At 41.9% G+C, this 64,367-nt stretch overlaps 2 protein-coding genes across 2 annotated transcripts in view; both read right to left on the bottom strand.

The window, feature by feature from the left end:
* Positions 1 to 5,023: 5,023 nt before the first annotated feature.
* sucla2 (succinate-CoA ligase ADP-forming subunit beta) lies at positions 5,024 to 45,031 on the bottom strand. Its single transcript, XM_055643944.1, has 11 exons — positions 44,879 to 45,031; positions 36,008 to 36,182; positions 31,930 to 32,029; positions 27,925 to 28,087; positions 22,228 to 22,356; positions 17,968 to 18,106; positions 15,867 to 16,028; positions 12,712 to 12,854; positions 11,657 to 11,777; positions 9,862 to 9,950; positions 5,024 to 5,487 (listed from the first exon to the last, which is right to left on the bottom strand). Exons 1-11 carry the CDS (start codon positions 44,948 to 44,950, stop codon positions 5,413 to 5,415), a joined length of 1,368 nt encoding a protein of 455 aa, XP_055499919.1. The 5' UTR covers positions 44,951 to 45,031; the 3' UTR covers positions 5,024 to 5,412.
* Positions 45,032 to 48,101: 3,070 nt separating this feature from the next.
* Positions 48,102 to 64,367, bottom strand: part of taf9 (TAF9 RNA polymerase II, TATA box binding protein (TBP)-associated factor) — a 16,865-nt gene continuing 599 nt past the window's right edge. The window contains exons 2-7 of the mRNA XM_055643943.1: positions 61,867 to 61,948; positions 59,913 to 60,049; positions 59,704 to 59,838; positions 59,534 to 59,618; positions 49,689 to 49,799; positions 48,102 to 49,008 (exon numbers count right to left, since the gene is read on the bottom strand). Of these exons, the coding sequence (XP_055499918.1) occupies positions 48,836 to 49,008; positions 49,689 to 49,799; positions 59,534 to 59,618; positions 59,704 to 59,838; positions 59,913 to 60,049; positions 61,867 to 61,948 (723 nt within the window). The 3' untranslated portion in view covers positions 48,102 to 48,835. The remainder of the gene's footprint in view (positions 49,009 to 49,688; positions 49,800 to 59,533; positions 59,619 to 59,703; positions 59,839 to 59,912; positions 60,050 to 61,866; positions 61,949 to 64,367) is intronic.

Raw genomic sequence — 64,367 nt, 5'->3', positions numbered from 1 at the left:
GCTGCATCCGCTGAGTTTCTCCAGCATTTTTGTGTACCTTATGGAAGAGAATGCTTGTTGGAGTTATTTTCGTTACATAAGCCTGGTTAGTAAAAATATGTTGTAAGCTTACTTTTGAAACTGGGAACGATGGGGGGGACGACAACCCACCGAGCGGCTGCAGAGAGCAGCGGTGGTGAGGGGGGAATGGCACCACATGCAGCATTGCAGCAGCAGGCCTGGTTTGCCGCTGCGAGCAGATAGGACTGTTTGGTGGACGTTTGTAAATTGTCAGCGCCAGTAAAGTTGTGACTTTGTGTACAGCCTAGATGGGGTTTGTTGGATGATTTTACAGGGTTGTATGCAAAACAACTAATTTCACTATGACAATAAAGTATCATTGAATTACATCAAGTGAATGTTTAGAGCAATTTATTGTGAAGGTCTTCTTAAATAATAGAAATTGAATGTAACATAGCTACTCTGCTTGGAGTTGACCACCTAGACTGTGTACAGTAACTAAGCTACTTTATCATTACAACTAGCAATAACCTTTGCTGGGAAGATCATACAAACATTTAAACGTTTCCAATCGATCCAGGAACATGAATTGCACCAACCAAATTTACAATGGGTTATTGTAAAGATTTGCTTAAACAATGGCAATTGGATGTAACGTCTTCTGAGAAAAATGTTCTTTCTATCTCTTGCACAATTTCATATACTTCTATCGTGTACCCTCAACCTCCAACATTCCAATGAAAACAGTCCAACCGCTATCCGACCGCTCCCTGTAGCTGAAATCCTCTAATCCAGGCAGCATTCTGGTAAACCTCCTCTGCACCCACTCCATAAACGCCACACTTTTCCTGTAATGGGCCGATCAGAACTGTACACAATACTCCAACTGTAGTCTAACTAAAGTCCCATAGTGCTGCATCAAAGCCTAACCAACATTTTATAGAGCTGCATCATGTGAAAGGCTAGAGGGCATAACTGCATGCTAATATGGGGAAAATCTAAGGAGGATGGGTGGGACAAGATGTTTTACACAGAGTGGTGGGAACCTGGGACGTGATGCTGGGGTGATGCTGGGAATGAAGTGATGCAGATAGCATGGAGCGAAAGATTAGTTTAACTTGGCCTCATGTTGGACAAGGACATTGTGGGCTGAAGGTCCTGTTCATCTGCTGCACTGTTTGTCCAATCTTATTAATGTTTGTTGCCACCTGTGGGGATATATGGATGGGCTCAAAGGTCACTCTGTTCCTGAATATTCAGTGTCCAGTCATTCACAATGTATGTCCTACCCTTGTTTGACCTCCCTAACCACTTCATCTCACAACATCATTTCACGTCATCTGCAAACTTACTAATCATTCCTACTATATTCATATCCAAATCATTAAAAAAAAAGCACAAAGGCTCCATCATCAATTATCATGGTCTACGACTGTTCACAGGCTTTCAGTCTCAAAATGGTTGTTGGCTCAAAATTACTCAACCAAAATTAATCAGTTCAACTGGTACACATAAATTATTTATCCTCGACTCAATTTTAACTGACGTTGCTAAACTGTTGATAAATGATTTCTTAAAAATATATCAAAAAATCAATACAATCAATGTGGGCTTTAAAATTAACATCCTTACAGGCACTGACTCGTTAACACACATTCAAATAAAAAAAACTACCACATAAAATAAGAGATGATAATTTCAAGTTACCAAACCCTAACCCCTGTGCATTTAATGTATATTTTGGATTTTCAAATTGCTGTGCAGAATCTTGAACACCGTAATACAGAGAAGTTGTTCAAACTGACCTATAAAAACTTTACAATTGTTTCATTTCAACCAGTGCCAAATTATAAAATAACAGACTGTGAAAGTGAAGGAAGCTCACAAGATGCAGAGGAAAAAATAGCATTGAACATCAATAAATATCAAATATTTGTTTATTTTTTTAAATTACATGTTTACATATATATTCAATAAATGTATTTTATACTGTACACCTCAATCATGCAGGAGTTCAAAATTGTACTTGTACATTTAAATTATCACCTCAAATTCAAAATTTAAGAAAAAAAGTTCAAAATAGGATGAAATACCATCAAACAGCAGGGATATGATTCTGGCCTTTCAGCCTGAAGTTGATAATACTTCTGGATAAGAAAGGTAATTGTTCTCAGACCAGACTATCTAGCTATATAAACACAAATATTACTCCATCGCTGGAAATTTTAGATTATATGCTAGTCGATAATGTTATTCTCAGTTTTGTTCTACTTTTCACTAAAATATAAATCAAATTCAGATTTATCTTTGAATCAGCATATTTTTCCACACATAATTAGAACATTAAAAATTAATGAATGTAGCTTAATGTGCCTTTAAAGTGTTTCTTTCAAAGGTAAAATAACATTTAGAAATTCACAGCTATGATTAAGTAATCTTAATTTTGTTATTCTTCTGTAATGAAACAACTTGATACTTAAATTACATCAAATTACTTCTGTATTAAATTACTGGAATTTAAGACCGAGAAACGTAATGTGTGGGATTTTGGAAAGTCTAATGGTAGGGCTCCAGGAAGTGGAGAGCAAAGGGATTTAGGAGTGCAGATACATAGTTCCTTGAAGGTGGCGTCACAGGTAGATGGGGTGGTCATAAATGCTTTTGGCATGTTGGTGCTCATCAGTCAGAGTATTGTTGTTACATATAAGACATTGATGAGGATGCATTTAGAATATCGTGTTCACTTCTGGGCACTATATTATAGGAAAGATGTTGTTAAGTTGAAAAGGGTGCAGAGAAGATTTACAAGGATGTTGCTAGGACTCGAGGGTCTGAGCTGTAGGGAGAGTGTTGGGACTCTATTCCCTGGAGCGCAGGAGGAGGTTAAAGTCACGAGAGGAATAGATTCGATAGACGCAGAATAGTCGCTTGCCCAGAATAGGGGAATCGAGAACCAGAGTGCATAGGTTTAAGGTGAAGGGGGAAAGATTTTATAGAAATCTGAGGGGTAACTTTTTCATACAAAGGGTGGTGGAGTTGAGGCAGGGACTATGGCGATGTTTAAAAAGCCATTAGACAGGTACATGGATAGGACAGGTTTAGAAGGATATGGGCCAAACACAGACAAATGGGAATTGTAGATGGGGCATGTTGGTCAGTATGTGCAAGTTGAGCCGAAGGGCCTGGTTCCACTCTATTACTCTGCTTCCATTGAAGACTGGTGGTGTGTCAATGAAATATTTCTACTAATCATAGGCACTCACGCCCTACTTGCAGTTAAGTGCAATCAGACAATATGATATATACATTCATTCTGAGCATAGTTCATTTCAATTGCATAGTTCTCAATGAATGAAAGAGATACAATTCAAAGAGAATACGAACAAAGAAAGTGTTAACAAAAATCTGCCTGGTCAGAAATGCTCCACCCAGAAACGCAAATTTACATCCCACAGTGCTGTAATCCACATTCTTCATATTATCTTTTTGTTGAATTATTCATAAAGATTTGTAATAATGGACTCGTACGGCCAAAGCTTCACATCACCTGGTATCTCACCGAACAAAAATTGTTGGATTTGTCTTGATATTTCTCACCATTCTTGCACTGACAGCCTTTAAAAACATTTCATAATGTAATCATGTTTATGCTGAATGGGAATTATTTTGAGCAGTGTCTTAACAGTCTAAATAAAGTGGCACGATAAAGTGTATTTTTAATACAGAAACAATTAAAATCCTATGCAACATACACATTTATGTATACGCTTATTAAGTAGACATGTTATTGATGCTTTATTATTGATGTTGTTAAAATTATTTATGGATAAATAATGGAGGGTTATGGTATGAGTGCAGGCAGGTGGGACTAAGGGGAAAAAAAAGTTGTTCGGCACGGACTTGTAAGGCCGAGATGGCCTGTTTCCGTGCTGTAATTGTTATATGGTTATATGACAACATGAAATTATAAAAATTGCTTATATCATAATTATCTGTGCGAGGTGAAGGAATATGTGGGAAGGTTTGCAGTAAATTAGTTGTAAGCAATGCACTTAAAAACTATTTTATCCTACTTATAATGGAGGGACAAAATGCCATCAGAAAATCACACAAAACAGAACAATTGTTTTGGAAATGCAAAGGTAAAGCTCAGAGAAGGAACTTGAAAATTATTTTTTCAGATCGGCATCATTGGCAAGGCTAGCATTTATTGTACCTTCCTATTTACCTTTCAACTACTACGCTATTTTAAAGGACAGCTAAGGTTCATGTTCATACAGCATGGAAACAGGCCCTTCGGTCCAAATAGTCCGTGCTGACCAAGATGCCCTATCTCAGCTTGTCCCACTTGCCCGTCCCTCTAATTCACCAATATCTCTCAAAACCTTTCCTAGCCATGTATCTGTTCTAGTGTATTTTAAATGTTGTTCTAGTACCTTTCTCAACTTCCTCCACTGGTAGCTCGTTCCATATACCCATCGTGAAAAAGTTGCCCCTGAGGTTCATGCTAAATCCCTCACCATAAACCTATGTACTCTGCTTCTTGATTCCTCTACTCTGGGTAAAAGACTCTGTGCATTCACCCTATTTATTCTCCGTATGATGATATGGCACCTTTATAAGATCCCCCTCAGCCACCTGTGCCCCAAGGAATAAAGTTCTAGCTTACACAACCATTCACTATAGCTCAGGCCCTCAGATCTTGGCAACATCCTCATAAATCAACCAGATTAATATAACTGTAGTCACATACAAGCTGCATCAGGTAAGGACAAGTTTTCCTTTCTTATGTGACACAGATGGAGTTTTTTTAACAATACTTTGTATTCTCATTAATACTGCGGAATCATTTTTGTTTGAATTCCAAAGCATGAATTAAATTTAAATTCCACAGCTACCAGAGGATTTGAATTCAGATCCCTGGGATTGTTAGACTAGGCCTCTAGATGACTAGTCCAATAATTTAATCATTGTACCTTGATCTTGTGTGGTCATTTTGTGAAGGAATTAAAAGCTAGAAATTACCGTTGATGATTTAATAAAACACTCAACATTTACATGACATGTAGATATTAAAATGTTACAAATGTTCATTGCAAGAGGCCAATTGGCAATCTGCACTGCGACTGCATGGCATAGATATATCGTGCAGAATATGCAATTGTTCCGAATCTTTCATATTAATAAATTAATATGACATTTCAATGTTAATTTAACCTTAATATGGTAAAAATGAGTGTTGCCTGTTTTTACACGCTTATTTTCCTTCCAAATAAATAAATATCCCCAGGCTGCTAACGACATTCCTTTTATTAAGCACACATTTCAAGAACCACAAGCATATGAAAAATAAATAGGTGTTCTATTACTGTCGCCTTTAAAGCCTCCAGCTTTGAGGTTGAAGTATCATGATTAGATTGGAAGCTGGAAATTCACGTTGACTTGTGCTTCTTTGGCCAGTGAAACAATTTCTGAAAGTTTTACAACCTATTTGGAGGGAAAAATAGAGATAAAATTGTACCATTGTAAGAGATAATAGTATTGACTGCAGATTTCTACAAGAAGACTGAAAACATTTGCAATTTGTGTTCATAAGTAACAGGAGCAGAATTAGGCCATTCAGCCCGTCAAGACTACTCTGCCATTCAATCATGACTAATCTATCTTTCCCTCTCAACTCCATTCTCCTGCCCTCTCCCCATAACCTTTGACATCCTTATTAATTAAGAATATGTCAATCTCCACCTCAAAATGGTGCAACCGATGACTTGCCCTGCACACCTGTCTGTGGCCAAGAATTTTACAGATTCACTACCTTCTAACAAAATAAATTTCTCCTCATTTCCTTTCTAAAGATACATCCTTTAATTCAGAGGCTATGCCTCCTGGTTCTAGACTCTCCTACTAGTGAAAACATTCTTCACAAATTCACTCTGTCCAGGCCTTTCACTATTTGGTAAGCTTCAATGAGATCCTCCCTTATCCTTCTAAACTCCAGCGAGTACAAGCCCTGTGCCGTCAAATGCTCATCATAAGTTGCCCCAATCATCCCCGGGATCATTTTCGTAAACCTGCTTTGAACCCTCTCCAATGCCAGCACATCCTTCCTCAGACAAGGGGCCCAAAATTGCTCACAATACTCCAAATTTGGTCTGACCAGTGCCTTATAAAGCTTTGGCATTACATGCCTGTTTTTATATTCTAGTCCTCTCTCAAAAATGCTAACATTGTATTCACCTTTCTTACTACCGATCCATTTCAATTTAAATTTGCTCTTTAATATTTGTGTTCAGAATAAAATTTACATTGGCAGCTATTCTATGAAGCAATATTTGTTGTTTTACAAAGAAAATAAACACCAGTACTGACCCTTTAATCCATTTGGCAATGATCTTGCTTCCAAGTTTATTTCATGGTAATTTGCCAAGTTATTTTTAAATGGAGGTGCAAATGCTGGAGTGACTCAGCAGGTCAGGAAACATTTCTCGAGAACATGAATAGGCGACGTTTAACGTCAGGACCCATCTTCAGACTAATTGTAGGGGGTGGGGGAGTGTGTTAGTAAGCTGGAAGAGAAGTCAGGGTGGGCCAAAATCCAGCAAGTGATAGGTGGATACAAACCAGCGGTGGGGGTGTTTTATTGGCAGATGGTTGGGACAAAGGCCAGAGGTGAGAAGACAAAAGGTGTGACATAAGTTCTAGGAGCAGAATTTGGCCATTTGACCCAACAGGTCTACTCCACTATTCAATTGTGGCTGATCTATCTTTCCCTCTCAACTCCATTCTCCTGCCGTCACCACTTAATCCATACTAACTAAGAATCAGTCAATCTCCGCCTTAAAAATATCCATTGATGTCCTCCACAGCCATCTTTGGCAGTGAATTCCGCAGATTCGCCACCCTCGGAGTAAAGAAATTCCTCCCCATATTTTTAAAGGTATGTCCTTTTATTCTGAGGCTACGGCCGCTGGTGCTAGACTCTCCCACTAGTGGAAACATCCTCTCACATTCACTCTATCCAGGCCTTTCACTATAGGATAAGTTGCAATGAGGTTTGTTTTGGTGTTCTTTCTTTGTTTACCCTTCCCATGTTCATTTGTCCATCACCCACACCCATCCACCTGCTTTCCAGCATCCCACCTCGTGACCTTATGATTGAATGAAAGTCATTGATTGATGAAGCAGCTGAAGATTGTTGGGCCCAGGGCACTACACTGAGGAGCTCCTACAGAGATGTTGTGTGGCTGAGATGTACGACCTGCAACGTCCACAACCAACTTCCTTTGTGCTGGGAATAATTCCAACCAGCAGAGAGTTTTCTCTGATTTCAAATGATTCCAGTTTAGCCAGAACCTCCTTGATCCCGACAGATAACGCTGTCTTGATATCAAGGTCAGTTACACTCACTTCCTCTCTGGAATTCAGCTCTTTTGTCCATGTTTGATCACGGCTGTATTGAGGTCAGGGGCTGAGTGACTTTGACCAGGTAAGACGGCAAATATCCTCCCCAAAGGATATGTGAACCAGATGAACCAGAAAAACAATAAAAATTGGTTTTCATGGTCACATTAAACCGTTTAATTCCAGAATTTAAATTCAAATAAGTCGCGAACTGTGCGGTGAGATTCAAATAAGTCCCCAGGACTAATCTGAAGGGTCCCAACCCGAAACATTTCGTCCATAGATGCTGCCTGGCCCTCTGAGATCCTCTAGTATTTTAGCTTTTGCTCCCTGCAGTTCAACAGTGTTGAAACAGGCCCTTTGGCCCAACTTGCTCTTGCTGACCAACATGCCCCATCCACACTAATCCCACCTGACTGCGTTTGGCCCATATCCTTCTAAACCAATCTATCCATATACCTGTCCAAATGTCTTTTAAAACACTTGTTGCCAATCAATAAAAACAGCCTTCCATCACTACCCTCTGCTTCTTACCACCATGCCAATACTGGATCCAATTAGTTAGCTCGCTTCGGATCCCACATGCTCTAACTTTGTGGACCGATTTACAATGCAGGGTCTATTTAAATGCCTTATTAAAAATCCAATTGTCAACATTGCCTGCCCAGCTTTCATCAATCTTTGTTACCTCCTGAAAACACTGAATCACAATTAACTATGTCCAGATTTAGCTTTACTCAAAGTTCTTCAGTAAAGAAATAACCAATATGCGAAATAAACGGTATAATTTATACATGTATATTCATTGTATCTATTAATTAGCTGATTGATTAGTCTGGGCACACCCAATTTACAGTGCCCCTGATAATGTTTGTGACAAAGACACATCATTTATTTATTTGCCTCTGTACTCCACAATTTGAGATTTGTAATAGAAAAAAAAATCACATGTGGTTGAAGTGCACATTGTCCAGGCAATAAGTGCACATTGTCAGAGGCAATAAAGGCAATTTTTATACATTTTGGTTTCACCACGTAGAAACGACAGCAGGATCATTGGGTTGCTGTAGAATGAACAGCCAGCCAATGAGTTTTGAGGAATTTGTTTAAACCTGAGCAGATAGGATGAGTCTATACACTTCAGAATTCATTATGCTACTACCATCAGCAGTTGTATCATCGATGAAGATAAGTGAGCCAGTACCTTCAGCAGAAATTCATGCCCAGGCCATAACACTCCCACCACCGTGTTTCACAGATGAGGTGGTATGCTTTGGATCTTGGGCAGTTCCTTCTCTCCTCCATACTTTGTTCTTGCCATCACTCTGATTTAAGTTAATCTTCGTCTCACCTGTCCAGAACTGTGGTTGCTCTTTTAAGTACTTATTGGCAAACTGTAACCTGCCATCTTATTTTTGCAGCTAACCTGTGGTTTGTATGTTGCAGTGTAGCCTCTGTATTTCTGTTCATGAAGTCTTCAGCGGACAGTGGTCATTGACAAATCCACATGTGACTCCTGAAGAGTGTTTCTGATCTGTCGGACAGATGTTTGGGGATTTTTCTTTATTATACAGAGAATTCTTCTGTCATCAGCTGTGGAGGTCTTCCTTGGCCTGCCAGTCCCTTTGCGATTACTAATCTCATCATTCTCTTTCTTCTTAATGATGTTCCAAACAGTTGAGTTTGCTAAGCCTAAGGTTTGGCTGTTGTCTCTAACAGTTTTATTCTTGTTTCTCTGTCTCATAATGGTTTATTTGACTTTCATTGGCACAACTTTGGTCCTCATGTTGATAAACAGCAATAAAAGTTTCCAAAGGTGATGGAAAGACTGGAGGAAAGTCCAGGTGCTGATAGCTCTCTTATACAAGAGTCAAGAGTGTTTATTGTCATGTCCCAGATAGGACAATGAAATTCTTACTTGCTGAAGCACAACAGAATATGTAAAGATAGTAAATTACAGCATTAAACATACCTGAACAATTACAAATACCTGTGAAGCCATGTGTCCCAAACATAATGGTGCACTGAAATGGGGGACTATGTATAAATACAGCTGTAATTTCTACATGGTGAAACCAAAATGTATAAAAATGGCCTTGAATAAAATCTGACAATGTGCACTTTAACCACATGTGATTCGTTTACAAATCTCAAATTGTGGAGTACAGAGGCAAATAAATAAATGATGTGTCTTTGCCCCAAACATTATGGAGGGCACTGTAATTCACAGCAAAACAAATCCTGTTTTCAATACTAGATAAGCAAAAGGCTCATTCTTGTATCTCGTGGGCAGATCAAAGAGTTTTTTTCCAAGCTGCATGCAAGTAATTAAATTGTCAATGATTTGAGAATGGAGATTAGGAGCAACATTCAACTGGCGAGAGCTGCTTATTGCTGTTGATTGCAAAATTTAAACTTTAATATCTTTACATAAACGCCAGGTTGCAGAATAAATATTACCATCCGTGCAGCATCATCCAGGTCATCACAGGCAAGAATTTTCAGGCTGCTCGCTGCTATTATTGCTTTCGCATCATCGACACGTGTACCTAAATGACATAGAAACATTTCCATCAAATTTCAATATGATCGTCAAAGAAAATCCACTATTTCATGATGGTTATCTGTCTCTTGGTCTCCTTCTACTTTCCAAGTGGAACAGGATCACTGATGTTCTGACTGATGAAGGCTAGTAACGCCTATTTCACTACCAATTAAATCACTTTCTGGGAACTATATACTTGTCCTCCTCGATCTCTGTTCTCCAACACTCCCCAGGGCATTACCGCTCACCATGAAAGTCTTACTCCGGTTTGACTTCCCAAAATGCAACACTTTGCATTTATCTGAATTAAAAGGCTTTGGCTGTTCCTCGGCTTGTTTACCTTACTGATCAAAACACTGCTGGAAAAACAAGGAACTGCAGATGTTGGTTTACACAAAAGTACACAACATGCTGGAGTAAGGTGGCAATGGGTCCAGCATCTCTGGAGACATGTATGGGTGACATTTTGGACTGGGCCCCTTCTTCAGATTGATTGTAGAGTAGGGGGCAAGAAAGCTGGAAGAAAGAAGAGACAAGACAAAGCATGGCAAGTAATAAGCAGGTAATAAGGTAATTCTGGATTTGGTGTTATGTGATGAACCAGATTTGATTAGGAAGCTTAAGATAAAGGAATCCTTAGGAGATAGTGATAATATGATAACATTCAACCTGCAGTTTGAAAGGGAGATTATGAAATCAGAATAATTCAGAAGACATAGGATCTTTTCATCCCAATGAGAAAGATTCTAAGGGAAGAATGAGGCGATCGTGGCTGATAAGGGAAGTCAAAGACGGCATAAAACTAAAAGAAAAGGCATGTAATATTGCAAAGATTAGTGGGATGCTATAGGATTGGGAAGTTTTTAAAGACCAACAAAAGGGAACTAAAAAGGGAATCTGGGGAGCCAACGGCACCGTGCTAGGCAGGCTGCCCCCTGCTTCTACCCTAGCTACCAGGACACCAGGCCTTAAAGTGAGAAAATAAGAAATTGCTTATCCCAATGGATCAAGATTAGACTTTTCATTCTTGGAAGTTGCACGATGGCGCCGGAACATGGCGACAATCTTCGTGCTGTTCTAGAAGAGAATCTATGGTACTTGTGTATAGTTTGATTTGCCTGGACACCACACAAAACAGGCATTTTAGGCATCTCAGTTCGTGTGACAATAAATAAACTAAATATGGAATGCTTTAAATTATTCTGTTTAAATCTCAGATTTTTACATCTTTAAAATCTCTGCCCATCTCCATTCTAACTACCACCAAATGTTCTGCTCTTATTTATTTATTTTTTAAGGTTCTTGGAATCACTTTTTCAAGTAAAACTACTTCCATAGTATATTCACCAGAGTTTCTGAAGTGATTAATAGCTTGAGTGATTACAACCACTCCATACAGATCTTTCTGCTAACTTCAGAATGATCACTTCTAAATTCTGTTTTAATTTTTCCAATGCACTAACCACCACTACCCTATAAACTTCCAAATCATCCACAATTCCAGAATCCTACCAACAACATTCTCCCTGTCAACTTCCACTTGTTCTTAATTGTCCAGTCTTGTGGCTATGTGTTGACTGTGCAAGATTAAAGATGCTAATTATTTTAAATAAATGCTGTATTAAAAAAAGATAAGTTATATTGAACAAATCAGAGTTCTTACATTGAAGTTGAGAGGCTATAATAGGTGTAATATTTTAACATTCTCACCTTGCAATCGAACAACAATGGGAATTTTTAAATGTAGATCTGATACAGCAGTAATGATTCCTTGAGCAATTATGTCACAACGCATAATCCCACCAAATATGTTCACCAGGATCGCCTGAACCTGTCAACAAATAGAGAGATATTATCGACCAGTTATTCAAAGCAAAAAGCATTGAAAATCAAGATTTATTATGCATGTCTCCCCTCCAGTTTTTTAATCCCCACATACCCTATATATAAGTATAATGTCAAGAACTTTGGTAGTAGGAATAAAGGCGTAGGCTATTTTCAAAATAGGTAGAGGATTCATAATTTTGAGGTGTAAAGGGACTTGGGAGTGTTGGTGTAGGATTCCCAAAAGGTTACTTTACAAGGTGAATCGGTAGTAAGGAAGGCAAATGCAATGTAAGCATTCATTTCTAGAGAATATAAAAACAACAAGGCTTTATAAGGCACTAGTTAGACTGCTTTTGTAGTATCATGAGCAGTTTTTGGCCCCATATCGGAGGAGTGATGTGCCACCATTGGAGAGCATCCGGAGGTGATTTATGAGAATGATCCCAGGGATAATTGGGTTAACGTATAATGAGACTTTTGACGACTGCAGATCCGTACTTGCTGCGGTTTAGGAGGATGTTTGAAACTTACTGAACAGTGAAAGGGCTGAATAGAGTGAATGTGGAGAGGATGTTTCTATAGAGGGAGAATCTTGGACCAGAGGGCACAGCCTCAAAATAAAAAGACATACCTCTAGAATGGAGGAATTTCTTTAGTGAGAGAGTGGTGAATCAGTGGAATTCATAGCTACAGACAGCTGTGGAGATCAAGTCATTAGGTATTTTTAAAGCGGAGATGGACAGGTTCTTGATTAGTAAAGGTCAAAAGTTATAGGGAGAAGACAGGAGAATAAGGTTGAGAAGAAAAGATAGATTAGCCATGATTGAATGACGGACTAGGCTCGATGGGCCAAATGGCCTAATTCTGCTCCGATAACATGAGCTTCAAATTACCAAAAAGTAAATTTTTGCTTGAATATATATTTCTTAGATGCCTACCTTTCTGTCTGAAGTGATAAGCTTGAAGGCCTGCGTAACCTGCTGGGCTGTTGCTCCACCACCCACATCTAGGAAGTTAGCTGGAGTACCACCATGAAGTTTTATAATATCCATTGTTGCCATAGCCAATCCTGCACCATTGACTAAAAAACAAAGAAATGAAACAACTTCAAAACCTGTTCAAGTATGTAGGCAAGAAAACATATATTAACAATGTTTAAACTTTATTTTTGAAAATCACATTTGAATTGAGAGAATTCAGTGCTTTTATACAATCTTCTCAATTATTCTCAAACTAGTTTTCCAAATGATATTAGATATTGAATATTTGAAAATAAATGAGTATTTTGAAAACAAAAATTACAAAAGCCCCACCAGCAACCTCTGTCCACGCCTACCCCCGTCTGACCCAAACCCTTGTCGCATCGTCACCATCACCCCTGACCTCCCCCTCTCTGACCTCTAACTTCGTAACCCTTGCTTTCCCTTTCTCTCCGTCTCTCCCCATCCTAGTTCTCCGACTAATTTCATGGTCCTCCTGATTCAATATTACTGATTATATACCTCATTGCACCTTCCCTTCAGCTAACAATGTACCATTCTCCATTTCCTTGAGCATCGTACCCTTTGATCTGTGTTTTCACACCTTACCCGTTCATATCTATATGTCTCCCTCTCCCCTGACTTTCAGTCTGAAGAAGGGTTTCGACCCGAAACGTCAGTTATTCCAGAGATGCTAGAGTTACTCCAGCATGTCTAGCCCCACCAGACATTTTGAATGCAGCAGAGAGGGAAAATGATCCAATACAGAATTTCGACAAAATTATGTACAGATCCAAATCTGCAGGAGTGATGCCGAAACATTCCATCTCGCCAGACATATCTATCTGCATGTAGCCCATATCCCTCTGTATCCATATGCCTATCCTAAAGCTTTTTAAATGCCACTAATGCATCTTCTTCAATCACCCGACCCGGCAGCACATTCCAGGCAGTCACTACATGCTGTATTTTTAAAAATGGCCCTGCACAGCTCCTTCAAACTCTGCCCCGCTAACCTTAACGTTATGCCCTCTAGTATTTGATTTTCCCCATCCTGAGAAAAAGGTTCTGACTATCTACCCTACCTATGCCTCTCATAACTTTATATACTTCTGTTGGGTGTCCCTGTAACCTCTGGTGTGCCAGAGAAAACAATCCAAGTGTGTCCAACCTCTCCCAGTAGCTAATATCCCCTAAATCAGGCATCATTATAATAAACCTTCGCTGCACCCTTTCCAAAAGATGGGGCAACCAGAACTGCACACAACAGCCCAAATGTGGCTTAGCTAAAGTCCTTTTAAGCTGCATGGTGATTTTCTGACTCAATCCCCCAATCTATGAAAACAAGCATACTATGCGCCTTCTTTACCACTATCTATTTGTATTACCACTTTCAGGGAGTTTGGACTTGGACCCCAAGATCCCTCTGGACATCAATGCTTTTAGGAGTCATGGCATTAATTGTATATTTTCTCCTTACATTTGACCACCCAAAGAGCAAAAAACATACACTTGCTAGGATTAACCTCAATCTGCCATTTCTCCGCCCATTTCCGTAGCTGATGTATATCCCGCTACAACCTTTGACAGTCCGCAACCCCAGCGATCTTGGTGTCATCTGCAAATTTACAAACCAACAACGTTTACGTCCAAGTCATTTATATATATCATAAACAGCAGCTGTCCAAGCACGGGTCCCTGTGGAACTCCACTGGTCGGACTCCCAGCCTGAATAGTGTCTTTTCACCACAACCCTTCTATCTTCTAACATTTCACATTTCACGTGATCGCATTTCACTGTGCCAACTGGCACATGTGACAAATAAAAGGCATCTTGTATCTTGTAACGGTATGCCAGCTCTGAATCCATACAACGTCATTATTGATCCTGTGGGAGAACCTGTGCATTATGTAAGCAAATAGAAGGGCTGATGAGAAAGTGGGGGTTATGACAAGTATCAAATGAAGGACAGGTAGGGAGTAGTTCATCAATATGATGAAAATTAAGGGCTGAAGTCCATACTTCAATACAAGAAATATTGTGGATAAAGCCTGGATTAGTGCTTGGAATTATGATGTTGTGGCCATAACGGAAACTTGGTTACTAGAGGGACACTACTGCTCAAAGTACCTGAGATAGAGAGAGGAGAAAGAGGTAGAGGAGTTGCTTTACTAATCTAGGGAGAATGTCACAGCCGTACTCACACAGGACATACAAGAGGGTCGGTCTAATGGATTGCAATGGGTTGAGCTAAAAAAAGAAACAATTACTCTAATAAAGCCTGTTTTCGTGCTCTATCTCTAAACAAAGCTAAACATCAAATTTTGATATGGTCCCCAGTGGTAGGCTGATCCAGAAGATTAAGATGTACAGAATTCATGATAACTTGGTTGTGTAGATTGAGCACTGGCTTGATCAAAGAAGACCAAAGGTTGTGGTGGAAGAGATACCCTGACTGGAGGTCTGTGACCAGTAGAGTTCTGCAGGGAACCGCTGCTATTTGTGATATATATAAAAGACCTTGACATAAATATAGATGTGTCGGTGAGCAAGTCTGCCGATGATACCCAAAATTGGAGGAGTTGCGGACAGCCTGAAATACTGTCAGATGATGCAGCGGGATATTGACCAGCTGCAAAGAGTGCAGAAATGGCATATGGAGTTTAACCCTAGGAAGTGTGAGGAGATGCATTTTGGGAGGTTGAATGTGAGGCGAGGGTATAGAATTAATGGCACTGATATGCAGAGGTATCTTGGAGACCAGATTCAATGATCACTGCCGGTGGCAGCACAAGCAGTTAGGGTGGTTAAGAAAGCGTTGCCCCCAGGGGCTAGTGTGAGCCACAATAAGAGCCATGTCAACTGAACCGTGTGGTGTGAAGAGGGGTTTGCTGGTGCATCTTGAGAGATGGGGGTGGCATCGGAAGCCAGGACAGCGGAGGCAGTGCAAGTGGGAGTGGCGTCAGCAGGTCCATCCACTATAACCAAAATCCAATACAATGGGGTCTGTTCAAGTGAGGGTATTCCAACGTGATTGTAGGTGGGGAAAAAGAAATAGAAAACAAAACATTAGGAATCTGAACCAATTATTTTCAACTGCATTCTTCCCTACCCAAACAGCCAATGTTGCCATCCAGTCCAATGTAGTTGAGGTCTGCTTTTGCTGCTTCCTGGTCCCTTTCATCTTCTTGGCTCCAGTCTTGCAAGTCAAATACTTCCTTTTGGCGGTATGCAGCATTGGAATCAAAAGTGATCTTTGCATCCATGCACATAACTGGAACAAAAGGATTAAGACATTTACTGATCCAAAAACAAATCAACGCAGATGCTGTAAACCTGTAAATAATCAAAAATATGGTAAATATTAAGGATAGAATAAGTGGAGGGAGGAACAGGGTTGACAAAGTGTGAAAACATACACCTCCAAATTCAGGGACAGTTTCTTCTCAGCTGTTGTCAGGCAACAGAATCATCCTACCACAAGCAGAGGACAGTGCTCAACTACTATCTACCTCATTGGTGACCCTCAGACTGTCCTTGCACTAAGCGTTATTGCTTTATCATGCATCTATACTCTGTGAATGACTCGATTGTAATCATGTATCGTCTTTCTGCTGACTGGATACACACAACAAAAACTTTTCACTGTACCTCAGTACACATGACAATAAAATAAACAGAACTGGACATCTCACATCAAGGACCTTATCAGAAAGTTGCAGTTAGACCTTCAAGATCTGAGGAGTGGAGAGATGTGTGTGAACGAGTGGCACACAGGAGCGTTTTAGTGTCAAAAGTAGTAAATGCGACTGGCACATGTAAGGAAATTGTCAGCATGGACGAATTGGGCAGAAGGACCTGTCTGCGTGCTGAATAACTTTACTACTCAAAACTAGTTGTGAAAATTAATCGCAGCTTCATGCGAATGATGACAAGGGTGAATGGGCAGGAGTAGCATTCCCCGAAGTGGCCAAAAGTGCCATGCAAATGGGAATGGGTACAAATGATGGAACTGAAAAATAGAACATTTCAAATTTTAGTTTAGAGAAAGTGTAGAAACAAGCTCTTCGGCCAACCAGGTCCACGCTGACCAGCGATCTCCCGTACACTAGTTCTATCCTACACAGCAGGCGCAATTTACATAAACCAATTAACCTACAAACCCGCATGTCTTTAGAAAGTGGGAGAAAAAAGGAGCACCTGGAGAAACCCACTCAGTCACAGGGAGAACGTACAAACTCCATACAGTCAACACCCATAGCAGGATCGATCTGGGTTTCTGGCGCTGTAAGGCAGCAGCTATACTTGTGTGTCACTGTGAGCCCAGATGGATGGGTTCCTATGGAATATAGGAACCTCGTAATTTCTGAATTATTGATTCAGTGTTACTGATTCAATTGAATCTTCAGAAATGGGAATTAGAATTGAAATTAAATCAACCTGAAACGTACTGTTTTTCTTTCCACAGATACAGCATAACAGGATGAGTGTCAATTCATGTTACATTTCAATTCATTGCAGAACAAAAATATTTAGACATCTATATTTAAACTTAATAAATCTGCAATAAATGTATGACTTTGTGCCTGGTGCTTGCTAGAAAAGATTTTTGGTGCAGAATAGTAATGTCTACAATACAATAGCTTCCAATTTAGTTTGAGAGAGTAATAGAAGCATAATCTTACTTGAGTAGAAATAAACACTAATTCTTCATGATGCATGGTGTTCATTACTCTAAAAAGTTTAAAATAAAGATTCAATGTTCTTTGGACATTTTTCTATGTCGTGCTAAATTACAAATCACATCCTAACTAATTTATGTTTTTGGAGACACACGAACCTGCAGATGCTGGAATCTTGAACACAACATTAAGTGTTGATGAATTCAGCGGGTCAGGCAGCATCTGTGGAATCACTGTCACCCCAGATGCTGTCTGACCCGCTGAGTCCCACCAGCATTAAGTGTTTTGCTAAATTACCTTTTAGTCGACCAAAATGCTTAGAAAAAAATCTGAAGCAAAAGCACAAGTTGGCAATAAAACGGCAGCTCATAAAAAATAGAATTGTGTTATTTCATGAAATGCAATTTTCCAAAAATATTGGAAAATAACCATTGTAATTCAAAACAGTTATATTACATTTTCTGTCTCTTTAGTAAATGTTCTTTAATGCAAGTAAATTCCAGAATTGAAAACTCTTAAGAGTTATCTTACCCATGCCTGACGAGTCTTCCACCATTGGGTTTATTTCAATTAAAGTAGCATCATATTTCAAAAAGAGTTCATACAAACGTACAATCACATCAGCAGCATCATCTATCAATGAATCTGGGAAATCCATTAGCTGTGCAACCTATTATAAAATTAAATATAAACAACATAAGCTGTGGCTGCAATCAAAAAAGCAAAATGAAATCCTTCAACATCATTGAATACAAGGTTTTGTGAGAGATTTTATATCTTTATAACAAATATAATTTGTAATAATTTTAAAAGGTCAGAGATATATATTAGTTAAATCACAGTAAACAATGGAAACCAAGTATAGAGCCCAACTCGTCCATGCTGACCATTCCCCTGCAACTGACCCATATCCCTAAATCTATCCCTGGTGACTCCCTCTTCTCCTCTCTCCCACAAGGCAAGAGGTACAGACATTTGAAAATGCATACATCCGGATTCAGGGATAGTTTCTTCTCAGCTGTAATCAGGCAACAGAAAGGTTTATAGTACAAACCCATTGGAGTGCTTGCTCCTTTCTTATTTTGAAGCTCTACCCATATTGCCCAAGTGGACAAATCCTCTCGTATGTCCTCTGTTTAAGTGCGCTGTGACAGTTTCCCTAATTAATAGCACAACTCCTCCACCTCTTTTGCCTCCCTCTCGATCAAGTCTGAAACACTGAAACCGTGAAACATTGAGCTGTCAATTGTGTCCCTCTCGCAACCATGTTTCCGAAATGGCCACACCATAGTCCTAAACACTGATCCAGGCTCTTGGTTTATCTGATTTCCCTCACAATACTCCTTGCATTGAAATAAACACACTTCAGCCCAACAGCATCACCATTTAGGAATATAGGGTTTCAATGTTTCACTTCTCCCTACCTGTCCTTCCTTTGAGATTCACTAGTACTGATCCCTTCTCCCAATATTCCTTTCAATTCCTGACACGCAGCCCCCTGCTTCTTTAGTTTAACCCCCCTGAGTAGTCGTAGTGCCCTGGAAGAATATGGTCCCCCTTCAGTTCAGATACAACCCACCCCTCTTGTAATCTTGCAATCTCTGCCCCACTGAACCAACCCATGAGCTATGCATTCATCTGTTTTATCTTCCTATTCCAAGCGGGAGTAATCGGAAATTACTACCCTCAGGGTCCTGTTTTTTAATCTTCTGCCTGACTCCCTATATTCACTTTACAGGACCTCATCCCTGTTCCTATCCATGTCATTTGTGCCAATATGCACACCAACTTCCAGCCGGTCACCCACCCCCTTGAGAATGATCTGCAAATGCTGTTTCCTGGACTCAGGCAACAGGGAAGCAACAAACCTCCTGGAGCGTTGTTTGCTACCACAGAACTAACAAGCCTCATTTCATGATAACTATGTCTGAATTTCCCCTTCCCCATTGTGCTTCAGAGCCAGACATGACACTGTAGATCAGTTCATTGGTGCTGCTGTCATCCTCCAAGAATATCCAAAGATGCACAGCTGTTGTCAAGGGCAATGGCCGCAGAAGACTCCAGCACTCCCTGTCTTCTCCCTTTCCTGGTATTCACCCATCTGCTTTCTGTACATACCCTTGGTGTGACCACCTCACTGCAACTCCTATGACCTCCTCTGTCTCCCGGACGATCCTGAAGTCATCCAGCTGCTGCTCCAGTTCCCTAACGGCATCTGTAAGGAGTGCCCATGGCACTGCCCTAACTGCTATCTTTGCTGCACTAGACAAAGGAAAGTTTTAGAAAAAAAAAAAAATCACACCTTCTCCTGCCATCAACCCATGTGCCAAATGTTCTCATGTCAAAGCCTTGCACTTCCCCACCACACAGTACTATGCCTCTCAAGCTAAGTCTCACACTTCCTCTCCACATGACACTTGCACCTCCACACGGCCACTGCCAACATGGTCAATCTGCTTGTATCTACCTTCCTTTTATACTCTGAGGAACAGTCACTCCAGGATGCTAACTGCTTTCAGCTTGTCCAACTGAAACTCAGTTTGTTAACTGTTATTTTTGCATGTTTGTCAATCACCTTAATCTGTACCCTCCAGTACTTGACAATCAGTACCAGTACTTACTATATCCAATCACAACTACTGGGCTAAGGTGAACCCATTTTTCCACTCTTACCCACATAACTAAAGTCACTCTTTTGTGGAAGTATTTTTGAAATATTTTCTGTACCAGCTTGCTAACTTACTAAAGTTATTTTAAGTAGGATGTTTGCAGGTAAAGGAACACCTGGAAAGTGGTATGATTTAAAAAGTGGGAGCCCTGGATGAGATGTATGAATCATCATGATGACACGGTCTTAAGTGGCAGATGACTGGAGGATGTCTAATGTGGTATCTCTATTTAAGAAGGGCTGCAAGGAAAATCCTGGAAACTATAGACCAGTGAACTTAACATTTGCAGTATGCAAATTACTGGAGAGGTTTCTAAAAGGATAACACAAAGGTAGAAACAAAATGCTGGAGTAACTCAGTGGGACAGGCAGCATCTCCGTAGAGAAGGAATGGGTGACGTTTCGGGTCGAGACCCTTCTTCAGACTTATCCTATTCTAAAACGATAAGATATATATGCATTTAGATATGTAGGAGCTGATTAGGACAGCATGGATTTGTACGTGGGAGAATGTCAAATGAATTTGATAGTTACTTTGAAAAAGGTTGAAGAGGGCAAGGAGATAGTGTCTATGAAGACACTATCTCCTTGACACAAAAAGACACAACAGTTCTGCAGCGTAGGTTGTTCTGAAAACTTAGATCACATTGGATCCAGGGAGAGTTAGTTAACTGGATACAGCATTGATTTCATAGAAGGAAGCAGAGTGGAAAGGTGTTTTTCAGACTAGAGGCCTGATGTGAACGAGTTAGATGAAAATGTACAAGGCATCGTTAGTATGTTTGCAGATAACACTAAAGTGGGTGGTACCGTAGATGGTGAAGATGGTTATCAAAAATGGCAGCAGTTGATCAGCTGCACAAGTGGGCTGACAAATGGCTAATAGAGTTTAATGCAGATTGTGAGGTGTTGCTGAATCAAACCAGGGCAGGACCTTCACAGTGAATGGTAGACCACTAGGGAATGTTGTAGAGCAGAGGGAATTTGAAGTACAGGTGTTTAGTTCCTTGAGAGTGGTGTCAGGATAGGATGTTCAAGTAAGCTTTAGTATATTGGCCTTCATCAGTCAGGTTATTGAGTACAGAAATTGAGACGTTATGTTACAGTTGTGCAAGACATTGATGGAATAGTCATCAATCTGAAGAAGGGTCCAAAACAAAAACATCAACTTTCCATGTACTCCAGAGATGCTGTCTGACCCGATGAATTACTCCAGCACTTTGTGTCATTTCTGTAAACCATAATTTCTGCAGCTCCTTGTTTCTACTCGGAACACTGTTGTTTTCAGTCACCCTGCTATAGGAAGGATGGCATTAAGCTGGAAAATGTGCAGAGAAGATTTACGAGGATGTTGCCAGGACTTGAGGGCCTGAGCTATAGGGCAGGATCACAGGAAGCTGAGGGGTGATCTTAAAAGGTGTATAAAAACATGAGAGGAGTAGATCAGGTGAATTCACAGGGCAGCTTTTTCACCCAGAGGGATGTGGGTCTACAGAACATGCTGCCAGAGGAGGTATCTAAGGCAGATACTTTAACAGCATTTAAAAGACGCTTGGATAGGTACATGGATAGGAAAAGTTTAGATGGATATGGGCGAAACACAGGCAAATGAAACTAGTTTAGTTGGGACATCCTGCCGGTATGTATGTTGGGTGGAAAGACCCGTTTTCATGTTGTATGACAATGACTAGCTCAAGTTTTTCACATCTTTTCTAAGATGCAGCATCCAGAAATAGACATTTTCTGCTGCCACATACATTTTCTCAATGATTCAATTCAATACTATATTGTCACGTACCTAGTTGCAGTGAAATGCTTTGTTTTGCATCCAACCCTGTAAAATCATATAGATCTCAACTAGACATTACAAAAGTGTCACCACGTTTCTAGTGCTGACAAGTACAAATGTGCCCACGTTCTCAGCAACCCCCGCTGACCCCCCCCCCCCCACCCCTTCCTGTCGATCTCAGCAGCATAGGCAGTAAGCAAAGTTGTATTTACAGTAAAATTACAATTAGTTCTAATGAGGGATCTTCAGAAATCAACATAATGTGAAATTACAGCAAGAGGCATATAGAATATATTCTACTTTCTCGCTCCATTAAAAAGATTGGTCACAATACCTTGACAGCCTGTTCCAGTTTGATTCCCTCCATAATATCCACAGGTGCTTTGATAATAGCATCTGGTGTCTCAGCTGCCACATCTTCAATGTTCACACCACCATGACTGCTACCAATGAGAACTGGCCCCTGCAGGAAGAAACATGCAGAAATTAAACTAAAAAAAACCTTCACGAGATCCAAAACACATTTTTTATAACTTATAAAAGACATGCACGTTTATAGGTTAATTAGCTTCCATAAATTGTCCCTTGGGAGTGTTTAGTTCAATCCATGGGGACAGGAGGAAAAAAAAGGGGGGGGGGGGAAGAGAAATTTATGAAAATTGAATGAAACACGGATTCTGGGATATTCCTGAAATACTAAAAACCAATTGCTCATTTTGTTCAAGTACAAAAGGTTCTCTCAGGACTCACGTAAACACACCAAGATGTCAGCTAAGTGTCATTGAGCAAAGAAACAGGTCCTTTGGTCTCCAGTCTCTGCCTTCATGTACCAAGTGATACCAATTCCATTTGGGTAGCACAGTGGGGCAGGTAGCGGTGTTACTGTGTCCAGTCATGATTCTGGTGCCATTTCCATGGCGTTTGCACATGCTTCCTGTGACCATGAGAGTTTCCCCTCACATCATAAAGGCATGCAGGTTGGGCTGTGTAAGTCAACCCTACTATGTAGGTGAATGCTGGGATCTGGAAGGGTGAGGGAAGGGGGAGGAACAATTATGAAAAATACAGAATTGATGCAAACGGTTACTAAATGTGATTTGTGGCCTTTTGTGCCACAGCCTTAAAAGTATAGAATGTGACAGAATCTGTTTCCACCACCCTCTCAAGTCATTCTCCTCAAGGTAATGACACTTGTAGGATATGACTGAGTGTGATTGAGTGAACAGATAAGGCCGAGTTGATTTTTTTTTTTTTTAAATCATAGGTATAAAATTATTACCGGAAAAATTAATTGGGCTAGAAGACAATAAATTCAGTGGACCTTGCAATAACCTGAAGCCCAGGTTTTGAAAGAATGTGGCAAAGATGGTTGTCAAGAATTGCAGCAGGATCTTGCAGCGTTGTAAAGCAGAGGGATCTAGGAGTGCATGTACACAGTTCCTTGAAAGCAACGTCACAAATAGATAAGGTGGTCAAGACGGATTTTAATATATTGTCCTTTATTAGTCAGAGTATTGAGTATAGAAGTGTTTAAGAAGGAACTGCAGATGTTGGAGAATCGAAGGTTACACAAAAAAGCTGGAGAAACTCAGCGGGTGCAGCAGCATCTATGGAGCGAAGGAAACAGGCAACGTTTCGGGCCGAAACCCTTCTTCAGTCTGAAGAAGGGTTTCGGCCCAAAACGTTGCTCCATAGATGCTGCTGCACCCGCTGAGTTTCTCCAACCTATTGAGTATAGAAGTTGGGAGGTTATGATACAGTTATACACAATATTGGTGAGGCCACATTTGGAGTATTGTGTTCAGTTTTGGTCACCCTGTTATATGATGTTATTAAGCTGGAAAGATGCAGAGAGGATTGATGAGGATTTTTCCAGGATTCGAGGGCCTGAGCTATAGGGAGAGGTTGAGCAAGCTACGACTTTAGGAGGATGAGGAGATAGCAGACCAGGGACGTATTGTCGTTTCATTATCTGTTGGTCCCGTAAAACAGATATTCCAGAAAGGCTCTGGAACCGATGATCGGTGGGTTCAATATGTACCCAACATAGGTTGAAAAAGGGATGAGGTTAGCAGAATTAATAGAGGGAGTTAGAAAAGACCTTTCTTGATTACGGCCATTGTCACGTTAGTGAGGGCAGGAATAGGTTAGATGAATATGAAGCTGAGGAGCTGGTGCTGAGAGCAGTGATGACCTGTACAGGAGATCAGCTAGTGCTACTTGGGAGGGTTTAAACTAGATTGGCATGGCAAATATATAGAAAAGACCAGCAGTTTTAAAACATATTTATTTAAATGCTAAATCTTAACAGGTAAGGCTGATTTACGCAGGATTGGCAGCTCAATGTTCCAGGGTAAGTGTACTAGAAGCTGAGAGGAGGCATGGCTGGTTGATCGTTGACTCTTTGACTACGGTGGACATAACTACAATGCTCAGAGATGATACTGTTGGGGAATTGTCCAGTAACTGTATTATATGCCATCAGAAGACAGTGTGAATTAGAGCTGATGTGTAGGAAAATTGCAGATAGCTGTAAAAATAACAGGGTGCGAACTTATTGTGGTTCAAAACACTTTAAAATTGAGAAAAGTGGAAGATGAGATCGCACAGAATTCTAGTTGAGGTAGCCAACTATATTGAAAATTGGCTTGGAAGAACGAGTCAAAGGGGGATTCAATATTTTGATTTTTTTGGGATAGGATTTACACTCATTTGGAAGGGAATGGATTATGGACAATCAGCATGACTTTGTACATGGCAGGTCATGTCTTACTAACTATATAGAGTATTGTAAAGAAGAGACAAAGGTCATTAATGAGGGTAGGGCGGTGGACATTGTCTACATGGATTTTAGTAAGGCATTTGGCAAAGTCCCCCATGGTAGGCTGATCTAGAATATTAAGATGCACGGGATTTACGATGACTTGGTTATATGGATTCAGAATTGGCTTATTTGTAGAAGACCGATGATATTCTGGCTAACGGTCTGAGATCAGTGGAGCTCGGCAGAGATCTGTGTTGGGACCTCGGATGTTTTGTGTTATATAAATTACTTGGATGTAAAAGTGGACGGGTCGGTTAGTAAGTTTGCAGATGGTACCAAGATTGCTGGGGTCAGGGACAATGAGGAAATCTGTTACGGTAGACAACAGGGTATAGATCAGCCACAGAAATAGACAGAACAATGGTATATGGTGAAAAAATCCAAGCAAGAGTGTTGCAATTGGGGAAATGAAATGTGAGGAGAAAATATACAATTAATGGCATAGCCCTTTAGCAGCATTGATGTATAGAGGAATCTGGGGTCCAGGTCCTTAACTCCCATAAATTAGCAACACAAGTAGATAGAGTGGTAATGAAATCATTTGGTATGCATGCTTCCATAGGTCGGAGCATTGAGTATAAAAATCAGGATGTCATGATGCAGATTTACAGGACTTTGGTGAGGCTGCATTTGGAGTATTGAATGCAGTTCTGATGGCCCATTACAGGAAAGTTGTGGAAGCTTTTTAAAGTGTGTAGAGGAAGTTTACCAGAATGATTCCTGGATTAGTGGAAGATAAGACACAAAAAGCTAGAGTAACTCATCATCTCTGGAGAGAAGGAATGGGTGATGTTTGGGGTCAAGACCAATGGATATAGCTACTGGGAGAGGTTGGACAGGATTGGATTATTTTCTCTGGAACACTGGAGATTTTGAAGACACCAGAAGTATTAAACACGTAGGTAGGGTAGAAAGAATCTTTTTCTCCAGGATAGAAAAATTAAATATTATAGGGCATAGTTTTACCGTGAGAGGGTCAGAGTTTAACGGAGACGTGTAGGGCAACTTTTTTTAATATACAGTGCGAGTGCCTGAAAGGCACTTCCGGGGTTGGTGGTTGAGGCAGATACAATAGTGCATTTAAGAGAGTCATAGTCTTACAGCGTAGAAACAGGTCCTTCGGCTCAAATTTCCCCTGCCGTCTAACATGTCAAATCTACTCTAGTCTCATCTGCCTGCATTTAGCCCTTATCTTTCCAAGCTTGTCACACCCATGTACCTGTCTAAATGTTTCTTAAATGTTGCGATTGTACCTGCCTCAACTATCTCCTCTCGCAGCTCGTTCCATTGACACCACTCTTTGTGTGAAAAAGTTATCCTTCAGGTTCGTATTAAATCCTTCCCTCCATCTCCTTAAACCCATGTCCTCTGGTTCTCGATTCCCCCACTCTTGGCAAGAGACTCTGTGTCTACCCATCTATTCCTCTCATGATTTTGTACACCTCTATAGGATCGACCAGTATCCTCCTGCCCTACATGGAATAGAGACCTTGCCTGTTCAACCTCTCCCTATAGCTCAGGCCCTCGAATCCCAGCAACATCACCGTAAATCTTCTCTACACCCTTTCCAATTTCAGGCTTAGTCTCAACCCAAAACGTTACCTGTCCATGTTCTCCGGGATGCTGTCTGATCCGCTGAGTTACTCCAGTACATTTGTGTATTAATCAGCATCTGCAGCTCTTTGTTTCTATATTCTACTATAATTTGATGATACTTACTACGTAATCTTATACAAAGATTTCAATTTGATGAAGTCAAGCAGTGTAAGTTTCCTGAAGAGCAAAATAATTGGATGGAACTAATTGGTCCTAACAAAAAAAATGCTATACTGAAATGTAATAGCACCAATCAGAAATAAGGCTTGAAATACTTGAGGTTAGTCAGTATTTGTGAAGATATAAATTTCAGATCAATGAGCTTTCAATAGAACAAAAAAATAGTTTTTATTTAATCCCATTTTCAGCATCTCCAGTCTTGGAACTGAAAACCTTAATACTTTTGCTTTCAACAAACATTTTCTGGCCTGCTAAGTTTTTTCCAACCTTTCCTTTTTATCAGCAGTATCTTGCTTCCAATGCTACAGGTGCACAACCTTTTATCCGAAGATCCAAATAACGAAAACCTCCGAATAGCGACATTTTTTTCGGTCCTTGAAGAAAGGTCCTTGAAAACGTTCACCGAGGGCGGCCCGCAGAGGTGACAGCGGAACCTCCGGTCGGTCCTCGAAGAAAGGGGAACTAAATCCCCATTCATAAAAGAGAAGGTGAGGGTATATTGCGCGGGAGGGTTAATAATTGACAATATGCTGCTACCTGCAAGCTGAGTTAAAAAGTTCCCACGGTAGACTCACGATACACAGTGTATCGCGAGTCTTGCGTGGGAACTTTTTAACTCAGCGTGCAGGCAGCAGTAGATTGTCGCTCCCTTCAGTTTCACCCCACCTACACCCCTCTGCTTCCCAGCCATGTGTGTGACCCCTTCCCTCCCCTCTCCAGCTCCCCGCTCATTGCACCGGCGCGGGGGCTTTGTACTGTCTTCACGTCGCGATGCTAGCAGCACAGTGCCAGTCACCGGAGACGTCAGGACCAACGGAACACCGACCCCCAGGCCCACTGCAAGCACGGAGATCCCAGATCAGCAACTCCAGCCCAGCCCCGTTCCAACTCCAGAGGAACACGCTCCCCGTATGGGCAGAAGCTGATGGTGTGCAAGGGGTACGTCTTGTTCTTGGGGTCGCGCAGCTCGGGCTGTGGGCGAACTGCCACTTGTCGCCATAGCGGCCCATCGGGGAGCGGATTCCTCTGGAGTTGGAGGGGGAGGGGGGTATTGTGCTGTTTGATCGCCCCCTGCTATCCCAGGGACAGGGAGACACAGCGGCTTTTTAGACTGGTGGGCAATCACTTCCAAAGTTCTGCCCACACAGTCAGTACACCTCTCCTACACTGCATTTCATACAAACATTTATTCTGCAAGAAAAAACGACATTGAAGACTCAAACTCGCGACCGAGTAACTGCCGGGATCAAGGCGCAAACTCGCGACCTTGCGGATATGAGCCGAACACTCTACCACTGAGCCAGCCATTAAAATCTACGCTAAAAAATTTCCATTCCGAAGACCGACAAATTCTGAATTACGAAAAGTGTCTGGTCCCAAGGCTTTCGGATAAAAGGTTGTGCACCTGTACCATTAATGTTAATTACTTACTTGAAAAGATCTGTCCATTGTGATGGCAAAGTAGTATTCTCTTCGTGGATATCTGCGTTCACAGATAAACACCTTGTTGCATATCCTTCCTTTCTCTCCAGTTTGTTTAGTGACTAATTTTTTTCCAATCATCCTTGAAGCAATATCTCGAACTTCCTCTGGGCTGCAAGAGGACCAATATTTTATTGAACATGACTATGAGAAAGCACAATCAAAATCCATAGTTGTCAATACAAGAAATGCATTTTAACATTCTTTTGAAATTATCACCTGATTGACGGATGAATGTAAATCAGAAATATTAAAAAAAGAAATCAAGTCAAAGGCCAGAATAGCAGTTTTGCAGCATGACCAATAATTTTGAGACAAAGGAAAATGTTTAAGGAACAAAAATTCCCTCTGAAGCTACCACATAAGCAGGGCATGTTGGATTAGTTATTTCATTGTTTTGTTTTACCTTCTTCATAACTAACCTTTAAAAACCCACGGACCCACCTAAACTGAAAGTGTGGGATAAATTTGACACTTTAAAGTAGCACTCAAGTGGCTCATCAATCTTGCTGCTGCAAACAAAATCTAATTGCTTTTCAGAATGATCTTTCAGAAGATCATTGGTTGCCCTCTCCCCTCCCTGATGGATATCTACACCTCCCCGCTGCCTTAGCAGGGCAAAGAATATCATCAAAGACAGCTCCCATCCTGCGTTTGGACTGTTCGACCTGCTGCCCTCTGGAAGGCGCTATAGGTGCATCAAATCCAGGACAAATAGACTCAGAAATAGTTGCTTTCCGAAAATTATAACTACTCTTAATTCAAATTCACACATGCACTGACTTCACAGCCCAACACCCGGACTTCCATCTGTATATATGTATATAGCGCCGCAGAATTGTGCACCTATCCCCCCCCCCCCTTCTCCCTTCTGTTTTTTTTTTTTCTGTTTCTTGTTTTTTGTACTAAATTATATGTATGCACTGAGTACGAGCAGCTTTCAATTTCACTGTACATGTATAGTGACAATAAATGGCATATCTATATCTATATCTATGTTGCAATGGAAGAGTGCCCATCGATGTTCTCCAGAGATACTGCCTGACGGCCTAAACTATTCCAGCACTCTGTCTTCATCTGCAGTGCCTTAGTTTCTAGAAGTGGAGGTGCCAGTTGTTTAGAACATCAAGTTCTCGCTCATAAGAAAATGTAAGAGAATATGTAATGTGACAACTCCAAACCAACAGATTCAATTTCCATCAAGACAACTCAATAAATATGGGCAGTAGAAAGAAATTCTATGATGTAAACAGAGGAAAATGGTTAAGGAACAAAAATTCCCTCTGAAGCTACCACGTGGCGAACATGTGGCAACTGCATAATCTCCTGCAGTCGTCCAAAAAGTCGCCTAAGTGAGACAGGGCCATTTGGCTTACCAAAATCAACTGTTTGGAACATCATTAAGAAGAAAGAGGGCACTCGTGTGCTTACTAATCGCAAAGGGACAGGCAGGCCAAGGAAAACATCCACAGCTGATAATGGAAGAATGCTCTCTATAATAAAGAAAAAATCCCCAAACACCCGTCTGACAGATCAGAAACACTCTTCAGGAGTCAGGTGTGGATTTGTCAATGACCACTGTCCGCAGAAGACTTCATGAACAGAAATACAGAGGCTACACTGCAAGATGCAAGCCACTGGTTAGCCTCAAAAATAGGAGGCTGGGTTACTGTTTGCCAAGAAGTACTTAAAAGAGCAACCACAGTTCTGGAAAAAGGTCTTGTGGACAGATGAGACAGATTAACATATCTCAGAGTGATGGCAAAAGCAAAGTATGGAGGAGAGAAGGAACTGCCCAAGATCCAAAGCACACCACCTCGTCTGTGAAACACGGTTTCTATGTATAAACACTGCTGTAATTTCTACATGATGAAACCAAAATGTGTAAAAATGGTCTTTATAAAAATCTGACAATGTGCACTTTAACCACGTGATTTTTTTAAATTACAAATTTCAAATTGTGGAGTATAGAGGCAAATAAATAAATGATGGATCTCTGTCCCAAACATTATGGAAGGCACTGTACAACGTTACTTGGCTGGAGCTCAATGACTATTACGGCAAACAAGCTGCTGGATGAACTCAGTGGATCGAGTGTGGATAAAAAAAGGGTGATTAATCAGTCCTGAAGCAGGGTCTCAACTAAAAACAGCAACATTTCTTTCCCAGCCCCTCTCCCCACCACCACCAACAGATGCTGCTTGGTCTTTTGATGTCCAGCAGCTTGTTTTGTTGCTCCAGCATCTGCAATTTCTTGTGACTCCATATACTACTACAGTTTGGTGTTTACAAGCTTCTTTCTTAATCACATTGCTACTGGCCCTTTAATTTCACAGGTCAATTAAAAAAATATATAGCTTTCTGTGTGGGTATTTATCTTTAAAATTCATAAAGACATCTACAGCTTTCCCTTCATTACAAACTTTTCCAAGTGCCTATGTTTTCTAAGATTATAGTTTCTAAAAGCGTTCTTCCAACAGGGTATATATACTGACTATACATAGTACAGCATTTAAAGTTATTCTTTCTATATACTTAACCTCTGTTGCTTTTAATTAATTCTACATCATTGAGTTAGGCATCTAAATGTATAATAAATGTTGCTAGATACCTTGTCACAATATCACTAATGCTGTATTCCTTTTATCCACCTACGGATATGGCTATTTTGCTCCAAAAGCCAGAGTACTAGATCTTGCTATGTCATAGGCCTCAGGACTGTGAGGAAGATCTTTAAAGATAGACTTCTGTGTTGTCTGCTAAAGAATAGTGTATCAATGAATAAGAAAATAAGGAAACTCAAGGATTTAAATTAGTTGCTCACAATGATATGATGAATGTGATAATTGTAACACATTCAAGCACATAACAATTACAGGACTCGTCAACATTTATGTTTCTGACAGTAATATAATAAACAAGCACATAACAATTTCAGGGCTCGTCAACATTTAGGTTTCTGACAGTAACATAATAAACAAGCACATAACAATTACAGGGCTCATCAACATTTATGTTTTGCTAAAGAGCTATATGCTTGCAAATTTTAATAATTTCATTGAACTTTCCAAGTATTTGGTTTGAGAGACAATTAGCTCTGCTATAAGGTGATAGTTTGCGTTCCAAAGTTTACGGGCCCGATAGCTTCAGATCTGTATTTATAAAGGCATTTTTTCACCCACAGGTTCTCCATAAACAAAGTCTTATTAATAGCAAGTTTACTTTTGTAACTACAAGCTAAAAATACAAGAAACTTTGTATTACATTGTTGAATAGAGTATCATTGCATGATTGTCAATAGAAGCAATTGTTTGTCAATTTTAATAGCCACCTATGGTGTAGCAGTTGTCTTACAAGAAACAATGTGGCTGATTACTGTCGGGAGATTAGTCTTTTTCTCCAAGACTTTTTTTAAACTCAGGCCAGATTTTCTTTTCCTGCTTATCTATTTCCTAAGTAATTTTAAGCGGTTCTCTAGTTCACAATAGAAATCATGTTATAATCAATTTGGTTCATGTAATACAAACATTTTCCCCCAATTCATCAATTATGTTATATGCAATTAGCTTAATGGAAACATGCGTTACACCAGTTGTACCTTTGGGAACTTATCATTTTGAAAATCTTTATTTCTTTCCTTTCATCCGTGTTGAATATAATCCTCATTTTTAGATTCCAGTGCATTTTGAAATGGTTCACTTGCATAGAGCAGCCTGACTTCAGCAACTTGATCAACTAAATATTTAGTATCATTCATGAAATGATCTTTCGTTTACCAACATAATCAAGAGGAAAGTCACCCATGGCATCAAAAAGCTCTGCTCAGCATAAGACTTTGTTCTAGTAGAGAACCCTTCTTACCAGTCTCAAAGTTAGGGTGGGGGGAACCTTCTGTGGAAGGATTTAATTTGCTTTACAGCACATGTCATTCTCAATAGAGATTATCAGACTTACGAGTAAACGATTTTCACTCCTCCCTTTAGACCACCTTCAAATTCTCCTTTCCCCCGACCACCAGCAAGCACCTGAGCTTTCACCACCACATCCTTTGACCCTGTTAGAGCAAGATGAATTTCATCAATCCTACAAGCAAACATTTGACATTTTTCTCTGAAGGGCTAGGGGAAATGCCAAAGCTAAAGAAAGATGACAAAGGATAAATAGTTCACTTTTAGTCTGCAATGAGTATTAACCCTTGCAGTTAAGTATCAATGAAGTGAACTTGTAGTGTAGCTATTGCTGGAAAATATAGCAGCCAATTTCCAAATGTACGATGCCATGCAGAGAGAAATGACCAGATAAACTGCTAATATATGGATGCATGATATTTGCTTTTGTTCATCCCATGGAATACAATAGTCGGGACTTACAATCTATTTAAATATTGTACTTGTTAATGGGACAAAGCACACAAGTTTGCTGAGATGATGGACTTAGGGAAAAAATGTGCAAAAATCCAAAAGATGATGACTGAACAAGAAAGTGGCAAATGATGTGTATTGAGGAAAATATTAGCTTATTCGTTTTGGTAGGTAAACCAAAGCAACCAAAACATAAGGTTTAAAAGATAAACATCCATGAAATGTTGGTTTATAGATGGAGCAGGGAGTGCTGGAGCAGGAAATGCAGGAAACATACAGAAACAAACAACAATACATTAATGCATGAGAGTTGAAGTATAAAATAAGAAAATCGTGTCACAACATATCTAGAGTTCGGCAAGACAGTTTTAACCTCTGTACTCATGTAAAAATATACTTGTCCTGCAGGAGGTGTAGTTAATTACTAAGATGTAATGTAATTTTTAGTTGACTTTATATGAGGGGGCATTCATTGAGGGAAAATATACATAATAGATATACATAAAATAATAATACTCGTTTTTTATAGGGTAAAAACATGATTTTGAAAGAGTAAGTAATATAGAATAAATAGCAAGATTACTTTTGCCAAAGAAAGAGGAAAGAGAATGCATAATTAAAGCATTTAAAATACATTAGGACAGGTACACAGATAGGAAAGGTTTAGAGGGATATGGGCAAACACAGGTCTAGCCGAGATAAACATTTTGTCCTCATTTACATGTTGAGCTGAAGAGCCTGTTTCAGTGCTGTGTAATTCCTATATGACTAAATGTTTTTTTTCTGGTCTAGGAGTGAGGAGCAGCCTTCAGTTTACGCAACTGGTCATTTAGAATAGTGGCACATTGGTAAAGCTGCTGCTTTACAGTGCTCGAGACCAAAGTCAATTGGCTTCTATAAATTGTCCCTAGCGTGTAGGATAGTGCTAATGTATGGAGGGATCGCTGGTCAGCGTGGACTTGATGAACCCAAGGGTCTGTTTCCGCCTATATCTCTGAAGTCTAAAATAATGTCTAAAGACATTATTCATAATGGGACATTGCAGACATTACGGAAACGTGATTAGGGGGAGGGGGGCAGGATGGACAGCCTGATGTTCCAGGGTACAGGTGCTTCAGGAGAGACAGAGGGTGGGGGGAGGGGCAGGGTGTAGGGGGCAGTAGAAGAGGAGGGTGTTTCATTATTGGTTAAGGAGGACATCAGTGATCAGGGATGACATCACAAATGATTTGGCTAGTGAGGCTATATGGGTGGAGCTGAGGAACAAGAAAAAGATGATCACCTTGTTGGGAGTATACCACAGACCCCCAAATAGTTAATGCGAGTTGGAAGAGCAAATATGCCAGGAGATTGCAGGCAACTGTACGTCTAATAACCTTGTCGTAGTTGGAGATTTTAACTGACTAGGAATGTCATAGTGCGAAAGGTTTGGACGGGGTGGAATTTGTCAAATGAGTTCACGACAGTTTCCTCCAGTAATATGTGGAGGGCCATACTGGAGAGGGCAACGCTTAATCTAGTTTTGGGTAATTGGGAGGGGCAGGTGGATGAAGTGTTCATGGATGAGCCCTTTGGGACAAGTGACTACTGTTCTATTTTCGGTTTAGGAGAGTTATGGATAGACACAGAGCAGGCCCACGGATTAAAATTCTAATTTGGGGCAAGGCCAACTTTGAGGGAATGAGACAAGAACTTGTTCAAGTTGACTGGAGTAGTTTGTTTGAAGGAAAAGGAATGTCAGGAAAGTAGGATGTTTTTAAAAGTGTGCTGACAAGAGTCCAGGACATGCATGTTCCTGTTAGAGTGAATGGCAAGGCAGGTAAGCATAAGGAAGCTTTGATGACTGGGGAAATAGAGACTCTAATCAAGAGTAAGGGAGGAGGCATGGGGCAGGTATAAGCAGCTGGGATCAAGTACATCTCTGGATGAATTTTGAGAACTAAGGATCAAGTTAAAAAAGTTGGAGAAAAATGTTGGAGAAACTCTGCGGATAAGGCAGCATCTATGGAGCGAAGGAAATAGGCGATGTTTCGGGTCTAGACTCTTCTTCAGAAGTTAAAAAAGGAAATCAGAAGGGCAAGAAGGAGGACAGGAGATAGCTTGATTTTATGTATATAATAAAGGAAAAAGGGTAACCAGAGAGAGTGGGACCCTTCAGGAGTCAAATAGGTCAGTTCTACGTGGAGCCATTGAAGGTGGGCAACGCCCTCAACTAATATTTCTCCTCTGTTTCCCTGTGGAGAAAGACACGAGAACTGAGGAGCTTGGGGCAGTCAATGGAAATGTCTACACAGTGGTCAGTGTTGCAGTCGGAGGTGCTGAAGGTCCTGATGCGCATGAAAGTAGACAAATGTCCCGGGCCTGATCTGATATATCCGAGGACACTGTGGGGAAATTACAGAGGAAATTGCAGGTGGTCTGAGATTTATGAGTCATCATTAAATACTGGTGAGGTGCCAGAGACTGGTGGCAAATGTTGTGCCTCTATTCAAGAAGGGCTGAAGGGATGAGTTCTACATGCATTTAGATGGACAAGGACTAATTAGAGATAGCCAGCATGGTCTTGTACATAGGAGGCCGTGTCTCACGAATCTGATTGAGTTTTTTGATTATGTGACCAAAAATGTTGATGAGGACAGAGCTGGAGACGTTGTATATACGGATTTCAGCAAGGCATTCGACAAGGTTCGGCATGGTAGGCTGCTCTGGAAGATTAGAGTGCAAGAGGTCCAAGGAAAGATACCTGATTGGATAGAAAATTGGCTTTATGGATGAAGCAGAGGGTGACGGAGGAAGGTTGCATTTTGGACGAGGCCTGTGACTATCAATGATTTGGATGAGAACGTACATGGCATGATTAGCAAATTTAAAGATGACACAAAAGTAGGTGGTATTATAGATAGTGAAGATGGATGTCAAAATTGCAGCAGGATCGTGGTCGGTTGGCTGGTAGGCTGAAGAATGGTTGATGGAATTTAATGCAGAGAAATCTGAGATGTTCCAGTTTGGGAAGTCCAACATGGGCAGGACATAAACAGTGAATGGTAGGTATCTGAGGAGTATTGTGGAATCGAGGGATCTATGAGTGCAGGTACATAGTTCTTGAAAGTGGCATTGCAAGCAGATTGGGTGGTCAAAAAGGCTTTTGGCACTTTGGCTATCTTCATAGAGACATAGAGGGTTACAGCGTGGAAACGGACCCTTCGGCCCAAAATGCCCACCGGCCAACATGTCCCAGCTACACTAGACCCACCTCCTCGAGTTTGGCCCATATCCCTCCAAACTAATTCCTGACATTTAATTTTCTATTACTCCATGGTATACAATAAAATACAGTGACTCACGCCACTCAGTGATCAAAGATAATTACTACAAAAAAACTACTGCAAGGACATTGTTCTATGCATATTTCAATGTAAAACATAAATATTCAGCCCCTTAATGATATCCAATTACCTGAAATAATACGTAATTCTTCATATATTTCCCCCCTGAAGAACCACGACTAGCCATTTGAATCACCCTTCCTAAGTCTTTGTTCACCATTTGCTCTGAATCATAAGTTTATTTTAACAAAAAACATTACATTAAAATGAACAGCATATTCAAATTATTACTTGAACGTTAAACCTTTCACATTAGACTTCCTCAATATGAATACAGATCCATACCTAATTCTTTGGCAGCCCAAAAAGCCTCATCAGCAGAGCTAGCAACCAGTCCTTTTGGGATTTTTATGCCAGCATCTTTCAGCAAATCCATGCTCAGATACTCATGAAGGGAAAGATTTCTTTTGCATTGTTGTTGAGCTTCATTCCCAACCAGTTTTAAGGATGCAGCAGAAATCTAAATAGTACAAAGAATGATTAAAAATATGGTACAGTAGTTCAGAGCAATATAAAGCAAAAAACATTTGTTATAATAATTCAGAGGGGCTGGGAGCATCGCCAAGGATAAGGAATAGGTGACATTTCGGGTCGAGACCATTGAGACTGAGAGTTAGGGGAGAGAGAGTAGAAATATGGAGGGGTAAGATGTGAAAACGACAGATCAAAACATATAATGATAAATGATTGTAGAATGGTTCATTGTCAGCTGAGGAGAAGGTGACACGGAGGCACACAATCTGTAAAATTAATCAAAGGACAGTGAAACTGATCAGAGAACTGGAGTGGGGATGGGATGGAGAGAGAGGGAAAGCAAGGGTTACGAAGTGAGATAAATCAATATTCATAACACTGTTGTAAGATGCCCAATCAAATTATGAGGTGCTGTTCCTCCACTTTGTGTTGAGTCTCACTCTGCAATTGCAGGAGGACCAGGACAAAAAGGTCAGTGTGGAAATGGGAAGGGGAGTTAAAAGTGTTTAGCAATTGGGACATTGCATAAGCCAAGGTGTACTAAGCAAAGCTGTTACGCGAAACGATCACTGAACCTGCACTTGGGCACGCTGATATACAGGAGTCCTCACCTGGAACAGCGAATACAATAGATGAGGGAGGAGGCTCCAGTGAACCTCTGCCTCACCTGATAGGATTGTCGGGGTCCTTGGGTCGCAGTCGAGGGAGGATGTTTCGGGATAGGTGTTGCATCGCCTGCTGTTGCGGGGGAAGTTCCTGCAGAGATAGTGGCTTGGGTCGGAAGTGATGTTAACCAGGGAGTTGCAGAAGGAACGGTCTCTGCAGAAAGCGGAAAGAGGTGGAGATGGAAAATAGTGGCTTGTGTTGGGATCCCGTATGGTAAAAATGTCGGAGAATTATAAGCTGTATGCGACGGCTAATGGGGTGAAAGGTGAGGACAAGGGGGACTGTCCATATAACAAATAGTGAGAGGGGGAGGAAGAGTGGAGCTGCAGGATACCGACGAGACCCGTGTGAGGGCCTCATCTATGATGGAAGAGGGGAACCTTTTTTCACCTAAAGAATGAGAACATCCTGGATATCCTGGTATGGAACACCTCATCTTGGGTGCAGGGAGGTCTCGTCAGCAGCAGCCTCTGCAGCCCGTCCGCGTTTTTATTATTTTTTGTCTATGTTTCTATGTAGTTTTTGTTATTTTCCACTTGGGGTGTGTGTGTGGGGGGGGGGGGGGGGGTGGGAGGGAAGGGGGTAACTTTTAAATCTCCCCTGCACGGGAGACCCGACCTTTTAGTCGGGTCTCCGTTGTCGTTGGGGTGCAACGAGGAGCGGCCTCCAACAGGAGAAGACCGGGGACTCTGGGCCGACGACTCACCGTCACCGTCGTGGAGCTGGCCGAGTCCAGAGCGGGCGGATAGATGGTGGGAGGAGGCTGCCAGCTGCTGCCCTGACCTCCGGAGATTCGGATTGCTGCAACTGCGGGTTGGCGTCGCAGGCTCCGGGAGCCCGCGGTTTCCCTGGAGGGGTGTTGCTTTTCAGGCTCTCGCAACGGCGACTTCTCCTGCCCGAGTTGTGGGGTCGAAGAGCTCCTGGAGCGGGGCCTGACATCCACCGCCCCACACACCGGGGGCTCTAACACCAAGACCCGGTGTGCGACCTTGCACCACCCGGCGTGGCTTTAATGGCCGCGGGACAATCGCCATCGTCAGCCGGGGGCTTTGACTTTGACTCTGACATCTAATGGGGGGGGGGGGGGGGGGGTGGGGACAAGGGGGAAAGAGTGCAGTGGAGAGATAAGTTTTTTTGGGGAGGAACAGCGATGTGAGGATGTTTATGTAAATTATGTTGTGTCTTGGGTCTATTTCTTTGTAATGTATGGCTGCAGAAACGGCATTTCGTTTGGACCTCAAGGGGTCCAAATGACAATTAAATTGAATCTTGAATCTTGGGAGGAATTGGCAGTAGGGAATTAAATCTTTACAGGATACAAGGTGGGAAGAAATGTAGTCTAGCTTGGTAGGTTTATAATAGATGCCCGTTGATAGTCTATTTCCTGCGATGGGGATGGTGAGATCAAGAAACAGACCTTTCACCCCGTCAGCCGTTGCACACAATACATAATCCTCCAATATTTTCCCACCTCCAACGGGATCCCACCACTAGTCACATCTTCCCTTCGCCACCCCTTTTGCGCTTTCCGCAAAGACTATGCTGACTGCAACTCCCTGGTTAACTCATCACTTCTCCACCCAAACCTCCCCCTCCCCAGGGACTTTCCCCTGCAACCACAGAAGATGCAACACCTGTCCCCATACGTCCTCCCCGATTCCATCCAAGGACCTCACCTTTTAGGTGAGGCAGAGGTGCTCTTGCACCTCCTCCAAACTCATCTACTGTATCCACTGTTCCAGGTGAGTACACCTACATATTGGCGAGTCCAAGCACAGGCTCGGCGATCGTTTTGCTGAACACCTCCGCTCAGTCCACCTAGTCCAACACAATCTCCCGGTTGCTAAACTTTATAGAAACATAGAAACATAGAAATTAGGTGCAGGAGTAGGCCATTCGGCCCTTCGAGCCTGCACCGCCATTTAATATGATCATGGCTGATCATCCAACTAAGTATCCCGTACCTGCCTTTTCTCCATACCCTCTGATCCCCTTGGCCACAAGGGCCACATCTAACTCCCTCTTAAATATAGCCAATGAACTGGCCTCAACTACCCTCTGTGGCAGAGAGTTCCAGAGATTCACCACTCTCTGTGTGAAAAAAGTTCTCCTCATCTCGGTTTTAAAGGATTTCCCCCTTATCCTTAAGCTGTGACCCCTTGTCCTGGACTTCCCCAACATCTCCTTCCCATTCCCACACTGACTTTTCTGTCCTGGGTCTCCTCCACTGTCACTCTTCTTATTTTGTTTGCGCAGCTTACAACCCAGTGGTATGAATGACTGTCTGAAAAAGGATCTCGACCTGAAACATCACCCATTCCATCTATCCAGAGATGTAGCCTGTCCTGCTCCGTTACTCCAGCATTCTGTGTCTATCTTCGGTATGTATATTGATTCCTCCAACTTCAAGTAACCCTTGCTTTCCCTCACTCCCTGTTCCTCCCCTACCCTGGTTCTCCGACTACTTTCACTGTCCTTCTGATTAATTTTACTGATTGTATGCTTCCTTGTCACCTTCTCCTCAGCTAACAATGAACCATTCTACATTTCCTTACCATTTTCTGCTTTGATCTGTCGTTTTCACAACTTACCCCTCCATAGCTCGATTCCCCCTCCCCTGACTCTCAGTCTGAAGAAGGGTCTCGACCCGACAGTCACCCTTCTCTTCAGAGATGCTGCCTGTCCTGCTGAGTTACTCTAGCTTTTTGTATCTATCTTCAGTGCAAACCAGCGCCTGCAGTTCCTTCCTACAGCGATAGTTTGGATTAATTTTTAAAGTAATCACCGTTATCTAAATAATTGCATATAAAGAGAATTAGGCAGTAACGTTTCAAAAAAAAGTATTTTCTGAGAACTTCAGCATTTTACATATTTATATTAGAATCTATAGAATAAACTTTCAATTGATTGCCACAATACGTCATATTTTTATATGTCGTAATATGTCAAAATTGCTGTATAAAACATTATTGCCCTCTTCAGATAGAGAAACAAACCACTTAACAGCACAACGCAAGAGCCTTCCTAACTTCTAGGTAACCATTAGACCTCTTTCAAATAGACTTGTGTATATCAAATTAATTGCATTATAAGATGGACAATGTTACAAACACAGATTTATATCAATAACTCTGCGCCATGCTGAGTTCCATATTCAACTTGATATGAAGAGATCAGAAAGAGCCCAGTAAAGGTTAAACGTTAACGTTGCCTCTTTTCAACTGTTTCAGTGTAACTTTCAAGCCAAGGCCTTGAGATGCAAAGGAAAGACTGTAGACTGTAGTAGCTGGACAAGGAGTAGCCTGTTGGAAGTTGTCAGACTCACAAAAGCACGCTTCTTGGATGGATCCTAGGTCTCAACTCAAAATGTCAACCATTCTCTTGCTTCCACTCCTGCTTATCCTACTAAGTTCTTACGGCAGTTTTATTTACTGGCACTTCATTCATGGGACAAAGCTTCACAGTCAGCCGAGAATGATCGGTAAAGGTCCCCTGACATAAGGTTATTGCCAGGGCTTGAGCACCTGAACTATATAGGGAGAGGTTGACCAGGCTAGGACTTTATTCTTTAGAATGTAGAAATAGAGAAAGGCTTGGATAGAGTGGATGTGGATGGGATGTTTCTACTAGTGGAAGTGTCTAGGACCAGAGGTCATAGCCTCAGAATTAACGAAAATTTTCCTTTAGGTAGGAGATGAGGGGGAATTTTTTTAGTCGGAAGGTGGTGAACCTATGGAAATAAGGGTAGGGGTCGGGGAGAGGAGGAGTGGGTTAAGGAGAGGGGCAGTGGGGGGGGGGGGGGGGGGGGGAAGGAGTATAGAAAACATAGAAAAATAGGTGCAGGAGCAGGCCATTCGGCCCTTCGAGCCAGCACCATCAGCCATGAATATGATCATGGCTGATAATCTAAAATCAGTACTTTCCTGCTTTTTTCCCCATAATCCTTTCATTCCTTTAGTCCTAAGAGCTAAATCTAACTCTATTGAAAACATCTAGTGAATTGGCATCCACTGCCTTCTGTGGCAGAGAATTCCACAGATTCACAACTCTCTGGGTGAAGAGGTTTTTCCTCATCTCAATCCTAAATGGCCTACCACTTATTCTTAAACTGTGACCTCTGGTTCTGGACTCCCCCAACATCGGAAACATTTTTGCTGCATCTAGTCTGTCCAATCCTTTAAGAATTTTATATGTTTCTTTAAGATAGCCTCTCATCCTTCTAAATTCCAGTGAATACATGCCCAGTCGACCCATTCTTTCGTCATATGTCAGTCCCGCCATCCCGGGAATTAACCTAGTGAACCTATGCTGAATCAATAGCAATAATAAATCAATGAACCTAGTGAATCAATAGCAATAATGTCCTTCCTCAAAATTAGGAGACCAAAAGTGCACGCAATACTCCAGGTGCGGTCTCACCAGGGCCCTGTACAACTGCAGTAGGACCTCCTTGCTCCTAAACTCAAATCCTCTCGCAATGAAGGCCAATATGCCATTAGCTTTCTTCACTGCCTGCTGTACCTGCATGCTTACTTTCAGTGACTGGTGTACAAACACACCCATGTCTCGTTACACTTCCCCTTTTCCTAATCTGACACCATTCAGCTAATAATGTGCCTTCCTGTTATCACCAACAAAGTGGATAACCTTGCATTTATCCACATTATATTGCATCCGCTACACATCTGCCCAATCACCCAACCTATCCAAGGCACCCTGCAGCCTCATAGCATCCTCCTCGTAGCTCACAGTTTCGTGTCATCTGCAAACTTGGAGCTGTCACATTTAATTCCCTCATCCAAATTGTTATTATATATTGTAAATAACTGGGGTCCCAGCACTGAGCCTTGTGGCACCCCACTAGTCACTGCCAACAATTCTGAAAAGGACCCATTAACTCCTACTCTTTGCTTCCTGTCTGCCAACCAGTTCTCTATCCATGTCAATACCCAACTCCCAATACCATGTGCTCTAATTTTACACACTAATCTCTTGTGTGGGACCTTGTCAAAGGCTTTTTGAAAGTCCAGTTACACCACATCCACTGGCTCTCCCTTATCCATTCTACTTGTTACATCCTCAACAAATTCCCAAAGATTAGTCAAACATGATTTCCGTTTTATAAATCCATGCTGACTTTGACTGATTCATGTTACTGCTTTACAAATGTGCTCCAATAACATCTTTAACAATCAACTCAAGCATCGTCCCCACCACCGATGTAAGGCTAACTGGTCTACAATTCCCTGTTTTCTCTCTCCTTCCTTTCTTAAAAAATGCAGTTACATTGGCTACCCTCCAGTCCACAGGACCTGATCCAGTCGAGAGAACATTGGAAAATGATCATCCATGATCATTTCTCGGGCCACCTCCTTTAGTACTCTGCGATGCAGACCATCAGGCCCTGGGGATTTATCTGCCTTCAGTCCCAACAGTTTACCTAACACCATTTCCTAACTAATGTGGATTCCCTTCAGTTCCTCCCTCCCACTAGATCCTCGGTCCCCTAGTAGATTGGGAGATTGTCTGTGTCTTCCTTAGTAAAGACAGACCAAAGTACTCGTTTAACTGTTCTGCCATATCTGTGTTCCCATTATAAATTCACCTGTCTCTGATTGTAAAGGACCTACATTTGTCTTCACTAATCTTTTCCTTTTTACATACCTAAAGAAGCGTTTAGTCAATTTTTATATTCCCCACAAGCTTTTTTATGCTTTTTTCCCTCTCTTAATTGACTCCTTTGTCCCCCTCCGTTGAGTTCTAATATCTTTCCAGTCCTCCACATTGCTGCTTCCTCCAGTCGATTTATATGCCTTTTCCTTGGATTTAACACTGTCCTTGATTTCCCACAGTTGAACCACCTTCCCCATTTAAATTTTTTGCCAGACAGGGATGAACAATTTCTGGAGTTCATCCATGCGGTCTTTAAATCTTTGTCATTGCATCTCCACCGTCAACACTTTAAGTATAATTTGTCTGTCTATCCTAGCCAATTCCCGTCTCATACCTTCAAAGTCTCCTTTCTTTAAATTCAGGACCCTATGTTTCTGAATTAACCATGTCACTCTCCATCTAAATGCAGAATTCCACCATATTATGGACACTGTTGCCCAAGGGGCCTTGCACAAGACCGCTAACTAATCCTCATTACACAATACCCAGTCTAGGATGGCCTGTCCTCTAGTCGGATCTTCTACATATGGGTTTAAAAAACCATCCCTTATACATTCCAAGAAATCCTCCTTCCCAGCGCTGCTACCTATTTGGTTGGCCCAATCTCTATGTAGATTAAAGTCACCCATGATAACTGCTGTACCGTTGCTAACGCATCCCCAATTTCGTGCTTGATGCTATCCCCAACCTCCCTACTGCTGCTTGGAGGTCTGTATACAACTCCAACAAGCGTTTTCTGCCCTTGGCTATTTCAGTTCTACCCATACCGATTCTACAGCATCCAAGCTCTTTAACCAGAATTGCCACCCCACCCCCTCTTTCTTTCTGTCTATCCTTCCTGAATAAAGTAGCACTTTCTTCCCAATAACCCTTTCTGGCTTAATCCTTCCCTTCACCACCTCCAGTTTAAATTCCAGTTGGAATATTTTGGAGGTCCAAGTAACCAAGAACCAAGATCGAATATCGCTGCATGTTTAGCTCCCAGCCTTGGTCACCCTGGAGCCATGTTTCCGTAATTCCAACGATATCATATTCCTTAACTACTAACGCACATTCAATTCATCCACTTTATTAATAGTACGGGCGGGAATTACGGGGCGGGGAAGGAGAGTTTGAGGGAAAGGGGTGGAGGGGTAGTGGGTCGGGGGTTAAAGGGAAGGTTAGTGGGACGGGGTTAAGGAGTGAGGTTAAGAGGCAAGGGCAGGGGAGTGTGGTGGGGGGAGGAGTAAGGGCAGGGATTAAGGGAAGGGGAGGGTTGAGGGGTAGCGGGCCAGGGGTTAAAGGGAGGGGTAATGGGAGGGGTAAAAGAAGAAATTCAAAGACGCCTTAAAAGCCAGCATGAAGAAATGAGAAATCGACATCGACAATTGGGAAACCAATGCCAAGAACAGGAAACTCTAGCGAACCATCATCCAAGAAGGAACAGCGACCTTCGAAGCCAAGAGATGCGCAGAATTAGAAAAGAGAAGAAAACAGTGAGAGGCAGCAACTACCAAAGCTCGATCTGCCATCTGGAATTACCTGTCCTGAATGCCGAAGAATTTTCAAAGCCAGGATTGGACTCATAAGCCACCTGAGTCAATAAAAACAACGGAACATAGACCATCATCCTCGACCTTGAGGGATAGCCACGACGAATGGGGCGGGGGTTAAGAAGAGGTGTAAGGGCAGGGGGTTAAGGGGAGGGGTAAGGACGAGGGGGGAGTAAGGGCGGGGGTTAAGGGGAGGTGTAAGGGCTGGGGGGTTAAGGGGAGGTGTAAGGGCCAGGGGTTAAGGGGAGGTGTAAGGGCGGGGGGGGGGGGGTAAGGGGAGGTGTAAGGGCGGGGGGGGGGGGGGTTAAGGGGAGGTGTAAGGGCGGGGGGGGTTAAGGGGAGGTGTAAGGGCGGGGGTTAAGGGGAGGTGTAAGGGCGGGGGTTAAGGGGAGGTGTAATGGCGAGGGGTTAAGGGGAGGTGTAATGGCGAGGGGTTAAGGGGAGGTGTAATGGCGAGGGGTTAAGGGGAGGTGTAAGGGCGGGGGGGGGGGGAGTAAGGGAGGGGGGGTAAGGGGTGGGAGAGTGGGGCGGAGGAGGAGTAAGGGAGGGATTAGGTGAAGGGGGGTTGAGAGGTAGTGGGGCGGGATTAAAGGGAGGGTAATGGTGCGGAGGAGGGGGGCAGTAAGGCCGGGGAAGGGGTAGTGGGGCGAAGAGAGGAATAAAGGCAGGGGTTAAGGGGAGGGGGTAGGGGGGATATGCGAGTAATGCCGATATGTGAAGGCCAGGCCCAGACCAGTGATCGCCGTGGCGCGATCCGCTGTGTCCGCACCCTGGGATAGATTCAGTAGCCCGTCTGTGTAAAGCTACCTACCCTTGATGCGCAGAAAGCCGCGGCTCTCCGGTTTGACCCGAGCCAGAGCCGAGGAAGGACACAAGCCGCCATGATTGTCCGAACTGTAGTCACTGCGCAGGCGCGCCGCGGCTGCTGGTCCCAACGCGCGTGCGCGGCTCCGCCCGTGACGTCGCTCCATGATCTCAGTGGCGACTGTGGGGCGGGGTCTGTGCAGAACGAGCACTGAAGGAAGGTCCAGACCCGAAACATCACCTAGTCCTTTTCTCCAGAGATGCTGCTTGACCCGCTGAATTACTCCAGCATTCTGTGTCGAGCTTCTTGTAGATTTCAGAATGGGAAAACTGACGGACTATGCACCAGTCTTTACAGGTGGGACAACGCTGTGGACAGCAACTTCAAATTCCTTGGTGTAAGCATCTCAGCTCATCTGTTGTGAGCCGAGTACATTGATGCAATTATAAAGAAAGCTTACCAACACCTCAATTTCTCATATTTGATATGTCTCAGCGCATCAATGCATATACATTTCATTCCACACAATCATATCCTTACCTTATCAGCAAACTACAGATGTTCACTTGCATCTCTTCCAATCTAGTTCATTGCATTCACTGTTCTTGATGTGGCCATCTCTCCATCCACTAGACCAAGTGCAGACTATGCAACCCATTCACTGAAAACTTGCACTCTGTGCACCAAATGCCTTATGGGGTTCCCAGTTGCACACTCCTTTTAATTCCAATACTATCTTTGGTCTCCTGCACTGGCAGAATGGGGCCATTTATGAACTAGATCAACAGCACACCTAACCTTTTGATTGGACAGTCTGCAATCCAAAGGAACGAACAATGAATTTCAAATAAATACCCCCTCCCTGTGGTATTATGGGAATAATAGTGTAAGGAATGCAGTGGCCGGATGTGACGTGGGAACCCGAAGGAGTGGCAGTTGAGGAGTTGCCCGGGCATGCACACGAGCCTACGGCTGCTGTACAGTTGTTAAATAAAGATATACTCCGTTTACGTCGTCGTACGAGCCTTATTATACAAATAACTCAACATGGTATCAGAAATGTAGAACCTGCATCCAAGAGAGAAGGAAGTGGGAGACTTGTAAAAAAAATAGAAGAGAAAGGGGTATTGTTTTGGCGGGAAATGGGAGACGAGCCGGCAGATATGGCGCAACCCACACCAACTGCTACGTTCACAATACAGCCTCCAGAGCCATTCGATTTTACCAAGCCTCTAGAATGGGAGCTTGCAAGCAATTTAAACGCGACGTCGGCAGAAAACCAGGTGAACACGTTAGTGTATTGCATGGGCGATGAAGCCGAAGATGTGCTAAAGGGGCTAACGCTAACTGCAGATGAGAGGAGGATGTACACGGATGTCAAGGCGGGCTTTGATGCATTTTTTGTACCTAAAAAGAATGTAATCTACGAAAGAGCCACGTTCAATCAGCGTGTGCAACTGCCAGGAGAAACGGTGGATTCCTTCATCACTGCTCTATACAGATTAGCTGAACACTGCAACTATGGACAGTTACAGAACGAGCTGATCCGCGACAGGTTAGTGGTCGGGCTGAGAAACGTCTCACTGTCAGAAAAGCTAAAGCTAGACAGAGACCTAACCCTTGGAACTGCTATAACAAAAACAAGGCAGTCTGAAGAAGTTAGACGACAGTGGTCTGACTTAAGAGGAGAAAATAGCGGTGCTAGCAAGTGCTCTAATGTTGTTGCTGTGCATGCTAAAAGCTACAGAAAACCCAAATTTCCCTCAAAGTCTCAGCCACAAGCACAAACACCAGGCAAAAATAAACTTAATACATGGCCACAGTCAGGTTCAAAGGCCTGTTATAGATGTGGAAAAATGCCCTCGCATGGGAAAATGGAATGCCCTGCTAAAGATGCTGTGTGTCACAACTGTGGCAAAAAGGGACATTATGGCAAAGTGTGCAGAAAAAGTGCAAAATCTCTCAATGCTGTCACTACAGAGGAAGAAGAGAGCTTTTTCCTGGGAGCCATGGATGCTGGAAAAGACCCATGTACGGTGCAGCTACAAGTGAGACAAAAAAAAGTGTGCTTTAAAATAGACATGGTGCTGATGTCACCGCCATGCCAACGGAGGTGTACCATGACATTACAGGGGGGCATGATGTGAAGCGCCTGGCAGTGTCGACACGCCCATTGTTTGGGCCAGGGGCATGCACACGAGCCTGCGGCTGCTGTACAGAGTTGCTAAATAAAGATAAACTCCGTTTAAGTCGTCGTACGAGCCTTATTATACAAATAACTCGACACTCCCCACTGTGGTTTCTCCCACTACCCAATGACCATGTTCCTTTTCCCACCCTACTGTCCCCTAATTCCATTTAACCATTCTTCATTCCTCTCTTGCCATATCTGTTCTTTTGTCTCATTTTGACCTCCAACCTGCCAATAAATCCACTCATCTGCAATCACCACCCCACCCACCTGTATCCACTCTCTTTTCCATCTTTCTCCCCACTACTTCATCAGTCTGAAGAAAGATCCCAACCCAAAATGTTATCTGCCCATTTGACCCTGTGAGATTCTCCAGAACTGCAGTAATTTGGATTTAATACTTTTGTCTGTCAGAAAATTGAATTGAACACATTCAGGGTGGCTTTTATTTGGAACCAGATAGATAAAAGAAAAAAATAGATCAAGTCTATAGGAATGTTCAAACCTTCGTTGCATTTCAAACAAAGTAATGCATTATGGGATTCTGCTGCATATCTTGAAATAACATTTTAGATTGAGAAACAAAAATGACTTTGATAAAACATGTCAGTCCAAGAATTGGCTGTTTTTCATGTGCGTATTTTTTTGCTATTCCTGCAATTTAAATAATTAAAGAATGTTGGTATATTTTTGTTTTAATAGTTTTATGGAAATATTATACGGATTGGTAAGGATTTTTGCAGAGCTCATAGAAACATATAAAATAGGTGCAGGAGTATGCCATTCGGCCCTTCGAGCCTGCACCGCCATTCAATATGATCATGGCTGATCATCCAACTCATGAATAAGATAAAATAATAATTTCAGTTGCTCATTCAAGGTAACAACATCAATAAGGAAGTTTTGCAGGTATTTTCTAATGGGAGTACAACACCGGGATAACCACAATACCCAGGTTATTGTAAAATTCACCTTAAGTTGACAAAAACTTAAGTTGAAAAAATATATTTCCTTTTATATAAAAATTACTACACAATGAACAGCAAAGTAGCTTTTAATAGAAAACCAAAAATAATTGCAATGTTATATGAAACAAGCCTCTGTTAAGTTCTAAAACACTACATCAGATATATTTTGGAATACAAATTGCATTTCCAAGTAAAGATGATACACCAAATGATTGACAAAGAATGTTTCACTGTAAAATATTAATAATAATCACAATATAACTGGATCGAGCAAATAATTCTTTAAAATTGCATAAATGTAAACTTACTTTACAACGTAGACAAAAGTGAATTTGATAGTTGCAATGTTGCCAATTTATTAAACTTTTTGGACATAAAAATGTAGATAATAATAAATTGCACAAAAAGAACAAAATCAAAAATCAAAGCGTAGAAATAATTAAGTTAAATGAGGGCAACGTCCCACATGAAAAATAATTTAAACACAGAAATGACTACAAAAATAGAACATTTTCAAAATAAGCTAATGGAAAGTTGTGAACCAAGACTATAGCTGATGAGGGTACTGTAATGGCACATTTATTTAATTTAAACAGGAGTAGCATCCATACCATATTTTAATTTATACACAGGCAAGATGAACTGCATTCGCTTAGCATTACTGTACATACCCATCAGATTTTTCAAACTGGAATTAATGCAAGCAACCCCAAACTGACCTTGGCAGATCATCTTGAGCAACTGAGTGTCAAAATATTGGCTTTATTTTGGAAAATAATTTTGAAAGATGGGTTATGTCCACTTTTAGGAAGCATCATAGTCATCATCATCTTCATGTTTCCGTTTCAATGGGTTTAACTCAGTGGTGCTACTCGGGTTTGAGACCATGTTAGTTGTGATAAGGATATTTTTTGATCCAATCAGAGATTGATTTATCAGCACATTTTGGACTGCAGTTGATGAAGAGATCCAAGTGGCTGCAAGATAAAGTGTGCGATTGTTGAAGAGTTTATCCAAAAAGCATATTTACAAAACCAAAGCAAAGAAACAAATTCATCAATTTTACAATACAGTCTAGTTTAGAGATATGGTGTGGAAACAGGCCCTTACTTGGATTTACTATGCATTGTTGGGTCACAGGTGTCACTGAACTATAATGTTTAAAGTAAACTGAAATATTAAGAATGTCAATGTAGTAGAATAATGCAAATTCCTTTAACAATAATGGGTGGGAAGTAGTAAAATACCTGAGGATAATCCCATATCCCAAATAAATAATGCATTTATTTTCTGTATGGTTTATTTTTATATTTACTTATTATATGGGAGGCCATTCAGCTCAGCGAGTCGATGGTGGATCATTAAGCATTACCATCATTCCCACCCCTCCCCTTACTTTCCTGTAATTCATTCTCCCAGATGCCCATCAACTCCACCACTTCTCAAATTACAAGATTGTTATGAGACGAAACCAGAACGTCTGAAGGAAAGTTAAGTGGTCACAGGAAAAATATGCAAACTCCACACAAACAGCACAAGGTCAGTAGCAGGCCGCTGGTGCTACGTAGCAGCAGCATTAATACATTAAATTATTCATTAGATTTAGCACTGCCTGTTATTAAAAGAGCATTTCCATAATTTAAGATTGCAATTTTACCTGGCTTAACAGTAGCTTGTGAAGAAGGGATCTGTACTGTAAATCTCTGTCCAGCTAATGATGCAGGCGTTCCAACTTTTGCTGTAACTGCCAATGTTTGCGATTGTGTACCTGAAAAAGCAAATTTTATACGTTTGAAATATATAGAAATTTACTCAACATTCTGAGGAAGTAGACGCTACTGCAAAATGTAAATTGCGTTTGTCCAAAATATTTGAAGTCCTTCCTTGTTCTAAACAGTTCATGATAGTGTAGTCAGTACCAATATGTAGATACATTAGTAGCTGTAATGTCTTGTGTAAAACCCGGTTGTGACTAGCACAATAAAGAGATAACCGACACTGATGAAATTTGCAAGTACTGCGTTCCATTTAATGATAGTTTGGCCTCAAGAGGGTGATCGCATTTACATGTTGATGATTAATACAAACGTTGCATACATTACATCTCCCCCTACGTCCAAGGCATATAAAGTGTACAGTCATCATGAAATAATTGACATGTTTGTATACATATAAAGGACTTACGAATAGAAAATAGTAATTCATTACTGCTAGACTTATAGCTAATGAATAACGAGACACAGGATATCATTCTTAAGTGCTTTGAAACTAAAACATCACTATCCATCGTTGCTAGACTTGTAGCCAATGAATAATGAGATAATGACGTTATCCTTGCTGTATTCTACCACAATTAACACAGGGCTCTTTATACTTTGAACATCATACTACAAAACTAGAAACTCTATAACTCCGCGTTTTGTTTTTACATTGCCTTCTTTTACTCTTGCCTAACTATTTTACATAACAAGCCGAGTTGGGGGTGTTGACATTCGCCCACTTCTTGTGCGAGTCGTATTTCTGACTCGTTCTGTGTTGTATTTCTGTTGTGTGTGAGTGTGGCTTGGCACGCTGCGAGCAGGTTCTCCAATGCATTACCTTGTGATACAGGCTGTGATTGCTCAGTTTTTGCGCTCTTTTGCTGCGTTGCTCAGCTGCTTTCGTGCGCGGGTCGTATGTCCTCCCTGTTTCTGTGGTACTCAGTACCGTTCTGTGTACAGATGGAGTAGCTCCGAGGGGGTAATGCAGCTGTGCAGCATTAACAATGTGGACATCGAGTTCAAACTAGACTCAAGTTGACATCCTGCCAGAGAACTTGTTCGGAAAGACTGGTCTTGCCTTAATGGTCATACTCTGAACACAAAATGAAGCCTGTGGGACAGGCAAAGGGCAACGTTAAATTAGGTAAGAAGGAATATAGTGTTATCTTTCAAATAGTAAGTGAGGATGTGAAACCCATATTTGGGAAACAGACGTATGAGAAGTTCAGGGTACTTGTGCAAAATAAGATGGTTGATGGGGTGAGCGCGAGCCCAGCATGTGCGAGAGCGCCAGCTACTGGCAAACCACACAGTAGGGGAGTGGGGAAAGCGCCAGTGCCTGACACTGCCGCACCCCACCCCAGCGGCACCCATACCGCGCGAGCCAAACATGATGGAACCTCCCACATGAGCAGCATGGAGAAAAACTCAGTCTGAATTATACACTGCGAAAATCATTGAGGAAAACAGCAAGCTTTTCTAAGGGCTGGGAAAGCTAAAAAAACACAAGTACAACATAGCGCTGCAAGAGACTGCACAACCTAAGAAAAACCCGCCCCTCGTATCCCATATAAGCCCAGGGATAAGGTCAAAGCCGAATTAGAGAACATGGAAAGCTTGGGAGTCATAAAGCCCGTGAGCGAACGGACAGATTGGCGAGTTCAATGACTGTTGTTAGCAAGCCTAATGGCGAAGTCCGCATATGCCTTGACCTGCGTGACCTCAATGCGGCCATTTGCAGGGAGCATTTCCCGATGTAGACGTTCAAGAACATTGCAGCCCGCATGCCGAAGGCAAAATGGTTCTCGAAATATGACGCTACAAGTGGGTATTGGTAGTCCCCACTGAGCGACGACAGCTCGTGCCTGACCACATTTAATACTTCCTTTGGGAGATACCGATACCTCATTCTCCCATTTCGAATCTCATCTGCAAGTGAGATTTGGCAGTGGGCAACGCAGAAAGAGATTGAGAGAACTGTATTACATCATTACATCTCCTCCTTCATTTCTCGTATCACTGAATGAGACGTCATGTCTGGCAGTTGCACTATTTCTGGGTACTTGGAGTAATAGTCCACGACTAGCAAATGGTCAACTCCATCCAGATGTAAGATGTCTCGCCCGACTTCACCCAAAAGGCTGGGCTGCATTAATTCGGTGCACAAGCAACAGTGATGATCAAGAGTGGACTTGCATCTATGAATTCCAAGATGGGCCTCCGGTCTGGAAATCCTCCCCTCATTCATTGCTTTGCCTCACGCACTACATTGAAGAAGTGAACATAGCCCTGGTTACATTAAGGAACTTTGCTTCAGTCCAGACGGCCAATTGATTTGTTCGCCTTATGGCTATGAGATTCGCTTGTTTGAGTTTGACAGCTGTGGCAACGAAATGTGCGATTGCTTGCCAAGAGAACCAGTCTTGCTGCAGGAGGTTAGGACTATTTACTCACACAGCGATGTCGTGCTTACAACCAAATTCTCACCCACTCACTGCCAGCTTGCCTCCGGGTGCCTAGGCGGGCGGGACTACTTGTACCAGTCCACGTTTTAAACAGCCTGGAAGACTTGTGGGTTGTGAACTCAAAACAAAAGTAAAATATTTTAATAATTGCAACAAATCAAAATTAATGATTCATGTTCAAGGTATGATGTTCAAGGTCATGTTCAAGCCATCACTTGATGAATTTAAGAGAGTTAGATAGAGCTCTAGGGGCTAGTGGAGTCAAGGGATATGAGGAGAAGGCAGGCACGGGTTATTGATAGGAGACGATCAGCCATGATCACAATGAATGGCTCGAAGGGCCGAATGGCTTCCTCCTACACCTATTTTCTATGTTTCTATGTATTTGATGTCATCCTGACACCATGTAATGTCTTGTGTAAAACCGGGTTGTGACTACCACAATAAAGAGATGTCCGACATAAGATCTGTGAATAGTGCGTTCCATTTAGATCGGACGAAGTGCGTAGTTACCAGTAGGAATTATGCTCAATGAAGCATTCACATATTATTTCTGCTTCAAATAAAGTCAACTAAACATATTCATTATAAATTATAATAAAGTATCTCAACTCTTTTTACATGTTTCAATTAATGCAATTTCTATTATTTCTTTCCACTTCCAAACAAATATGTGGTTGGATTATTCAGCGTATGATCAAACTCGGTGAGACCAAGCGCAGACTTAGCGATCGCTTCGCACAACACCTCCACTCAGTTCAAAATAATTAACCTGATCTCCTGGTGGCTCAGCACTTCAACTCCCCCTCCCATCACGAATCCGACCTTTCTGTCCAGGGCCTCCTCCAAGGCCAGAGTGAGGCCCACCATAAATTGGAGGAGCAGCACCTCATATTTCGCTTGAGCAGTTTACACCCCAGCGGTATGAACAATGACTTCTCCAATTTCAGGTAGTCCCTGCTTTCTCCTCTGCTTTCCAGCTCTCATTCAACCCACTGTCTCCATCTCTTCCTTTCTTCATCCCGTCCCCCCGACCCTCACATCAGAGTGAAGAAGGGTCTCGACCCAAAATGTCGCCTATTTCCTTTAGAGCAAGGGAAATAGGCGACACCCGCTGAGTTTCTCCAGCATTTTTGTCTACCCATTTACACAAGTTCTGTTATCGCACTTTGCTCACCCACTCCCAACACGTATGGGGCAATTTTACAGAGACAAGCTAACCTACAAAGCGAATGCGTCTTTGGGATGTGGGAAAAAACCCACACGCTTGCAGGGAGAAGGTGCAAATTCAACACAGACAGTGCCCGAGAACAGGATCGAACACAGATCTCTGGTGTGTGAGGCAGCAAGTCTACCAGCTGTGCCACTATATTTTGTTTTCCAACACACAAAAAATGATAGGTTGATAACTTTGGTCACTAAAAACAAGAAACTATCCATTTTCAGTCTTAAATCTCTAAGTGACACTATGTCCCCCATTACAGCTACTGCAGGGCTCTAGCTTAACTTTTTTTCCCTGTTGCCAGCCGGGCAACCTCGGCAGCTTTTTAGGTTGCCAAATGACAGTTTAGGTGGTCATTTAAGACGGCTTGCATGACGCGTGCGATAATGTGCTCGGGCGAAGTGCGTAGTTACCAGTCGGAATTATACTCAATGAAGCATTTACAGATTATTTCTGCTTCAAATAAAGTCACAAACTAAACATTCACCAATCATGATATATCCCACAATGACATGCAGCAAAATTATAAGACAGTTTCTCAACTCTTTTTACACATTGCAATGAATGCAATTTCTATTAGTTCTTTCCACTTCCAAACAAAAATGTGGTTGGATTATTCAGCATATGATCAACCTGTGTCAATAAATCCTGGACCATGGTAACATATATGCATACGTATAAATGTGAATGTTGCTCATTAAATAACTACAGTACTGATACTCCATATTAAGAGCATTGATTTGCCGTTAAAATGAATTCTGTAATAACGTGTCAACGGTAGCAGTGACAATTGAACACTGCGGTTTTAATGTTTCACGTGTTCACAGTATAATTAATCCATCTTTATAGATTAAAACATATTAACATTGGGAATTAAAACACATTTGATTGAATTCCGTTATCAAACGCTCTGAAGACATTTCCAGGACAATATGGTCAGGGAGGGGGTGTGTGTATGAATCAGTGCGGAGGAATAGATGGCGGGTGGGGGGGGGGGGGGTTGTTAGAAGGCAATCGGTGCAGAATGGATGGATGGAGGCAGGTGAATTAGTACGTGTTGGTTGGAGTAGGTAAAATTGTGAGGGGAGAGCACGGGGGATGTCAGTGGTGTTGAATGGGGGTAGACAAAAGTGCTGGAGAAACTCAGCGGGTGAGGCATCATCTATGGAGCGAAGGAAATAGGCAACGTTTCGGGTCGAGACCCTTCTTTAGACTGTTCCCCCATTGTTCTTGAATGGGAGGATCAGTACAGGATGGATGGGATGGGGGGGGGGGGGGGGGGGGGGGGGGGGGAAGGATCAGTACAGTGTGGATCGGAGAGTCTGTGCAGCATGAATGGGTGATCACTACAGGATGAATAGAAACATGGAAAATAGGTGCAGGAATAGGCCATTCGGCCCTTCGAGCCTGCACCTCCATTCAATATGATCATAGCTGATCATCCAACTCAGTATCCTGTACCTGCCTTCTCTCCATACCCCCTGATCCCTATAGCCACAAGGGCCACATCTAACTCCCTCTTAAATATAGCAAATGAACTGGCCTCAACTACCTTCTGTGGCAGAGAATTACAGAGATTCACCACTCTGTGTGAAAAATGTTTTCCTCATCTCGGTACTAAAAGATTTCCCCCTTATCCTTAAACTGTGACCCCTTGTTCTGGACTTCCCCAACATCGGGAACAATCTTCCTGCATCTAGCCTGTCCAACCCCTTAAGAATTTTGTAAGTTTCCATAAGATCCCCCCTCAATTTTCTAAATTCTAGCAAGTACAAGCCGAGTCTATCCAGTCTTTCTTCATATGAAAGTCCTGACATCTCAGGAATCAGTCTGGTGACTCTTCTCTGTACTCCCTCTATGGCAAGACTGTCTTTCCTCAGATTAGCAGACCAAAACTGCACGCAATACTCCAGGTGTGGTCTCACCAAGACCCTGTACAACTGCAGTAGAACCTCCCTGCTCCTATACTCAAATCCTTTTGCTATGAATGCTAACATACCATTCGCTTTCTTCACTGCCTGCAGCACCTGCATGCCTACTTTCAATGACTGATGTACCATAACACCCAGGTCTCGCTGCATCTCCCCCTTTCCTAATGGGCCACCATTCAGATAATAGTCTACTTTCCTGTTTTTGCCACCAAAGTGGATAACCTCACATTTATCCACATTATACTGCATCTGCCATGCATTTGCCCACTCACCCAGCCTATCCAAGTCACCTTGCAGCCTCCTAGCATCCTCCTCACAGCTAACACTGCCTCCCAGCTTCGTGTCATCCGCAAACTTGGAGATGTTGCATTCAATTCCCTCAGCTAAATCATTAATATATATTGTAAATAGTTGGGGTCTCAGCACTGAGCCTTGCGGTACCCCACTAGTCACTGCCTGCCATTGTGAAAATAACCCGTTTACTCCTGCTCTTTGCTTCCAGTCTGCCAGCCAATTCTCTATCCACATCAATACTGAACCACCAATACCGTGTGCTTTAAGTTTGTATACCAATCTCTTATGTGGGACCTTGTCGAAAGCCTTCTGAAAGTCTTCTGAAAGTCCAGATATTGCACATCCATTGGTTCTCCCTAGCCACTCTACTAGTTACATCCTCGAAAAATTCTATAAGATTTGTCAGACATGATTTACCTCTCATAAATCCATGCTGACTTTGTCCAATGATTTCACCACTTTCCAAATGTGTTGCTATCCCATCTTTAATAACTGATTCTAGCAGTTTCCCCACTACCGATGTTAGACTAACTGGCCTTTAATTCCCCGTTTTCTCTCTCCCTCCCTTTTTAAAAAGTGGGGTTACATTAGCTACCCTCCAATCCTCAGGAACTAATCCAGAATCCAAAGAGTTTTGAAAAATGATCACTAATGCATCCACTATTTCTGGGGCTACTTCCTTAAGTACTCTGGGATGCAGCCTAGCTGGCCCTGGGGATTTATCGGCCTTCAATCCATTGAATTTACCTAACACCACTTCCCGGTTAACCTGGATTTCACTCAGTTCCTCCATCTCATTTAACACCCGGTCCCTTGCTATTTCCGGCAGATTATTTATGTCTTCCTTAGTGAAGACAGAACCAAAGTAATTATTCAATTGGTCTGCCATGTCCTTGTTCCCCATGATCAACTCACCTGTTTCTGACTGCAAGGGACCTACATTTGTTTTAACTAATCTTTTTCTCTTCACGTATCTATAAAAACTTTTGCAGACAGTTTTTATGTTCCATGCCAGTTTTCTTTCATAATCTATTTTCCCTTTCCTAATTAAGCCGCTTTGTCCTCCTCTGCTGGACTGGTAGGCTGCTTTTTCTGGCTAATTTGTATGCTTCATCTTTTGTTTTGATACTATCCCTGATTTCCCTTGTAATCCATGGATGTACTGCCTTCCCTGATTTGTTCTTTTGCCAAACTGGGATGAACAATTGTTGTAGCTCATCCATGCCACGCACAACAAGACTGCTAACTAACCCTTCTTCATTACTCAATACCCAGTCTAGAATAGTCTGCTCTCTCGTTGGTTCCTCTACATGTTGGTTTAGAAAACTATCCCGCATACATTCCAAGAAATCCTCTTCCTCAGCCCCCTTGCCAATTTGATTTACCCAATCTATATGTAGATTGAAGTCACCCATTATAACTATTTTACCTTTGTAGCACGCATTTCTAATTTCCTGTTTGATGCCATCCCCAACTACACTACTACTGTTAGGTGACCATACACAACTCCCACTAGTGTTTTCTGCCCCTTAGTGTTTCGCAGCTCTACCCATATCGATTCCACATCCTCCAAGCTAATGTCCTTCCTTTCTATTGCGTTAATCTCCTCTCTAACCAGCAACGCTACCCCACCTCCTTTTCCTTTCTGTTTATCACTCCTGAATATTGAATATCCATGGATGTTGAGCTCCCAGCCTTGGTCACCCTGGAGCCATGTCTCCATGATCCCAACAATATCATAGTCATTAATAGCTATCTGCACATTCAACTCATCCACTTTATTACGAATGCTCCTTGCATTGAGACACAAAGCCTTCAGGCTTGTTTTTACAACACTCCTGCCGTGAGACAGGGCTTTAAAGAAGGGTCTCGACCCGAAACATCACCCAATTTCTTCTATCCAGAGATGCTTGCTGCTCCATGGAGTTTTCCCGCACAATTAAAGCATGGAATAGTCTTCACCCTACCATAGTTACCCAACCAGATGCAACTAAATTTAAGGCAGCTCTTTTTTTCCCCAGAAGAACCTTTTTGCTTAATTCCACGCCAAGAGAGTTTTATTGTCATATGTCCCAGATAGGACAATGAAATTCTTGCTTGCTGCAGCACAACAGAATATGTAAACATAATACAGAACAGGAGGTAATAGTTCAGTGTGTTTAAATACCATAGACCATATAAATATATATATATATATACACACAATAAATAAACAGATAAAGTGCAATAGGCTGTTATTGTTCAGGGTTTGGAGTTTGGTGATGGACCCACCACCACCTCCAGTTTAAATTCCATTTAGAATATTTTTGGAGGACCAGGAAATCAAGAAGCAAGAGTTACTCTAGGGAGTTACTCCAGCTCCACGGAGTGATTCGCTGTGAGGCGGGCGATGATGTGCTGGCCGTGGTGGTGCGCATGTGCAGGGGGAAGGATGCGCTGACCATGGTCAAGTGAGTATGTGTAAGGCGGGCGGCCGTGCCGGCGGACGAGGAGCGGAGAACCGGCGGCCCGGACAAGTATGGCAGGCTGAGACGGAGAGTGACAGAGAGAGAGAGATAGAGAGGGGGTCCCGCTCAGAGTTGAACGGCATGCGTCCCGGGTGCTTGCCAAGGCAGGTAAAATGGCATGACTTTTAGGTTGCCCGGCAGGACGTTAGGTGGCCATTGGCACCCGTTAATTTCGAGCCCTGATGAATGGTTATTCATCAAACTCAAAAAGTAAATCAATTACTTAGGAACTGCCACCTGTATTCTAATTACCATCATCAGCTGACAAGTTTCAGGCCTGAAATGTTTACTATTTATTTTCCAGACCACCAATACCTGCGGAATATTTCCAGGATTTTCGATTATATTTTAAATTTTCAATATCTGCAACCTTAATATTTTTATGAATAATATTATTTTAAGAACATACATCAGTCAAAAGTCAATACAAATTGTGAATAGGCCATTTAGCCAACCGTATCCACATCATCCATCAAAAACCCACCGTCCCTGATTCTAATTTTTCTCTCACGTCCCCAACAACCTCCTTCTTCCCGACTCACCCAATCCCAATTTTTCTGCCACTCAATACATAATGGGCAGTTTACAGTCACCAATTAACCCACCAGCATATCTGTGGCCGTGGGAGGAAATTGGACGCCAGAGGAAAATCCACACAATCATGTCAACAATGTACTAAACTCAACCCAGTTATGGACTGATCATTTGTCCTGTCCCTTCTCTCCATAAAGCTAGGCTAACTGGATTGCATCATCTCTGAAAAAAAAAATCTCAAGGTGCAATAGTTATTTTTGTGTATAGCACAAATTGTTGGAGGAACTCAGCGAGCCTTGCAACATCTGTGGATCAATGGACAGGTGACATTTCAGGTTGGGACCCTTCTTTGGTTACCCTTTTATATAAGGAATACCAGAATGGCACAGGGGTGCAGTGGTAGAGTGGCTGCCTTACAGCACCAGAGACCTGTATTCGATACTAATTAAGGGAGCTAATTCTTGGAATTTGTATGTTCTCCCTGTACCATGTGCTCTGGCTTCCTTCCACATTCCAAAGACATACAGGTGTGTACCTTAATTGGCTTCTGTAAATTGTCCGTAGTGTGTAGAATAGTGCTAGTGTACAGGTGATTGCTGGTCAACATGGACGTGGGTGGGCCGAAGGGACCTATGACAGTGACAATCCACAATGTTATTACAATTGCTGGGGAATGATGTGGGAAATTCTCTGTTTTGCACAATGTTTTAAATATGACAATCATTCTTGCTAACATTTGTAAATATGCAGCATCAAAAATGTATTAGTATCTGTAAAATTACAACTTACCCAATGTTGGTGTGCTGGGTCGACTGGTTACACAATCTCCAACACTTAATCTTGGTACAGTTATTCTTCCAGCGGATGATGCCATCTTCAATGTTAGGGAAATATAAAATTAGTTCAGATGTGCAAAACTGGGTCAGTATCAACTCCAAAGATGCCACATTGATTCATACCTTCTTGTGTACTGACTTCAATTTGTAGTTCGGTGCTGTTAGACAGTATCTATCTGGAGGTAGCCTGGGTCCAGCATATGGTTTTATCAATGGTAGTGGGTTTTGATTCTTCTGTCGAGAAATCTCCAGCAGAAACTAGAGGTGTGAAAATTTAAGTTAGGGTAGTGCTACTTATCATAAACAAAATCATTTTAATGATTAATACTTACATCTCTAGGAGGTGGAGATGTAAATGAATGGTCCATTCGACACTGAATAGCCAACCTGACATCATCAGCATCAACACTTGCCTTTTTAGCGTGACTAGAATAAATTTTAGCATCTTCCAATATTGTGGTAACATACCCTGAAAAATTACAGAAATATCGAAATTATATTTCCCCATCTTGTAACAGAGTGATCACACTCACAAACATCCTAGGGTGTGAAGGAAGGGACAGAGGGACTAAAATAAGGAAAACAAAACAACTCCAAGCTTTAAGAGAGGTTGATAGACAAAGTGCTGGAGTAACTCAGCAGGGCAGGCAACATCTCTGGCGAATAAGGATGGGTGACGTTTCAGGTCAGGACATGTCTTCAGACTGAAAGTAAGGAGGTGGGGTTGAAGTGCTGGAGGTGAGGAAAGACCAGGACCAACCAGGGCCGACAACAAATGACCTCAGGTCAGGCAGTGCCTGGGGGCCTCATTGTGGCATATGGGCGGCACGGAGGCGTAGCGGTAGAGCTACAGCCTTACAGTTCCAGAGTCCCAGGTTCGATCCTAACTATGGGTGCTTGTCTGTATGGAGTATGTACGTTCGCCCCATGACCTGCGTGGGTTTTCTCCGAATATCTTCGGTTTCCTTCCACACTCCAAAGACGTAGAGGTTTATGTAAATTGGCTTGGTATAAATGTTAAATTGTCCCTAGTGTTTTTGGGTAGTGATAATATGCGGGGATCACTGGTCGAAGTGGACTCGGTGGGCCTGTTTAGGCGCTGTATTTCTAAATTGTTGGCTTGGGAAGGTGTGATCTCAAGCGGGAAACAATGTGGAACTGGTAAAACAACTAGGGTGGAGGTAGGAGGGGGGCAGTGTAAGTAGAAGGCTGGCAATAGATGACCAAGGTAGGCCCATAGTTAGCTGGGAAAAGGTGATAATGAATGTATACAGAGGTGCAAACAGTGGAACTGGTAAGAAGATGAGGGCGAGGGAGGAAGGGAAGGCAGGGGGTACTGAAATCAGAGAAAATCAGGTTCTTACCTCTAGGTTGTAAGCTACCCAAACAAAATATGAGGTGCTGATATGCGCGTGGCCTCACTCTGATATTGGAGGACCAGGACAGAAAGGTCACTATAGCAATGGGAAGGGGAGTTAAAATGTTTGGCAATCAAGCCAGAATCTGCATAGGTGTTCAGCAAAACGATTATCTAGTATGCGATTGGTCTCGCCAATATATATGACCCCACACTGAGAGCAGCAGATACAGTAAATGAGATTGGAGAAGGTGTAGGTGAACCTCTGCCTCACCTAAAAGGAATGTCAGTCCCTGGATGGAGTTAAATGAGCAGGTATAAGGATAAGTGTTGCATCTCCTGCAGTTACAGGGGAAAGCTCCTGGGGAGGGGTTGGCTTGGGTGGGAAGGGATGGATGAACCAGGGAGTTGCAGAGGGAACCATCTCTGCGGAAAGCAGAAAGGGGTGGAAATGGGAAGATGTGACAGGTGGTGGGATCCCATTGGAGAGGATATTGTGTTGTATGTGACGTCTGATCTAAACATCCTCCAAAGGCCTCAAGTGACATCCAATGTACTGCCATATTCTATTTCTGGTCCATAATGTCAACATTTCCTTACAATTTCAACATTGCAAGTGTTATTAAATTCTCGGACAAAACTCTGAACATTAATAACCCATTATTTGTTATTTGCACTTTATCAGTTTATTTATTCATGTGTTTTGTAGTCAATGCCTACTATGTTCTGTTGTGACAATAAACTCTCCTGAATTCTTGAATTAACTGCATCTGTCCCACCATACACCGGACAGTCTGCCTGTCAATCAGGAAAACTGGAATTTTTTCCACTGCAGCATCTACTTAAATTACATTCATATTTCTTATCCAAGTATCCCACACTTGTTCTTCTCTAGCTTCTGAAAGGTCATGCCTTATGTATTTACTTACGATAAGTAAATTCCAACATTTGATTAATAACTCTTGGTTCATATTCCGTGATCCCCATATCCTTTAAAATCTGAGCCATAACCTACAGGAAAAAAAGAAATATAAACATCAGTTGCCCCTTAATTATAATTATGGAAAATTTTCTGGTATCTTGAAGTGCACCACTTTATTTTGTTAAATCCTAAATTGTCAGAAATCAACAAATTAGGTTAATAAAACTAATATTCTCAAAATAGAAACTTTGCTGAGTTTGGTACTGCAACCAAAAAAATAAATTAATTGTGTGCAACGGAATCATAGTCCGCATAAGCAGTTAAATTTTTATTGGTGGTCAATGCTCAGTGCAGTTGCACTGGGTTGAAGGATCCATTTAGATGCTGAATGTCTGAGACCTAGATGATCACTGTTCCAGCAACCTGGGTTTAATCCTATTGACCTAGTGTGGACTCCTGTGATGGCATGGGATCCCATGGTTATGCTGGTTTCCTACACATTCCAAAGACATGCAGGACTCTAAGAACTTTTTGAAGCTGGTATACAGCTCAGAATGGAGTAGTGAGAGGTTAAAGATGCATGTGAATACCTCTGCTGGCCGAGTCGCACAGCTGAGAATGCAGCCAGGGACTCCATTCGATCCAGTTGCTTTCTGTGGATTCAGCCACAGGGAAGCTGATCTTATGTCTGTCAGAGTAACCATTGACACAGGCACACCCAAGACTGGTGGGGCTGGTGTCATTCCAAAAGCATATAACATTTTGACAGTTAGAGATAGGATAGAGAGTCAGCATTTCTTTTAGGGTGGAAATGTAAAAAAATTAAAGGGTATAGCATTAAGGTGAGAGGAAAGTTTAAAATAAATGTGAGGGGTACATTTCTTTTACAGAGTGGTGGGGGCCTAGAATGCGCTGCCAATGATGGTGACGTAAGCAGATACGATAATGGCATTACAGAATCATTGAATAGGCACATGGATATATAGGGAATGGTGGGATATAGATCATGTGCAGTCAGAGGGAATTTGTTTAACTTGATATGTGCAGCATAGTCATTGTAGGCCAAAGTTATTGTTCCAGTATTGTATTGGCCTATCTTCCCAGTCCACTATTGTGGTATGTGTTTCAGGAATGCAGATATATCGTAAGAGGTGCCTGTCCCAACTGACCATTCCCTTTTATCTCTTTTACTTTCGGGTAGAAGGTACAGCAGCTTGAAAGCTCAGATGACCCAAACTTAAGCAAAGTGTCTTCCTCACTACAGTCTGACTCCTGAATCAATCACCTCTTTCACACCCCATTCCAGGCGATATGCTGCCACATACTCTCACTCTTAACTATATCCTATTCTATTGTTAGATTTAAAAATTATTTTCCACTACTCTGATTTTTCAGTACTGTCTTTCAACATTCTGTTGTTTTGCACTTGTACTTGAATGGATATCTCCTGCAGTTGACCTAGTACTCCTTACTGGCCCTTTGTCCACTGTCCTCTGCTGTTGCCGACTCCCTGCAACTTCTGGTTCCTGGCATTTTACCATTTCTGCAATGTGAGATATATCCTCCACATTTTCTCACACATAGACCATTTTGACACAATGAGTGTATGCCAATTCACAGGGTAATCCAGTCATATTTCTCTGCAACCTATTCCCCCTACATTTTCATCAATTTTCCTCAGATTCTACTAGTCACCTATGGACAATTTACTTAGAACATTATAGCCCTTCAGCCCAGATGTCTCTGCTGAAAATGCTGACACATTCGACTGATCCCTTCAGCCTAGGTGATGAGTGCAAATTTTAAGAACTATGAAGAAGTTCATGGAAGCGAAGGAATTAAGAGAAATTAGTTGTGATGTCTTGGACCATATACAAATTAACAAAGAGGAGCTATTGGCAGTGTTAAAGCATGTTAATGTCGATAAATCCCCAGGGCCTGACCGATTGCATCCTCACACATAGGAGGTAGAAGATTGTTTTTTGGACCGGAGGCCTGTGATTGGTGTGCCTTGGCATTGGCACTTGGTTTATATCAATAATTTGTATGAGAATGTACAGGCCATGATTAGAAAGCCTACAAAAAACTTTCCAAAAAGATCACAGAGTTTAAACAGCAGCCCAGCTCCACCAACGCTACCTGCTTTATATGTATCCTCGTTCTCATTTCTCATCATCCATAGATGGAGACTATTCATTAGTCATGTGAACGAAAAAAAATATTGCGGTGAAAATCGTGAACTTCGTGCTTTTGCGTTTTTTTTACCTTGCTGCAAGCTTAGCGGGGCTTCATATGGTCCAGATCACAACGTTGTTTGCATTTATTGATGTTGCTGCCGATAAACTATAGGCCATGAGTTCTCTGAACAATTTTACAAGCGCGAACCCCACCGCTACTTGACAACTCACAATTAGAGCTTAACAAATTCGATTGATCTTCAACCTTTCCCAGAGACTTCACGTAGTCTAGGGGATAAATGCGTCTCATGAAACACTGCGCAGTCAGACA

Source organism: Leucoraja erinacea, chromosome 12 (assembly GCF_028641065.1).
Source record: "Leucoraja erinacea ecotype New England chromosome 12, Leri_hhj_1, whole genome shotgun sequence".
Classification (NCBI taxonomy): Eukaryota; Metazoa; Chordata; class Chondrichthyes; order Rajiformes; family Rajidae; genus Leucoraja; species Leucoraja erinaceus.
This window is presented reverse-complemented; position numbering and strand designations above follow the sequence as displayed.

Bases quoted from the DNA above. Each gene is read 5' to 3' on its own strand.
- sucla2 (XM_055643944.1), bottom strand. From the start codon at position 44,950: ATGGCGGCTTGTGTCCTTCCTCGGCTCTGGCTCGGGTCAAACCGGAGA. The intron at 12,855-15,866 runs GTAGGGAAGAAT...TTTGTTTTTTAG, and splicing joins TGGCAACATTGGCTGTTTGG to TCAATGGTGCAGGATTGGCT. The intron at 9,951-11,656 runs GTGAGAATGTTA...TATGTCATTTAG, and splicing joins CATTGTTGTTCGATTGCAAG to GTACACGTGTCGATGATGCG.